Source organism: Elgaria multicarinata, chromosome 8, assembly GCF_023053635.1.
Source record: "Elgaria multicarinata webbii isolate HBS135686 ecotype San Diego chromosome 8, rElgMul1.1.pri, whole genome shotgun sequence".
In the NCBI taxonomy this organism is placed as follows: domain Eukaryota; kingdom Metazoa; phylum Chordata; class Lepidosauria; order Squamata; family Anguidae; genus Elgaria; species Elgaria multicarinata.
In genome coordinates this window covers 28,559,606-28,631,694 of record NC_086178.1, presented here as the reverse complement: position 1 = coordinate 28,631,694, position 72,089 = coordinate 28,559,606, and the positions used below count along the sequence as shown (strand labels likewise).

The following is a 72,089-nucleotide window of genomic DNA, read 5'->3' as shown; positions in this document are numbered from 1 at the left end:
GCTTAGCACTTAGATTAGCCTAGGCAAAACTTGAATTAGCCTCACTGCTGGTAGTGGCAGGTACAATCCAAATGCCTAGATTTATTTTTTGGGGAGGAATGCAGTAAATTGCCCATTAGCATCCATTTCCCAGATTCACAACCAGGCCCAATTTGAGTCCTGCCATCACTTACTCCCACCTTGTTCTGGTCCTGTACTGTTTGCCAAAGCATAAATACCCATCAAGTGCAATACCCATCAAGGGTATTCCTAGTAGGGTGGGCACTTGTGAATGCCCCCACCCCCCAAAAAGAAAGGACACATATCACCTAAAAAGAGGACAAAACTTCCATAAAATTTGCATATGCTAACTTATATGTATAGATACAAATTTAGAAATTATTATAATTAAAAAATACAGTACATCTCACGTCAGAATGGAAAGCTGTGACTAGATTACCTGTATGCCTTGTTGTCCAAGTGCTCTTGATGTACAGCTTCAAGGCATATCTGTCACTTCTTGGACTGGGTAGCCATTTAAATAGAGGACTGTCCTCTTTGAAAAATGACACATGGCTAAGTTGATGCCTACTGCAATACCCATCAAGAATATGGCTTACTCCCAAGGTCCTTAAGGCCACAAAATGGTGGTGAGCTTGTGCAACATGCAAGACCATGTCCCTGGATAGCTTTCTATCAGAAGATCACACTGTAATCTTTTTGAGTTTTCATTTCCGTTTGAGCAGTAGGTAGACAGCTTGACAATGTCAGCTGTAGTCACAGCGAAGAAAGAATCAAAATCAATCAGCTTGTACATCTTGCCATGTTTTGATCATGTTCATTTTATAATAACAGTTTATGCGAAGATACTATGAAGAATATTTTCTAGAAACGTAACCAGAGAAATATGACCTTCCAGCCTTATGTAGCTGACCTTCCATGAGGTAATATAATTAATTCCAAACTTGCACGGATCACCATTTTGTTAAAAGAGCACTTTGCTTATTAATTTGTTTGGCCTGCTTTGATTCACTTTATTCATTGTTCTCTACTATAAAAAACTGGCTGCATATATGTGTTTCTTCTAATATAACGACTAATATTTATGAAGTTCTTTGAGGCTTCTAAACTGTGGGTGATGAACTTGGAGATATAAAATTGCAAAGCAATGTAATCTCTCCGGAATGAAAATTTTAAATCAGCTGCCGCGCCAGATGCCCTTAAGGGAAATAAAATATTCTGTGATTTTGTTGCTGCGTTAGCATATTTTTCATTTTCTTCCTGTAGAGAAAATAAATATGAAAGTCTGTTCCATAACGCAGCAAAGGACGTACTTGGCTTTAAGTTGGTTTGTGGATTGGCTGAGAATTATATACCGTAGGTCTCTGCTTCCTTTCATGATTACTCTGTTGAACTATCATAGCTTGCTTAAGTTTATAAGTAATTTATTCTGCCAGCTTTTATCCTTCCTGTGTAATAACTGCTGGTTTTCATTGCATTGGGCAGCTAGGAAAGATAGTTGCCTCCTCTTTTCCAAATGACTGCTTGATTTGTCCTGCAATTTTAAGTATAACTTTCTGGAGATACAGGTTAACACGTTTACATTATTGATTCATTTGGGCTCAGAATCTACCCTATCCCCATTCTACTGAAGGTCAGAGTGGCTAACACTATTCTTTTAATTAACAATATGTTAATTAAAAGCAACACTATATAAAATGCTATAAATGATAGAAATGTCCTTTGAGTAACTGCTTGACATGTAGAACTTGTTTCGCCTTATAAAATGTTGAAGCAAGACTTGCTTTTTAATATACAGTTTAGTATGGGGATACAGGCCAGTGGCTGATAACAGTGTTACACAGCAGACATGCTGGCTCTCTGTACATGTGTAGTTAGTTTGTGCTTTGTCCTTTTATTGGCATCACCCTGACACCTTGGCTAAAGAATCCATTTGGTTCCAGAAAGGGTAACTGAACCAAAGGCTTGAAGGCTGCCAGGAATGAGAACAGAGCCCCAGATGGTTGGAAAGGGGGTCAGAATCTAATTGTTCAGCGATGCTCTTCCTCCATTGACCAAATTAAAGGGAGTTGTTCCCATGGAACTGCGGATGTGTGCAAATGCCTACCTGCCAAGTCATTGCCGGGCAGCCAACTCATGAAGGTACCTGTTGGCCAGTCCAGAGCCTTGGCAGGAAATATGGTCCAATCCTGAAGCATTCACATCCCAATTAGATCGGCTGGTGAAAGTACCACCTGGGTACTCTTCAAGATACCTTCTGTTATGCATTCCTCCATCCAATGCCACAGAGTCCTTTATACTCATTGTTTCTATAACTACCCTTGAGCTTGGGCACCAAGCGTTCTCTCCTCTTGCTTGGATGCCCAGAACATTTGTGAGTTTCAGCTCAGCTCTACAATCAACCCAGATTTGCTTTGCTTCCAAGGCCATTCCTTGTGATCTTTTCCTAGTGCTATCCTCTTTCTACCTTGGTGCCTATCCCACATTTCCAGGGCTAGGGTCTTCCTTTTCCTTCTCTTATATTGTCTTGTTGCCTAGAGAAGTTCTGTGTTAACTTGTGGAGCGAAAGAGAAAGCTGCATCCCTTGAGTCCAAAGGCTTTTTCTATATGCAATGTGGTTCACCTGCGGGCTTCCTGAGCCTCTTCCTTTGGTGCCTCACAGGGTTGTGTCTTCCATTTGAGTTGCTGGCTTTGAATCCAATAGTGGTCAAGAAGGGAATTTAGGAAGCTATGGAAACTACTACAAGGGTCTCAAGTGATGCACATCCATGTAACCATGCTGTTTAGCTATTGGGTAACACTTTAGCCATTTGCACCTTCCTCTGGCTCCTTTCCCTCAAATCTCCTTGCTCTGTGTTTGCTATTTTCCTTGGAATACTCAGCATCTACAGAGCAGCTGTGTTTTAAGGCTCCCTGTTTAAATTTTAGTTTTGCAACCAAATTGTTTTGGCTCTGGGGTCTTCTAATTATGGCTGAACTTATGTTTGGTTTGTAATTACCCCATCATTTGCATGAGTACCACTAGTGTCAGAACCACTATGTATCTAACCACCATTAGATACATTTTCCATTGGCTGTTGTTGAATGGTTGTTTGAGCTATTTTACTTCACTTTAGAATAGCTAGTCCCCCAACAATGTTTACGTGCAGTGCATAGGTCACATTTATAGAAAAGGCTCCTCTATTCCTGTATCTGGCTTGACATGTGCATACATGCATCTTCCGGTATGCGTGTGAACATGAGCACACAGTAAAAGTGGTGGACTTAAGCAGAAGAAGGATGAGGGTACCAGCAGCAATACTATCTAAATAGGAGGGCCATGAGGAGTTAGTTTAATTTAATGATTAAATATTTACATTTGGATAGGTAGAATATATAATATTGCTGAAAATTTAATGAACATGCATGATCATTCCTATGCATGTTTACTTGGAAGTAAGCCCTGTATTCAATGGAACTTACTCTTAGCTAAGTGAGCATAGGATTGCAAGTGTTATAAATTTGAAGGTGCCCAGTTCCTTTTATGCATTTATCCCAAGGAAAGAAATGTCTTGCTTAGATTACAAGGAGAGTCACTCAGCCACTTTAATTTCAGCTGAAGCCCAATATAAGTGAAACAATAGAAGCGATAGGAACTTCCTGTGAATTTCCTGTGTTAAGACTTACAGGGCTTGTCTTCTGTATTGCATCACAAATCTAAGCTTTTTACTCAGACGTATGTCTAATTGAGTTCAATGGGCCTTATGTCCCAATAAGTAATATTGCAGCTTTAGTGAGTTTGGATGTTTTTACAGCTAGGTTTTAAATGGCCTTTGTGTCTCTCACTTGTCATCTGCCTTAATGCCTGGCAGTTGTTCAGACAAAAGCCAAAGGGAGACATTTGTAATGCAGATGAGCACTCTGTCTAATTAAAGTTTTACATTCTCATTCCTAGCCTGACCTAAGCAAGGGCCTTTAAATCTCATATGTATTTAAATAGGAGACTTCATAATTCACCCTCTCATCTACGGTGTCACCAGCTAAAGCTCAAAACACTGGAAGCAGACTTTTAAGATATATAAAATACTTCCTGCTCCTGGTGGTTCCACATAGATCCATCCTCCGATTGGAATCCACCAGGGGAAGAGCCTTCAATGTGGTGGAGCCCCTCCTGTGGAATTCCCTGCCTCTGGAGGTCAGGCAGGTGCCAACCTTGTACTCCTTTCGGTGCCTCCTGAAAACATCTGTATTCCAAGAAGCCTTTCTTTAACATGCAGCCTTGGATTTCTGTTTTTGCTTCTTTTTAAATTTTGTTTTAACTGTTTTATTCTGTTTTTATTTTCATTTTACCTTGTACACCGCTCCGAAATTTTTCAATGGGGAGCGGTATATAAATATTCTAAATAAATAAATAAATAAATAAATTACTTCTACAGTGGTACAAGATCAAGCAAAATTTTAAATAAAAAGCACCATAGACGATGTTACATTCCTGAACCAGGCTATATGTTACCTAATACTTGAGTGTTCTTCAGAACAATGGAGCCAGAAGTCTCCAGCAGGGACATCTGTTGAAAGGATTACGGATGGTCCCCTGCTGAAGAGATCAGATTAGACAAGCTACACATTTCATTGCAGTCAACTGTAATGAAAGACGGACAGGCGTGAGAAAAGATGAAATAAAGGGAGTGCTTACCATTTACCTGACAGTCAATTTTTGCCAGAAACATATGGTGCTTCCAGACTAGGCTTTTATAACGCTATTGCCATGCCTCATTGACAGAATTTTAAGAGTGTGGGTATGTGTCCAGATATCATCATCTTCCCTTCATATTCCTTCTGTGTTTTCCCACTGCTTCTTCCATTTTTCTTCTCGTTGCAGAAAACCCACAAAGGAGAAAAAGATGGAATAGCTGTACAAGGCCTTCTGATCGGTGGCATTACGATCCCTCCGTCTGGAAGCACCTTTAGGCTGCAGTTGATTTTATCCCAGTTGGGTTCCAGACTTGTGTCCAGATAGATATGGAAAACAGGCAGGGATAAAAACTGGAGGCAGAGGAAGTTTCAAGGGGAAAGGTACTAGCATAGAAATAGTTAAACACTTCCACCCATATATTCCTTCTCCAATCAAGGTGTCCTCTCTCCACAGGGTTATTTGGGCTTTGTTACATTTGGCTCTGATGTAAGGGGCATTTGGACTTTGTTAGATGTGACCGCAGTGTAGCTTTCAGTAACTGTGGCCACAGCTAGACCTAAGGTTTATCCTGGGATCATCCAGGGTTCGCCCCTGCCTGAACACTGGATCCCCTGTGTGTCACCTAGATGAACAAGTTTGACCCCTGGACGATCCAGGGATAAACCTTAGGTCTAGCTATGGCCTAAGTGAGTAATGTTTAGTAACTCACTAAATTGAATTCACTTATTGAAGTCAGTAAGACTTACTTTCACATAAGTGTGCATAAGTGTGTAATTTTTGTCTACACTCCTGTGCACCACTACTTGAGATGCAACTCAGTGAAACTTCCAATAAACACACATAGGTTTGGACTGCAAAATGGTATCAGCTAACCTAAAAAAAAAAAGAGCCACTGCCTTATTGCAGTTTTGTCATATTTTGCAACATCTTCACTAGAGCCCATAATAATTTTTTAAAAAGAGTAACTCTGAAAGCTAATAGTTGTTTTGCTTGAGTATTTATTATCTGGAATGCTGAGCAAACTTTGATTGATCAGGGTGGTGCAAAAATGTGCGACTACAAGCCCACGGATTTTATAGCCCCTATAAAGTCCTGTATACAGTTTTTGCTCAATTTTATGCTGTTAAACTAAACATTTGGTATCATATGGCACTTTGAGTGCTTTGATTTATGTAAAGACAGCAATTGCTTCAGTAATAAACATTCTAAAGTGTGGGCTTAAGAGTAGTCTACTGTATTTATTTGTGACATAAACACTTACCTGCAATGCATTTGAGAATCATCTTAGATTTAACTCATATCGTACATTAAAGACATTAAGCTTCAGACACTACAAGGTCATCTCCAAGGTAAAGGCAGCTGTGATGGAAAATCAGGCAAGGATAAAGTGGTAACTATTTTGAATTTAAACTGATGTGGGCCGGGGGGCGGCGGGGGGGGGGGGAGCTTTCTATATCTCCTGAGATATTTTTTTTTATTGAATTGAATTGAAAAGTTATACTAAGCTATTATACTTAATTTAGCTTTTAACTTGAGGAGATAAGTGTATTTCCAGTCCAAATTAATTGTATCTGAAAACTGCATTTAATTATGTGGAAAGAAGTTCAGAAAAGCCATACTGGATCAGACCAAGGGCCTCCCTAGTCCAGGATTCTGTTCACACAGTGGCAACCAGCTGTCCACGGGAAACTCACAGGCAGGTTATGAGTGCAACAGCACCCTTCCACCCATATTCCCTAGAAAATGGTGTACATAGTCATACTGTCTCTGATACTGGAGTAACATATAGCTATCAGGATGAGTAGCCATTGATAGCCTTCTTCTCCAGTTATTTGTCTAATCACCTTTAAAGCCATCCAAATGGATGGCTATCACTATGGGGCTGTCTTGATGAAGGTGCATTGGCGCTGCGAGCCCCCCAATCCCCACGGTTTTGCTCCTGTGGGGTTGTGCCATGTTATCCCCACATGCAGAACCAAGTGCGGGGTTTATATGGATCATCATGGAGGGGGGCGCTGCTGCTGCCACTGCCTGTCCCTCCCTTGATAACTTTCCAAAAGGGAGACTCTTCTCCACACTCCAGAGGCAGAGCAAGGGTGTTCTGGCTGCCACTCAGTTTGCTGGCTTGCCGGCCTGCCCCCTCCCACCTGCCCGGGTGGATGGTGAGCAATCAGGGCTTGCCATTCACCCATCCATGCCTCCACCACAACCCTGGAATGCAGTGAAAGATGGCAATGTGCCATCCTCGCCGCACTCCAGACAAAAAAGTCAGGTTAAGTCCCCAACTTCTTTGTTTCAGAGCTTTGGGGGGAAGCCCCGGGGTGGATGTGTGCTGGCTTCTGCATGATATAATCATGCAGATTATATGCAGATTATATGATGCAGATTATATGCAGATATAATCTGGTAGTGAATCCCATAGTTTAACTATGCACTGTGTGAAGAAATACTTCCTTTTATCTGTCCTGAATCTCCCATGAATCAACTTCATGGGCTCCCATTCCTGGGTTGTTTTGTGATGTCTGAACCTGGAAACTCTGGCTTGTTTTTAAAGTAAACAACCCAAAGTTAAAACAACAAACCATGGGCAACTGTTCCTGGACTGTAAATTGAGAATGGCAGTGGTGAATAACATGCTTGCTGGCTTCTGTCCCCCCCCCCACCAAATCCTGAGTTAAACAACCCCAAAATTGGCTGTGATGTGCAAACCAGGTCGCAGAGGTCCAGTGACCAAGTAGGCAGTGGCATCTTCTGGTCTTCCTTTTCATCAACACAGTTGTCTGGGCTACAGCAAGAGGCAGATGAACAAGTAGTTTGCAATGCTGAAGAGGAGGACCAGCTCCAGGGGGCTCTTGTCAGTGGGCCCTTGCTGGGATGATGGCCCTTGGCATTGAAGCGAGTCCTGTTCCTGCTTGTATATTTCTAAAAATCAGATGTTGCGATGCCGCTGCTGCAACCTGTCTTAAATCACACCACAACCCGTTTGTCGGTCTGACCCACTAGCAGAAGGCCAGTGATGATGGCAGGCATCTAAAGGCCAAGGGGTTCACAAACAAGCGAAGGGACGTCGCTTCTCTGCCCTTGCGTTTGTCCCTCATTGCTTCCTCTTTCGAAAGAGGAAGTAAACAACATGCGCATGGCCCATTCAGTGGACAATTTTGATTGCTGCTTCTCCTGCACACAACAGGAGATAGAGGCAAGTACCATGTCAAAAATAATTCTGATTTACCAGGGTCTTTTTTTTTTCACATGACGAAGGCTAGAAGGGGGAGGAGGCGTGGGGGCCACAGACAACATCATGAATAGGATCCACAAAAATCAGTGAGTGCCCAGTAACGAGCGTGCAATAAAACGCTCATCTGATGACACCGTCAGAGAAAGACCCTTTGATCAGGAAGGGGTGGGGCATGAAATGAGACCATGCTCAGCTCCACTTGTGCACATGCACAATAAGAGCACCCAGGCTACTAAGCATGCTGCAGAGATCTTGGAGAAAGGGATTACAATTTCTCTGCTCCCCATCCATGCAGATTGCCCAAAAAAGGTCAGATCAGACTTAATATTCTGATCCATCCATAGCAGGTACTAATGAGGCGAGGCAGCCTTGAGGACAGCTTTCCCCAACCTAGTACCCTCCAGATGTGTTGGGTGTTAACTCCCATCATTCCCAGCCAGCATGGCCAATGGTCAGGAATGATGGGAACTGTAGTCCAAAACATCTGGAGGGCACCTGGTTGGGGAAGGCTGTACTATGGAAAGCTCCAGGTGAGCAACTTACTTCCAGCACAAAGGCTGGAGATGAACTGAAGCCTTATGAACCCCTCCATCCAGTCCATCCTTCCTAAGCGCCATCCTTGGGCCTGATGAATGAGAACCCTGCCTGAAGCTAAGTGCTTCTCCTGTCATAAGAACATAAGAAAAGCCCTGCTGGATCAGGCAAAGGGTCCATCCAGTCCAGTGCTCTATTTACACAGTGGCTAACAAGCTGTTGACCATGGACCAACAAAACAGGACATGGTGCAACAGCACCCTCCCACCTGTTTTCCCTAGCAACTGGTGCCTCAGATACTGGAAGTAGCACATAATCATCAGGGCTAGTAGCCTCCTCCTCCAGGAATTTATCCAGCCCTCTTTTAAAGCCATCCAAATGGGTGGCCATCACAACATTTTGTGGTAGCGAATGCCATAACTTAACTATGCGCTGTGTGAAGAAGTACTTCCTTTTATTCGTCCTGAATCTCCCACCATCAACTTCATGGGATGACCCTTTGGGTTCTAGTATTTTGAGAGAGGGAGAAAAATGTCTCCCTGTCCACATTCTCCACACCTTGCATAACTTTATACATCTCTGCCATGTCTCCCCTTAGCCTCCCCTGTCTGTAGCCTCTTCTCTGCTGCACCAGCCTGCACTGTTGTGCAAGGGCTCTTCAGGTAGATCAGGCTAGGGAGAAGATGTCTGTGATGGGCTTTGCCCAGGTTCTGCAGGTTCCTGACCACTAGACTTAAGTTCGGTGCCAGGAGCCTAGTCCAGTTCCTCTTCTGGTGTTACAGCAGGTCTGGAGTCACCCAAGTCATTCTCTTCTGAGTTCAAGGTGGGGCTATGATATCTATGCCACTTCTGCTCTTTCCATGCAACACCATATATGTTGAGATTGAGGATGCCACTCCATGATCCTTCTTGGGGGGGATCTACACGACTGCTTTTAAAGCGCTTTAAAGCGCTTTGAAAAAGTTTTGAAACCTGTATATGCAGTGTGTCCTGTCCCCAACAGTTGTCAAAACTGTTACAAAGCGCTTTAAAGCAGAAGTGTAGATCCCCCCTTGGACTGCAGATATGTAGATCTGTCTCCTGGATACGTCAGAGATAGTGCAAATCTCTCCCATGCTACCTCCAAAACATTCCAGAAGCCCCTTACAATGTGAAAATAGTAGGGCTGTTGGTATGGAAACACATTGCAAGTCTCTAGACTACAGCAAGAGCCCAACTCCAGCAACTGCTATTGCTGGCTATAAGCTCATCAGCTGCAATCAGCCCTTCTGGGTTGGTGTTTGCCCCCTGATTCTTCTGTAAGACAAATCGATGCCAGGACAATTAGTGATTCATTTGCTATTGTTATTGCACCACTGCTTATCTATGTTTTCTGTCATGAAAGGAATTGGGCAATGGAACAGGAAGTCTGAAAGCAGTCCCACCCAGCCCTGAAGGATGCTGAGGGCAGATTTGCGACAGCAAACGTTATTCTTGTGGTGTTCACAGCAAGGCGATGTGCCACTGTTTTTCTCAATTCCTAGCTTACACTGGCAATATGATAGCTGCCAAATATGAAACGTGAGGAAACGCCATATGGGGTTCCATTCTTCATGGGGCTGCCATAAAATATGGGACCTCCCTCCAGCCATAGAAATAAGGATTTTATTAGAAAGGAAGATACCCTATTTCTTCGATTCTAAGACACACTTTCCCCCCATATTAACATCTCTAAAAATGGGGTGCGTCTTAGAATCGCGGGTGTGTCTTAGGTTTTTTTTTTCTGTTGGTGGTACTGAAATTAGTGTGCGTCTTACAATCTATGGCGCCTTACAATTGAAGAAATACAGTAATATCATTCCAATTGTATGCTTGAACTATCTGTGCTATAATGAGCTTTTCTGTATAATAAAGACCACTGTCTTATGAAGCATTTTGTACACTGAAGCGCTTGAAAAAAGCTGGATTATGAAAACACCCTAAGCATAATTTATGAAATACCTGCCAATAGGCAAACGTTAAGGATATTTTTCATTATTGATATCTTTTTCATGTGTATTTTATATCATATTTGGCAGATATGACTCAGTATCATTAGCGCATCAAGCACTGGTCACTTTCACGTGCATGCGTTCTTGTGCTATTTTGCCCTGTTTACCTTTTCACCTGCGCCAGCTCGTGCTTCCTGATATCGCCACTGCGCTCAACCCATCCCGCCCCTTTTCCTTCCCCCTCCAGTTCATTGGTTCTTGTGGTTGATGGACTTTGTGATGGACGTGGGGGCCTTCACCCCTCCCTCCCTCTGGTTTTGTGGTCTACTGTTTTAACTATTTAGTGTTAAAATGGTGTTAAAACACCGTTTCTGCCTTTTGAGGGGGAGAAATAGCAATAAGAGAGCAATGAGAGTGGGGTTGGAGCAATGGAAGTCTGTTCAAGTGACTTAGCACAAGCCCGGTCACTTAAGCCACTCAGCACACCCTACTCTTTTGTTAGCAAGACCACCCTTCAACGCAGACACCCCCAAGAAGGAGGTTCTGTGACATAGTTTGAGGACAGGAGTACACGGGGCCTGGTTCTCTCCTGCATGGAGAAAAAATGCTGCACTTTCTCTGCCCTAGAAAAACATGGAAAATGGAAGGGAAGAGATGAGATGACTGCAAGACAAGGACGATGTTGTGTGAGGGTCGCAGAGCAAAACAGTAAACAAGGCAGGACAACAGCACGAGAAAATGCTGGGGTGATGGAGCTCTAAGTTACATGACATTCTCTGAGGAGAAGGGGCTGAAGGACAGTATTTTCAAATGGAAGAGACCACTACTGTTGACTGTCCAATGTTTCCCCCCCAGGTAAGGATCCAGTTGCTATTGTCTGGCTGCTGGCGCTACATTGCATTAGTGGAAACCAATGCTTTCACAACATCAACAGTGCTTGCTAGTACTTTTCAGATGTCCCCTGCACAGATTCACTGAATGTATGCAGAGAGGAAAGGAATCAGGCGCGCTGGCCCTGCCCGTTGACCTTCAGTATCTGCCCATCTTCCATTTGTCACAGGCCTCCCGTCAGATAGTGTCAATCTAGAGTCTTTTTTGAATAAAGACTGGAGAATTGCTTGATGAATGATGACATCTTGGTCACCAGCCACCTTCGTTTCCAGTATAATTTCCTCTTCTGCTTCCTGCTGCTTGTTTGTGCAAGAAAGGTCATTCAGGCTGAAATCTTATCCTGACTTATCTGGACATAAGCCCAACTGAACACAGACTGATTTCTGAGCAAGAGCTTTATCACACCAGCGTTAAACTGTGCAATCACTGCAAACTGCGTGCAAAGGACTCCGAAGTTTTCCAGCTTATAATCTGCTTTTATTGTGAAGTACTCTGAAGTTTTCCAGTTTATAATCTGCTTTTATTGTGAAGTACTCCGAAGTTTTCCACCTTATAATCTGCTTTAATTGTGAAGTACTCCCATGCATCCTGCTTTAATTGTGCTATAAAGGGAAAAGAATCGAGGTATGTTGGTACTAGTTTTCGAGTGAATCATTTGTTATTTTCTGAGCGGCCACTGGGGGCACAGGAGCAGGATCTGATATGTTTAAAGAAAAATTAAACAAATGCTTACATCTGCGTAAGTTTTAAAGATAAAGACATCAAAATTGGCACAGTAATAGATATTAAGGAGAGCTTTAAGCAGGGCCGGTGCCAGACTATTTTGCGCCCTAGGCAGGTGAGCTGCTTTCACCCCACCCCCAGCGTCCCCACCCCAGCGTACCTGGGCATGGGGCGCCATCTCGCCCACCCAGCCGAAGCGAAGCCAGGACGTCAGGGTGGGGGGCCGGCTGGGCGGGCGGCTTAAAAAAGGCATGCCCGGCCGGGCACACCGTTCCAAAGCCGCCCGCCCACTCCCCCACCCCAGTGTCCTGGATTTGAAGCCAGTGCCCGGCCGGAAGCCGCTCCTGACTTTGAAGCCAGGATGCTGGGGTGGTTGGACGGGCAGGCGGCTTCGGAACGGTGCACCCAGAAGCCGCCCTCTCAGAGCCGCTGTGGGAGAGCGGCTTCCGGACGTGCCATTCGGCACCCCCCTTACCTTGGTGCTCTAGGCCGCCGCCTGAGCTTCATCTATGGCAGCACAGGCCCTGGCTTTAAGCATAACAAATTTGAATCGGATTGGGTCATCCGTTGATTTTTTATGATTTTTTACATTTAGCCCCTCAAACCCATTTCCTGGTATGCAAAGGATCTTAGGAGTGCTGCCGCCCAGGGTGTGATTTAGCTAACAACAACAATGGCGACAGCTTAGCGCTGTAGGGGATAATTCGAGGGAAACAGGTACGTGGGATGAGGCTCTAATCATGCATAGAATTGTACTGTCAGAGATTTACCTAGGATCACTGTGCTGATTAATACTTTCAGGTTATTCCATATGAAAAGAGTGTGTGTGTGACAATGTAAGTAAGTAATGTTTGGAAAACTGACCCTCTCTACTATCCATTAATTTGCTTATCTTTGGCTAGAGTATATCCACTGTTTTACAGTGCTGGAAATGTAAAGTTGGCTTTGATAGATCAGACATTGGAGGATATACCCTGCCTCATTAAAATGATTTGGAATCTGGGTTCAGAGAAGAAAATGTCTATATGGAAAATGCCATAAGTCAGAATCTAGGAGATCCAGAAAATGTTATAGAATCTAGGGCAGTGGTTCCCAAAGAGGGCGGTACCGCCCCCTTAAGGGCGGTGGGATTGCATAAGGGGGCATTAAGAGACAAGGGGACGGCAGGGGGGCGCTAAGAGGCAAAGGGGTGGCAGGGGGGCGCTCGAGGTGGTCTTTTCCGTACCAGGAGTTTTGGTTACAGAAGGAAATTTCTGATCGCTATCCTGCATTATGGAGAGTGATTCAGAAGCTCCTGGTTGCATTTCCAACATCATATCTGGTGGAATGTGGTTTTAGTGTGGTCTGCCTACTTCTCTCCAAGCAAAGAAATCGACTCCAGATTACTAAACGTGGTGATTTAAGACTCATGTTAAGTGACTTTAAACCAGACATTGGGAAACTGGTTTCACTTCATCAAGCCCATCCACCATATTAAGAATTTACAGAACAGTGAGGTACTCTACCCTAGTTACTAAATGTGATATCTAATATCCTTGCTAAATGACTATCAGACTTTGAAAAGATGATATCACTGGATCAAGTTCATCAATTATGTTTAATTGAATAAATTTAAAAAATGTAATTGGATTTTGAATAAATATCCAATGAATTGTTACTGTTTTGAATTTTATTGTTATTATCTTCCTTAGTGGGTAGTTTAAAACTGCTATTCTGAATAATGATTTTTATAGTGTAGGGTAGGGGGCACTGGGCATGAGTTTGTGGAACCAAGGGGGCGGTTACCTGAAAAAGTTTGGGGACCACTGATCTAGGGGATCAGTCAGCAGGTTGGGGAAGGCTGCTTTAAGAAGTGGGTATGTAGGAGAGAGAGCCTTCTCCATTAGGACTTACTTCTGAATAAATATGTATAGGATTGTGCTGTGCATATGACTTGATCCCAGACATGTAAATCATACCTATCCTATAGCATGCCAAAGATTAAAGCAGCCTTCTTCATCCTGGTGCCCTCTAAATGTTTGGACTTCAACATTCATCAGCCCCAGCACACATATGCTTACTCTGCCCCCAAATCTACTCTAGCAACACTATTACAAGACCTAATAAAATCATTCACAATATCAAATGCCTGCTCATCTTCCAATGTGATATATGACAATTACCAGCAATGCCCTATTGCCTTCTACATAAAACAAACAGGCCAGTCTCTACCTAAATGAACATAAATCTAACATCAGAAATGGCAATATTCAAAAACCAATGGGAACAGTTCAACTTCCTAGGACAATGTCACTTGACCTCAAGGTGGCCATTTTTGAACAAAGGAACTTCAAGGATAAATTCAGCATGAAACAGTTAAACAAAAATTAATCAAGACGTTCAACTCTTATCTCCTGTGACGTGAATTAGACGAAGGCTTTTTATCACACGACATGAATTAATAATCTAATCAGTGCAAGGATATCTGTGTTACTACCCAACACTGTTAATGTAATTGTCATTGTTTGCATTTTATGCAAGATCTGAGTTACAGGCAGCATTTATTTTTTTCCAGAAATGAGGTCAGACTTCTTTGTCCTGGAATGCAAGGAGTTATCTGATAACTGCAATCCCTTTCAGTGATTTATTCAATCTGCAATTTATTTATTATATTTAATCCACCCAATAACAATGAGCAGATTACAAAAGCTGAAAGAATAAAATACAAAACAAAACAACAAACAGCACAGAAATAGTATATATAAAAACAGCCATAAAATCTAAAAACCTAAACTCTAAAATGTTTGGGAGAAAAGAAATTTCTTTGCCTTGTGCTGAAAATATAACAATGTAGATGCCAGGCAAGTCTCCTTGGGGAGGGCATTCCTTAAATGGGGCACCACAGGTGAGAAAACCCTCTCTCTTGTAGCTAATCCGCCTAACTTCCTTTTGCGGGGGCACCTTCAAAGATAATCTAGGGTTCTGAGCAGGTACATGAAGGAGAAGATATTTCTTGAGATCAGGAATGGGAAACTTTGGAAGGTCTGGGTGCTGAACATGGAGGGCATCTGTAGCTTACAGAGCCCCCAAAGTGTCAAAATGAGCTTGTTTACATCTTAAAGTTTAGAGGGTCCCATCCCCCAAATTTCAGGGGGTAGCATTGGGTGCATTGGGGACTGTGGGGGCCACATGCGATTGTAGCCACATGTTGCTTTAGAAACTCTGGTCCCAAGCTGTCTAGGACTTTAAAGGACAACACCAACATTTTGAATTAGCCTCAGAAATAGATAGGAAGCAAATGCATTCAAAATTACCATTTTGAAACTGAGCCCAAACTGCCACCTCATGGCCTGAAGATCTGGCCTATTTTTTATTTTATTTTTTTAAAAAATCACGTTTCTGTTTTTTGCCTCTTATACCACCTAGCTTGATAAAGGGTTCTGGAGAACTCAAAAGCTTGCATAATCTTTTGTGGCATTTGAATTGGTCCTAATAAAGGTATTGTCTAACTATGGATTTTGGGTCCACCCCCCACCTGGATTTTGGGTTTTTACTCTTGAACCAATCTTTGTTTTTAAAAAAATGTACTTTATGCATTTCACTTCCCTCTGAACTCACTATAATGCCCACCACCACCACCACCACACATATATATTCCTGCCAAATGTGGATAATACTTCATGGATCTGATAAAGTGGACTGGGTTACCCTTCTAGAAAACATCTGAAAAGCAAGTTGTGTAGCAGAAATGTGTAAACTATTTTAGCATCTGGATTCTAGTATTTACATTCCCCCTATTCATTGGAGGTGTAGCTAAGGGAATGATTTGAAGTGCATGGACTTAAAACTGAACAGGTGTCAGGCTAGTACATGCCTGGATAGAAAATTATTAACCCATCCTAAGGAAGAGTGGGATAGAAGTGTAATAAACAAATAAAATAGAATGCCCACAGCTGCTCTAACTGTAGCTGTAATTCCCAAGCTAGTACACTGGCATTACCCCATTTATTCAGTAACATTCTGCTAGCAGAGTACTTTGATGATGAGGGTACTAGGTTTTATTTTGTGAAAGATATATTTCATAGTTTTAATATATTTCACTCATGTATAAACAAACAAAAGAAATGCAGAAATGTTTTTCAGCCAGTCCACAGGTATACAGCTCTAGAGTGCCACCATCTGATAAACACCAGCAACAGCTTCTCAGAAATAATGATACATAGCACAATCCTGTATGTGTATATGGAAGTAAGCCTCACTGTGTTCAATGGGACTTACTGTGGAGTAAGCGTGTATAGGATTGCATCCACACTCAAGCCAGGCTGGCCCAATACGCTTTTCCAAATAGCAAATCATCTCATGCCTCTTGCATAAAAGTTAAACTAAAATAAATTAAATTTACATCCAAGCAGCTGTGTCTAGGATGAGGTAATGAAGATGTAGTAATAAAAAACAATAATTTTCACTTCTTAAAGTAGACTTCATTTGATTTCGTGAAACTTGTTACCAGGCTGGTATGTTTACCACTGCAGATTTTGTAACTTCTGTTCTCAAGGTCTAAATCTGAACATGCCAAATCTCTTACTACCTCACAGTGGGAAACAGGGAAAATACAAATTGTACTGTACATATTTAGGAGTAAATCCCACTGCACTCAATGAGACATATTTCAGAGTAAGATATCCATAGGGTCCAGCTGCATGACCCTGATTTATTAACTATTACCTGTTCTAATCAGCTGGAGGAAAACTCATCTTAATCATGGTTATATTTGCGGCCAAGCAAATACTGGACAGTTTGTGGAAAGTGTTACGTGACGCTAGAGATTTTTTCTACATCTTTGGCAATACAATTTCTGTCTGAAAGATAAAAGAAATCTTACGTATCTGAAGTGTGCAGCAATCCGAAACCAAAAAAAGAGAAAGCAACAATAATCCAACATGTTTCCTAAAATGTGCCTTTCTAGACCCAAGACTTTTCGGGTGGAGATGTACATGTTTTGGGGTATATGTATGGGATATCTTACTTTTGTTGATAGGTTGGATGGGTTTCCATTAAAACATTCATCACTCGATAAAACCCCAAAGTGTAGCTGTGTTATTTTGTCACAGCAAAAACAAGAGAGTCTTGTGGCATCTTAAAGGTGAACATCTTGGTATTCAAGATGCAGCTGGACTGCCATCTGTCAGGTATAATTTAAGGTGGATTCCTACATTGAGCAGGGGTTGGACTTGATGGTCTTATAAGCCCCTTCCAATTCTAATATTCTGTGTTTCTTTTCAACTGAGTTCTTACTTTGTGTGTGGGTGTGGGTGTGGGTGTCAGTCTGGTTTTTCAACATTTAAAAGAGCAACACATCCACTTCTGAATGCAATTAAGCGCTAGATTTGGGTTGGAAGTGGACAAGGGGAGAAGTTTAAAATAATTGACCACTGCTGCACAGATGGAATTTCTATGGTAGTTCTTTAGCTGGAAATCCAAATCAACTTCAGTCCCACTTCCAACCTTAAATATTAACAGTCAGCTATCATTTGGGGCTGTTGTAAGCTGTAGCTCCCAATGAGAACTTCCTCCCCTGAACAATATTTGGATATCACACTGTACTGGGATTAGCAGGGCATTATTATTATTATTATTAATTTAAAAAAATCCACAAGAAATAAGGCCTGAATTAGAAAGAGTACTAGAAGCTCCTGTGCCTTTGCTGCTACCTTTTGTTTCTGGGTGGACATCCTATTATCCCATCTCGACTAAAGCCTAATCTACACCAAGCAGGATATTCCACTATGAAAGCGGCATGAAAGTGATATATAAAAGGCAGGAGCCACACCAAGCAGGATATAGTGGTATTAAAGCAGTATGGTATGTGTCACTGGGCCTCAAATTGTCAGTGCACTTCAATACCGCTATAAAGCCATAGCGTGGCTCCTGCCTTTTATATACCGCTTTCATAGTGCAATATGCTGCTTGGTGTCAAAATCCTAGATTTTGCTCTAGATTTCTACAGGCAGCTTCCACCTCCGCTTCAGGGAACAAATATATGGCTTCTACTGCTACTAGATTCTAATTAAGGTATTATTTTTATTCTGTTATACTGTAATTTAAAACTTCTAAATGTTTATATTGTATTTTACTGTTTTAAAATGTCATACTGGTTTAAACATATTAACGGTTTAATTTGTTTTAGAATTGTATGTTTATTGTTCTGTTTTATATGTGTTTTTTATCCGTACAGCACCTTGAGATCCTTGTGATATAGGGCGGGATATAAATGTTTTAATGAATATAAATAAAAAAATTTTATCGTCTTGTATTTGTATTTTATGTTTTTTTGTTATGAACCACCCAGAGAGCTTCGACTATTGGACGTTCTAGATTTTTTTTTTTAAAAAAAATGCAATTACGGAAGTTCCCTATCTAGAAAATAAGACAGACTAGTTTTAATTCCTCAAAGAGCAAAAGAAGCTGGACAGATCCCAAATGTTATGGTATTTCGGCTGGTCTTAAGCAAAGCAATTGCTGACCGCGGACTTTAGACGTCAACTTTCTCCTGTCTCGAGGGCCACCCATTGGAAGCCCGTCACTTTCCCCGACGAGCTCCCACGTGATTGCCTGGGCGTGGACGTGTCATATGACCAGGCCCTCATGTGACCGCTTTGCTTGGCTCCGCTGCTCAGGGGGAAATCAGCGCTTGGGTTCCTCGGTCAAGATGGCGGTGCTGGAAGAGGAGGAGGAGGAGGCCCTGCTGGGCGAAGACTCGGGGCCGGAGGAGCACAGCTGCCCTGCGCGGAAGCCGTTGTCGGCGTTGTGCGACCCAGAGCGGCTGGCTCATCGGGTGCTGGTGCTGGCGCTCATGTGCTTCCTGGGCTTCGGTGAGTGTGCAAGGGACGGGATTCTGCCCGGGGCTCGTGGGGATCTGTGATAAGGAGGCTCGAGAGAGTGGTGCAACTTTGCCTTTAAACTCCGGCTGCGCGGCCAGAGAGGGTCGGTGCAAATGTGTTTCGGGAATAATTGACCTGGCTGTTCAGTGATCTTGGGAAGATGCCAGGAAGAATTTATTCTGCCTACTCCGTGTTTGCTCTTAAGTTGTTTCAGGGCTATGCTACACGCTGTGCTGCAACTGGGGTGGTACTTTTCATTTTAGGTGAATAAAAGATGTGCTTGGCTTGTGTTTTGGGGGGCCTTCTGGGTAAAGAAAGTAAGTTGCTGTGCAAGCATCAGAATGGGAAAGCATCAGAATGCAGGGGGCGAGGAGTCAAAGGAGAAGTAAAACCGAATGGTGGTTGGTGGCTTGCTGAATTAATGGAATTGGGGAAGTTTTAAACAGTTCTCCCTTTTCTTCCTGCAAGTCAGGACTTTACAGCACTTACAAAGGAAGTGGTGTTTTAAAATGCATCAGCTGGACATAAGATGCTGCCTTACGCTGCACTAGACCTCAGATCCATCTAGTTCCATATTGTCTGATTCTAAGCTGTCTGGCAGCTGCTCTCCAGGGTTTCACTTGGGGAGTTTACTTTGCTCTGGATGTCTGGGGATTGGAACTGGGACCTTCTCATTTAAACCATATATTCTACTACCAAGCTTCCCCACTGAGAAGTATTAACTACTTTGTATACATCCATGGATAAGGAGACTGGTTTTCATGTGAAGGGGCTTCTGGTAGGCCTGTGCAGTGGGCTAGATCCTTCTGTCCACTTGCTCCAATGAAAAGAGCCTTGGGCTGGAGGAGGAAGAGGTGGAGGGATTGAGGAATAAGAGGGATAGATGGAGACTGTAGATTCCCCTTTGACTCTTTGCTTCCCAGTGGTCAGTCAAAGAGAGTGGAGGATGTCTTTCTCCCTCCATCATTGTGATGTTTCTGTGGGATTTAAATTGTGTGTTATTATTGATATTATAAGTATTTTTAGGATACAGTCTTCTTGTTGGTGTAGCCACAAGGTGGGCAAACTGCAAACTTACTTCAGGCTCTGGGATCTTCTTCTTCCTCCTCCTCCTTCACAATTCCTGATTTGTTTCTTAATTTTCCTATGTAGGCAGCTATTTTTGCTATGACAACCCAGCAGCTCTGCAGACTCAAGTTCAAAGGGTGAGTGAAAGATATATCTGTAATATGCTGCATTTCATCTTTTCCCACTAAAGAGATTATCTTTTCGTAATATGTTAGTTTTCAGTAATGTCAAGGGGAAACTTACAACCAGGTTTGCTAGTAATGACAACCCAGAGTACGAGTTCTTGAGTCCTAGGTTGTCATTATGTGCGAACTTGGAACTATGAGTTAACTATCAGTTGTTAGCCACAAACAACCTAGGAGGAGAACCCATGGTTTGTTGTTGGGTTGTGAATTCTGGGTTGTTTTAACTTTGGGTTGTCATTACCTGTGAACCCTGAACCATAGGTTGCTCATGGGTTGTTTTGCCAGGCTACAGAGGTGGCAAGAAAGAGTGGTCAAAAAACCAGGGTATTCTACATGCTGGTACTACAGTACTGCATTGGGTGGATGTTTCTATATACAGGTTTGGTAACTTATGTGGTGCTAAAATACCATAGTTCTTAGAAGTGTGTGCTCTTCTTTTTAGGATATGAAAGTGGACACGTATCACTTCATGTTACTATATGCCTGGTATTCCTGGCCTAATGTGGTTCTCTGTTTCTTTGGAGGCTTTCTGATAGACAGAGTATTTGGAATAAGGTAAGTGTAATCCATCTTTCTTAAAAATAATACCTTGATCCATATGTTTTTTATTATGACTGAACAATTATGAGATCTAATAGAGAATCTATTAATTTGTCAATTAATAGATTCTTGTTAATGTTCACTTAGCTTAATGTTCAAAATATACTGGAACAAGTAGGGACCTGCAACAAAATTTTGCAGTGTATAGTGCTTCTATCCAGTGTCTTAGCCACTCTTCAAATACTTGAAAGGTTGTCACACAGAGGAGGGCCAGGATCTCTTCTTGATCATCTCAGAGTGCAGGACACAGAATAATGGGCTTAAGTTACAGGAAGCCAGATTCTGGCTGGGCATCAGGAAAAACTGCCTGACTGTTAGAGCAGTAAGACAATGGAACCAATTTCTGAGGGAGGTCGTGGGTTCTCCCACACTAGAGACCTTCAAGAGGCAGCTGGACACCCATCTGTCAAGGATACTTTAAGGTGGATTCCTGCATTGATCAGGGGGTTGGACTGAATGGCCTTGTAGGCCCCTTCCAACTCTACTATTCTACGGACATACAAAGGATTGGGAAAGATCTGTTGGAAACAATGATATTTACATCTACTCAGAAGTAAGACCTACTGATTGGGTATAGGATTGTGCCCTTACAACAAAACTCTACTACTCTGTGATTCTATGATTCATTCTAGCCCTGTTGGTTTTGCCTGCCTACCCCAACAGTCAGCATTCTGTGCTCTGTCTTCATTGGGCTATTTTTTTTCAGGGGTGGGTTGAGGTTAACACTGGTGGAAATACTAGATTTCTCCATGAGTTTCTGTGGTCAGCCTTCACTTTTATCTTTGGGGACATGTGAAAATGGCTTTTCAGCATGAATCAAGAAATGACCTATCCAGACAATTAGAAGGTTCTCTCTAACCTCCTATCTATGTGTCTCTTCCTTTTCCAGCCACTGGATTCCATTCCCTTTCACCCCTGTTTTTTTCAGCCAGCATCCCATTGTCACTGAGCACGCTTAGTTCTCATTGGGCTGTTTTGCTGGGTTTTTTCCTAAAGATTTTGTTTCATGCTTTTGCAAATCTCAGGTTTCCCTTGAGTCCCTCTTGTGTGTGGATAGGGCCATTTTGACTATATAAACAACAACACCCATACTTGAATCTGAAATAGAGTATATGGTTTTGCTGTCTAGTCTGATTGACTCCAAAGGAGAAATTTATTTTTGTCCTGGTCAGTTATTATAGTGGCTATTATTATTGCAATGAAGTCTTAAAATTTAAACCTTCTTCCAGGTGGGGGACAATAATATTCAGCTGTTTTGTCTGTGTTGGACAGGTAAGTGAAGTAGATAATATAAAGTAGTTAAATACAGAAAATTCTGAAAACATTTAGTTTAACCCGTTTTAATCAGACAATTACTTAAAATACTTGCCTGTGATATGGCTTAGTTTTTAGTGAGCAATCCTATCCGGCTGCCAGTTAGCCTCTGAATTCCGAGGCTGATGGGTATCCTATGCAGCACGGGAGAAGTGTGCAGGCGATCTTCACCTCTGCGCTCCTCCTGATCTGCATTTTTGCTAGATGGGCATTTTTGCTAGATGGATATTTTTTCCTGTCTAGCTGTGGCATTGGGGGTGGGAGGAGGAGGGAAGGAGGCTAAGGATGCCTCCCTAGTTCTTTGCCCACACACCGGCACTCCCCATTTCCCTCTTCTGAGGTTGCCATCTCAATTCTCTCTGTGCCGGTGGGGATGTTGGACTCGTGGGTCCGAAGTCAAAGTGCTGTCTCCGGATCCAAGAATCTGAAATATCCTATGGCCCCTTTGATTCTGTCTAGGGTGGGGGGAATAGGATTGCTCTCTTAATGAAATGTAATGTAATGTGTATTCCTCCTTTTCAGGTGATTTTTGCAGTGGGAGCAATATGCAATGCATTTTGGTTGATGGAAGTTGGCAGATTTGTATTTGGGTGAGTTCATATCAGTGGTGTATAAACACTTGCTACCTTCTCTTTTTTAAAAAGCACAGCTGACATGAAACTCTTATGTTTTTTTTTTAAAAAAAACACACATAAGTGTCAAGAGTTGCAACTCCTTTAAAACGTGAATCAGTTTCAGGAATTGGCTTGCTTTTCTGTTGATTTTCTAGATTCTGTCTTAAGAATCTAGCAAATGTGTATCAATATGGATACTTGTGATTTAGCTGTAAGTCACGGGTGTGTCGGTTGTTTCAAATACTTGCATTCATGAATTGTGACTTGCTTTATTTAGGATTGGTGGAGAATCCTTAGCAGTGGCACAAAATACTTACGCTGTCAGTTGGTTTAAAGGAAAAGAATTAAACCTTGTGTTTGGACTACAGCTCAGCATGGCTAGAATTGTAAGTCTAAAAATCCATTTTTGTTTTTCTTATAATTATACCATTAAATGTAGTGGTGTTTCCCCACCCCCTACTTAGTCCTACCATGCACATTAGAATGGAAAGAACACTTGTTAACTAGGGACAGCTGAGGGCTGCAGATTTCATGACTTCCTCTCAGAGTTTTCTGTGCAACATAGTTGCACTACGTTAAAAAAAAATCAGAAATATAATTAGGAATAGTTTGAACCTCCTATCTATCTAACATATTTGCTAAAGGGTGGAACCCTCAAGCATTGCATGAGGTGTGTGCTTAAGCTGAATAAAGTATGCGCTTAGGTAGAACTTGAAGTGCAATCTTAACCACGGTGCAGTAGTAGAAGGGTCTGTTGGAAGTCCACATTATAATTTGAGCACAGCAACTGAGATAGCCCTGGGATGCTAGCACCTCACATAGCAGTGACAATATCAGCACGAGATCTGGGGCACAGCAGGAACAAATAGCACTTCACTGGCAGATCAACACAACCACTACAAGTCATTCAAAACTTGTTTAGGTTTGTGAGCAGAAGCAACCGATGACCCTGTTCAGATGACACACCAACCTGTGGTAGTTAAGCATTTTGAGCTAAACATTATGGCTTAGAGTGTTATGTGAACCATTCCTATCCACGGTGGCTACATAAAAAAGGTTTAAACATGCTCACTAACCATTTGCCGCAAACGGGCTAGTGGCCTAACCATGGCGTAGCATGTTGTGTGAACAGACCCATAGTGTACAGGGAATTTCCTGGTAATGCAGAAAACTTAGAAAAAGTCTCAGAGTGGGGAAATATATAGAACTTAATTATGGATTCTGGACTCTTGATTGCAGACAGGTGTTCAGGTGAACTATAGTTGATGTCTTGTGCGGGCATGTATAAATTGAATATTTAGATGTAAATCCTATTTAGAAGGGTTCTTGTGAGCTTATTGTTCTTGAACAGGGGTAGGCAATGTGGGGCCCTCAGACACTTTTCTTGGCACCCTCTGAGGTGCCCAAATTGCCCCACTTTTTTAAAAAATAACTAATTTTCTTACCAGCAGTTGGGATCTCTTCAAAACAAAGTGAGGGCCTCCGGTCACTGTCATCTTCTTTTCCCTTGAATGCTTCTAGTCCTTTTACAACTTTGTCAGTCCTTTTACAACTTCATTGGCTGCCAGTCCAGGTCCGGGCCTGATTCAAAGTGCTGGTATTGATATTTAAAGTAGGGATGTGCTCCGCTCCGATTAGGAGCGTAGAAGCAGTAGCGGATTGGCCTGCTCCGCCTTACCCAGAGGCGGAGTAGGAGCGGACCGTGGACCCCCTAGAAGCAAGGCGAAGAGAAGCGACCATTTTTCGGAGCTCCGAGTTCAGGCGGAGCGCTCCGGTCGCCATCTTGAAAACATTTCGCCATAGGATTGCATTGCGGCAAATAATCGCGCATAACTATTTTGTTTTTGAAGCTATCGCTCTGGAAATTCTTGTGCTCAGAGAGTCGTGGATGGGGGTCATTTTGAGACCACTCTCACCTCTCTGCGTGCTGTGGTTCACGTGCAATATTTTTTTAAAAATCGGGTCAACCGCGCGGCTCAAACTGCGTTTCGGCTTTTCGCCCATAGGATTGCATTGAGGGAAAGAATCGGGGATAACTGGGGGGGGTTTAAGCTATCGTTCTGAAAATTCTTGTGCACAGAGAGTCGTGGATGGGGGTCATTTTGAGACCACTCTCAACTTTCTGCATCGTACGGGTCGCGGGCTAGAAGTTTTTAAAAAATCGGCGGGAAAAATACCTTTTTCAAAGGGCTGAGGGGCAGAGTCAGCTCCCGGTCATGATGATCCCAAAGTTGGAGGAGGGCATAGGCAAAACAGGTAACTTGGGATTCTGGGAAACTTCTCTTTCTTCATCTGAACGGGCTTTTCCCCATGTTTTTTAACACAGTAGCCCCACCAAATGCACAAACACAACCTGAAATCATATACTAAGCCAAGAATAAGAGATAGAAACACAGCACTGCTCCCCACCCTAACCTTGGTGAACAACTGAATCGATGTGGTGCAAGGGGATGAGCTCCCCTAGGGCATCTCATCGTGGACGTGCCCCCACTCTCTCCTGCACTGGAAGGCCATAGAGCCTTCCAAAGAGAGTAAAACGGTGGAGCAATGCCTATCATGAGTTGAAGTGAATGGTCACTTTTCAGTGGTAGAGCAATGCCTGTTATGAGTTGAAGTGAGCGTTTTACTTCTTCTCAGAGCTGTTGGTGGCTGTCATTGTCTTGAACTGGCAGCTACTTCCCCCTCCCCCGGGCACGTCCCCCTATTGCTGGTAAAAGACAGATATAGCCTTTTTAAAAAAATTCTTCTTGCTGTTTATTGAGCAACACTGCTTCTTTTAATTCCACCCCTCCTTTGTTTATTGATTGATTTATTCCATTTTATATGCATTACTGGCTTATCCTTGGCTCACTTCCTTATGCCCCCAGAAATGCCAGCTGCATGCCTGCCTGCCTTCCCTCCCTCCTCCCCTGCCCACCTCGCAGGGATGTTGTGTGTGGGGTGCCCGATTTTCAAAAATTCGCCAAAAATCAGGGGATGATGGGATTGCTTTGAAACTTGGCATGCGTGTGTATATCCCCATGAGGTGTCATGGTGCCAAACATGAGGTTTCTAACTTTCACAGAAAAAAAGTTGTATAATTTTTTAGCTTTCAATGCAAGCCTATGGGGGGGGGAAACGGAGCTCCGGATCCGGATCCGGAGCTCCGGGCGGAGCGGAGCGGAAGTGGGCGGAGCGGGGGCGGGGCGGAGCGGCCCGATCCGAAAAATGGCGGATCTGCAAGTGAAGCGGAGCGGGGGGTCCGTGCACACCCCTAATTTAAAGCCCTAAACGGTTTGGGGCCAGGTTATTTGAAGGAACGCCTCCTCCCATATGTACCTATCCGGACCTTAAGATCATCTACAGGGGCCCTTCTCCGTGAGTCCCTGCCAAAGGAAGTGAGGCAGGTGACTACTAGGAGGAGGGCTTTCTCCGCTGTGGCACCCCGGTTGTGGAATGAGCTCCCCAGAGAGGTCTGCCTGGCGCCTACACTGTACTCCTTTCGTCGCCAGCTGAAGCCCTTTTTATTCACTCAGTATTTTAACACTTAATTTTAACTTAAATTTAAATTTTACTATTTTAACTCTGTATTTTAATCTTATATCAATTTTGCTGCGTGGTTTTATCCTGGTTGTGCTTTTTATGCTGTATTTTGTATTTGTGCTTTTAACCTGTTGGTTGTTTTATCATGGTTTTAATTTTTGTGAACCGCCCAGAGAGCTTCGGCTATTGGGCGGTATAGAAATGTAATAAATAAATAAATAAATAAAATAAAATAAATAGTCCACAGATGGAGCTCAGAGATATTCTTAGGAAATGGAGACGGTGAGTGGCTACAGGCTTATGCTTTCCTCTGCTCTATGTCCTGGGCACAACCATAAACATGGTGCCCAGGACAGTTTCTCAAATTTCCAAATGTGCCGATGGACTGAAAAAAGGTTGCCTACCCCTCTTCTGGATTATGTTGAAAGTATATTGTTAAACTTGTAGATCATCTTTCTTTCCAGGGGAGCACTGTGAATATGAATATTATGGGATGGGTATACTCCAAAGTTCAAGATCTCCTTGGTTCGACAGGTTACACCACTCTTGGTATAGCACTATTGATAGGTGAGTAAATACTTTCACTGTGAACTTTGCATGAATGAATAAGGATTTCCTATGTGACTGAAAGGTTGTGGCTAGAAATTCGGTTTCCAACACAGACAAAACTCAAACTACAGTGTTGAATATAAATGTGAGAAAGCAAAGTTGAGACTTTAACTTGAGGCTTCATGATGACATTCCTGTCATCAGTTTGTTGTAATGGATGATGGACTTTTGATATTATCAGAAGGGCTACCATCTTGGAATAATTTGAACTCTTGTTCTTTTAATGAGAGGATTTACTTTCCTTGCTCCTGTATAATGGCACAGTCTGTTTTTAATGGTAGGGTAGGGCAAAATATTTCTTATGTAAGATATTGCATATGTGAATCTGGCCAGCACCATGCACAAGCTAAGTCTCTGACACATTGACTTGGTTCACACGTAGTGGCAATCCTGAGTACGGGTTAGTGTTGAATTATATGGTGTTATAATCCAGAGTTCACAACCCAACAATAAGCCATGGATTGTTTGTGGTTAACAACTCATATTTAAACCATAGTGTAGAGTTCGCATGTAACGACAACCTCATACTCTGGGTTCACCCTACCCGGTGCCTGTTTACACTTCCCTGTGCCTGTTTGCATTCTCTTTCCCTCCTTATTGTTTACTGCAACTTTATTAGATTGTAAGCCTATGCGGCAGGGTCTTGCTATTTACTGTGTATAATCTGTACAGCACCATGTACATTGATGGTGCTATATAAATAAATAATAATAATAATAATAATGATGATGATACGTGTGAACCAGGCCATGAGAACATGGCAGCTGTAAGGCTGCGGCATACTCATAGCCTTTGCAAATCCATTACGGTGATAATTTTTAGGCCTATTTGGAATAAACAAGTCAGCATGAAATACTAGAACTGAGAGAAGGGGTGATACAGCTGTTTAAACTGTTGAATGGAATGGTGTGTTGACCATCTATATCAAATAATGCTGAACTGTATGGACTTAATCACAGATCAGTGTATTCTTGCAACACTGCATGTTTCTTAAGCCTGCTTTCCCCAAGCTGGGTCCCTCCAGATGTTTTGTGTACAACTCCAATCAGCTTCAATGACTATTACCAATGGTCAGGGATGATGGGAGTTGTAAGTCAAAACATCTGGAGGGACTTAGGTAAGAGAAGGCCTTAGGTAGGCCTTAGGCCCTCTATACTTCCCTGTCCTGTAACTTACCAGTGCTGCGAATTTTGAACAATTAATGAATACAGTAAACCCAAAGCTGAATTGCACAGCATTTTATTAAGACTGAAATCCTTACCTCTAATTTGGCAAAAGTCTTCTTTGTTATGCATGATAACATTGTTTGACATCGTCGCCCATTCTGGGATTGGATTTATCCTAAACTGCTTGTATGGTCCATTATAATGGCTATGCGATGCAATGTTACATTGGCATTCAAAGAGTTGTGAAAGTCATATTCTCTGTCGTGCTGTGCTTGCAAAGGACTGATTCATGCTTGCAGGGATATCGTATCAGTGACGTCACAGAGGAATTTGTGAGCTCTCTAAATTATAAATCATGTTGAGAGCCTTCTTGGATGATATGCAGTATACAAATTTAGTAAATATAATGCTTGCTGTAGTGATAAAGCAGTTAGTGGTATTTTATGCTGGCTGTTATACACATGTAAGTTATCACTTAATATTATAGTAATTTCAGAAATTATGAACTCACCCTTATGTTTCTATTAATAGGGTAGCTTTTGCTGTTACACAGACCTTTCCCCCTTTCAATTGCAGGTGGTGTGACGTGTATCTTTTCATTAGTTTGTGCTCTCATTCTTGCGTATCTGGATAAAAGAGCAGAGAAGATTCTTTGCAAAGAGCAGGGGAAAACTGGTAAGTGGGTGTTAATCTTCAATAATCGTATCTTTTTTCTGGCAGTGCGTATTGAAAGAGACAAACATTTGAACTAGTCCCCTGTCATCTTCATTTGCCAGTATGCATGTGAAAGTTTCCCATATTTTAGTAGGAAAACTCCTACTCATTTTGAAATGACCTAACTTTGTTTCTCTCATACTCCTAGAACCGTTGAATGAGAAATTGCAGACCCTGCTTCCTCTCACTTAGAAACTACACTGAGTAAATGACTTAGTTTGCATGGTATAACAATCCATGGTTAATAAATTGTGGGTTGTTGAGAAGTGGGTTTTCTCTAGTATTTTAACCATGGGTTCAGACTCTATTTATTTGTTCCCCAACAATTTCTGGGTTTCGATGTTACATTAAAAAGCCCAGGGATGGAACACCCCGGGTTGTTTATTCCAGTGAGGGTGGGTATATGTGCCAGAAACAGCTTGCTCACTTCTACTGCATTTTCAACAATCCATGGTTAACCGGATTCACACGTAACGACAACACAGAGTATGGGCTGAATTGTGGGTTGTCGTTGAATCGTGGGTTGTCATTATGTGCAGACCCTGCAGTATGGGTTAACTATAGGTTGTTAACCACAAACAGCCCAGAGTTCACACCCCAGCATCAAACAATGGGTTCTCTTCCTGGGTTGTTCATGGTTAACAACCTATAGTTAACCCATACAACAGAGTTTGCATGTAATGATAACCCATGATTCAACGACAACTTATGATTCTACAACAGCCCATACTTAACCAGTACTCAATCCATACTCTGAGTTATTACATGCAAACTAGATTTGTGGCTTTGTGATGACACATAAACTGGGGTCAATGACAGGAAATGAGAGGGATGATTTAGTTGGGGTTGATCTTTTTCTTAGGGGGAGAAAATCATATAAAGTTTAAATTTGTAAAGAGCACTTATTTGTATCAGTCTTTTAAAAATGCAGCTTAGTAAAGCTGAGTGATGTTTCTCTTTTCTCAAGGTGAAGTGATTAAATTAACTGATGTGAAAGACTTCTCATTGTCCTTATGGCTGATATTCATTATCTGTGTTTGTTATTATGTGGCCATTTTCCCTTTCATTGGACTTGGAAAGTAAGTGCATGTTTAGCAATATATTAGACTTGTCACTTTTTTACAAAACATTTGATCTGCCTGATCTTTTGAAAAATGATCTCTGCTTTTCATTGTTTTGACTTAGAGTGTCATCATATGCATCTTACGTCACACATGGATATCAGCTCCATGTAGAAAATAGTCATGTACCATTGTATGTCTGTTTTACCCCATATGGATGTGATTGGTACGGTGCAGAGATGGCTTTTAAGCAACAGTTGGAAAAACTATGTAATACAGGGATGCAGAATTGTGTAGGTCTGGGTGGGCTTCTTGCCTCCCCATCAGGCCCACTTCTGGTCAGATGATGTAAGGGGGCATGATCCCACCCCCTGACATCACCCCCCCTCCCCCTTTGTGCTTGAAGGAGCATGGAACCAAGCTGCCTTGTATTCCCACCGATTTCTGATCTTAGCTGCGGGAATGAAGGATGTTGGGACCCACCTGGACTTGGGAGAGTGACCAGTCTTTCCTATGCGGTCAAGTCCTAATGCTGAAGGTGCCCTTCATCCCCCATTGGAGATAGCTGTGGGGATGAGGGCCTTGGGGCTTGTCTACGTGTGGGAAGAGTTAGTCTCAATGCCCACCATCCCTCATCCCTTCTGCTATCCCAAATCAGAGATAACAGTGGGGTTCCGTTGCTGGTGTGTGGAGTCCCTGCTCTTATCTGTGATCTCAGGTCAGAGATAAGAGCAGGGGAATGCTCCAAGCCAAGGGTTGTGGCTTGGAGCCTAAGCCCCACCCTCCAGAGGAACCTCAAGAGGCTGCATGGGCCAGGTTGGAGTGCCCTGTGAGCGGGATAAGGCCCACAGGCTGCAGGTTCTGTATCCCAGATGTGGTATACTTCAGTTAAGCATGGCTCCCCCCCCCCTAATGACGTGTGCCCAATTTATGTGAAAGGCTCAGTTCAAACAACACCTTTCTCTACGCAGTGGGAAAACTCCACTCAACGGTTGAGTTTTTAGGAGGTACTCACCACGTTACATGTTCTAACTCCACTGTTGCGTGACTGTGGGCTACTGTGGAGTTGAGTAAAATCCATCATGATGTTTGATTGACAGTTCCTCCGCCCTCCCGGTCCTCCCAATGGTATCACATCAGCCATTGTTGCAAAAAACAACAACGCCCAATCCCGGCAGCTCTCCTAGAGCGGCACTCCCTCCTTTCGCTGCTCTTGCCAGGGAACTCTGTAGCCAGTGGGAAAAGTCAACTCAACACATTGGGAAACTCCATGGAGCCCGGCGCCACACAACACAATGGTTGTGCGTGAATTCTCTGCATAGCGGGGATATTCAGCATGGAGTGTTTTCCCTCCAGTCAAAACATTTCTCAACAGTGGTATAAAAACTCCTCTGTGGAGTTCTAAAACCACTTTTGAGAAATGTGTTGTCTGAACTGAGCCAATGGGTGGCCTCTAGCCAGTTGCAGTTTTTAGTCCTGGGTGTGTAATTGAAAGGCAGGCCCTAATATCACTTTATTGTATTAATCAGTCTGTGTAGTGCTAGAATGTTAAATGACAGCCTCTGCCAAAAAAACCCAACACCTAAAATCACCGAACACAAGGACAGGAAAGGGATTCCGTAAAAGCAGAAAACTCCCAATTGCAAAGTAGAAATGGGTGTGTGTTGTTCTTTTGAAATGGCAAAGGGGAGAGCTGCAGACACTCATGTCTGCCAGACAAGTTTGCCAGTTGACATGAATAGAGGAGAGAATCCCTGAGTGAGGGAAGGGTGAAGCATATTCCTCTTGCCTGCTGATTCTGCCATACTGATTCCCCACCTTGCTACCCTAACAGCCTTATGAGAACTCCATTATTGCTTTGAAGCATGTGTTTTCTCCTTTAGTTTGAGCTACAGCGTCCATTGTAATGTTATATCATCTACGGAGCCTTGTTCTCTAGAGTTTCCTTAAGTGATGTCATGACCTGGTGACTAAAGTGATAAATACTCTTTAAGCACAGTGCTCTGTAGCATGCTAATACCCTTTTTGCTCTCCAAAACTGTCCACTGCATGAAACCAGTATCATGGTAGCCCAAGTGTTGCTGGCTTTCGAAATGTGCCCTAATACTTGTTTCTAAGCTCTAAGCTCAGGTTAGAGACCGAGTCATAATGTGACTGTGCACTTACCCTGATGAGGAGTCTCTTCTAATATATCTCCTGGTGTGTGTTCAAATTCCTGTAACGTCCTCCAGTGTGAATTGTCACATTTGTGTCTGCTCTTCCTTTGATTGGGTTGGCTGTTCCAATAATGTATCCTGTTCATTGTTCTTGCACCATAGGTTTAGCCAACCGTAAGTTGTGAGTGGCTCTCCAAATTGTGGCATTTAAAAGACTGAGGTTTAGACCTCATTTCTGTCTAGTCGTAGAGGTGTGTCTGTGTTGTGAGTCACATAGAATCTTTGCCCATAGAGACGTCTGCCAGGCTCGGTGTGCCGTGCTTTCAAGCAGAACCAAAATGCGTGCCCAGCTCAGCTCTCCAATTGGCATTTTGCAGATGTGCATGTTTAGTAGCAACTCTCCCCATCACTGCTTAGAGGGCATAATCTCACCAAGACAAGGGCATTTGGGTGCAAAGTTATGTCTAGTACTATTCTTCAAATTCAGATTTTCCCCAGGCCTCTTTTCGATGCCCTTGGATTAAACTCTTAAAGTCTAAAGATGCACTCCATCTTGCCAGAAATTGTGCCCCGTCTCCACTGCTTTCTACTACTACTACTACTACTATTACACACACACACACTCACACTCTTCTGTTCTTCTCATCCCTTTCAGAAGTCAAGTGGTACAACCAGGGTTTATCTCTGGCCAGTGTATTATTTTCTACCACAGTTGTGTGTGCAAGGCCAGGTCCAGGTCACTAAATTGCTTCTTTTTCTGGACAATATTTGCAGATGTTTGTTGTCAGCGATACAGTATGATTTCTTCTTGCACATTATTTTGAATAGTAGTCTGCTTCAACAGAATGTCTTCTGTTTGGCTTTTCCCTTATTGTGAGCTAATGACAGGCTAGTAGTATTAATATCAAAGATTAGTTATTTATAGGTATTCTAAGCTGGTATGAGATTATAAAACACCCATGGATTTTTGTTTTTAAAACAGGGTATTCTTCATTGAGAAATTCAAATTTTCTTCCCAAGAAGCAAGTGCAATCAATAGGTAAGTGTTGCACATTCTTTGTCTCAACCCAGGACCTTGATGTCTGGCCCTGTCTCCCTGAGAGCAATGTGCCTGGGGCACACACCTAACAAAAGCAAGATTCCATTTTTTTTTAAGGATCTGCAGCCTCTCAACTTTCCTTAATTTAGGAAAGTAGATCTCTAGCTCCGCCTTCCTTAACCTGGTGCTTCCCAGCTGCATTGGACTGCAAATCCCTAATTCCCAGCCAGCATGGCAGTTGCTGGGAATTCCTGCTGGGAATGATGGGAGATGCAGTCCAAGACATCTAGGAGGCACCAGGTTGGAGAAGACGGCTCCAGCCCTTCTGTTTAAGACTTTTCCTTGCAGACACAAGAGACTCCGAGGCGGGGATCCAAAGAACCATGCCACGGTTCCACATGCCCAAAGGGGGTTGGGCTTGTTGCTTGAATAACAGCTGCTTGTTCCAAATGGAGTACTGAACTCTCAAGAGCAGTTTGATGTGGAAGGGGCTCTGCCGTTTAAAGGCGGTGGTAGGATAAAATCCCACAGTGAGGCTAGACTCATAGAATAGTAGAGTTGGAAGGGGCCTATAAGGCCATGGAGTCTAACCCCCTGCTCAATGCAGGAATCCACCTTAAAGCATCCCTGATAGATGTCTGTCCAGCTGCCTCTTGAATGCCTCTAGTGTGGGAGAGCCCACAACCTTCCTAGGCAATTGGTTCCATTGTCGTAACAGCCAGGAGGTTTTTCCTGATGTCCAGTCGGAATCTAGCTTCCTGTAACTTCTGTGTCCTGCACTCGGATGATTGAGAAGAGATCCTAGACCTCCTCTGTATGACAACCTTTCAAGTATTTGAAGAGTGGCTAGGACCCTGGATAGAAGCTCTATACACTGCAAAATTTTGTTGCAGGGCCCCACTTGTTCCAGTATATTTTGAAGAGACAAGCAAGACAGCTAAGTGAACATTTGAGCCCTTCAAGAGGAGTCAAATGGCAGTCCCAAATGTACTTTAAAAAAGATTTTCCTGTTTTTAAGCCTCTTGGGATACAATCCTATGCATGTTTAGACAAAAATAAAAATAAAAATCCTACAACTCCCAGTATCCCCCAGACAGTTATGTAGGACTTTTTTTCCAGTCTAGACGTGCATAGGATTTTGAGGGGCTGGAAGTTTTCTTTACTATGAAGAGAAGCAACTGGAATGTGCATACAACCATGCAAGTGCTTTACAGACTCTGGCTGTGGCTCAATACCATACATTCAAGAAAAAGGTATATCAGTTATGTTAGTTGCATGCAGTAAAACCATTCAAATTAGTTACTGCCTTCAGGCTAATGACCTATTTCTGGTGCGGTCTTCCATTACAAAGAGGTTGTCCCTCGTTTATATAACCCTGAGTCACTTCTGGGTTCTTCTACCAAGACTGCATCTTGAACTACCTGAGAACTTTGGATGTGTTTCAAAGATAGCCTTGTTAAAAATCCACCCTTCTCCATAACATGCGCTTGTCAATTGTGAATTTTTATACCTTGGATTCTAGAATATCATTTCAGTGATAATTCACTTTATAAAAGGTAGAGGGAAGGAAGAAAACTGTTCTCAGGGCTCTACCCAACTGCAGCACCATCAGTTGAACAGTGGGTTTTATAGCCATCATCATATCAATACGTGTAGTATCTCAATCAAGAATAATTCAAGAGCGGAATTTATTGGGGTGGAGTTGTACCATGATGGAAAATCTAAAGCAGTTAACTACAATGTATTTTGCATCTTGGTTCTTTTGAAGTAACTTCTCATTTTTTTTATAGCATTGTGTATGTCATATCAGCACCCATGTCCCCTGTCTTCGGATTCCTAGTAGACAAAGTTGGAAAGAACATTACCTGGGTTATATGTGCTGTAGTGACTACTCTAGCTTCTCACATCATGTTGGCCTTTACTTTCTGGAACCCTTGGGTTGCCATGGTAAGTATTTCCCCAAACCATTTCCCCAAAGGAAGCAATGTGCATACCTAACTAATTATCTCGCATGATAAGCTGCATTTCAGGGTCTAAGGATAGGGAGGTTGTGGGCTCTCCCACACTAGAGGCCTTCAAGAGGCAGCTGGACAACCATCTGTCATGTATGCTTTAGGGTGGATTCCAGCATTGAGCAGGGGGTTGGACTCGATGGCCTTGTAGGCCCCTTCCAACTCTACTATTCTGTGATAGGATGCAGAATGATAGATACATATGTAGAATCCTGATCTCCTTCCTTCCAGTATGTGCAACACAGATACAAAGGCTGGGTTCACATAACACGCTAACCCACACTCAGCGATTGACTGTGGGTTGTTGTTGAACTGTGGGTTATCGCATTGTCTGAACACAGCACGTTTTCTGCTTGGTGGCTTGTTTGCCATGCCGTGTGGCTTGTTAACCACCCTGAAAACCCAACAACAAACCATGGGTTTCAAGGTGGCTGGTTCAAGAAAAGTAGGCCACAGTGCAGAAAACATGCTGCGTTCAGGCAGCACAGTAACCCACAATACAGCAACCCACACTCAACCATTGTGGGTGGATTAGTGTGTTGTGTGAACCCAGCTCAGCACAACCCCCCAAAATAATGGTAGCCTAGACTACTTCAGGGCATTAATGTTTGTGCAAGTAGCAGTACCTACCAGCTGGGCAAGTGTGCAAGCTGCTGTTCGTTGGATGTTCTATTATCTCGACTGACCAGCTGCCCACATGTTATTTCAGTAGCAGAATAAACAAGTCAGAGCAGCCTCTTACCACTGGGTGGCTGAGAAGAAATATGACACAGTTTCTTAAACCCATATGACTTGCTCTCTCTGGAGCTGTAGGTAGATAATACTTAATGCGTTTTATTTTAACTCTGTTTTCCACAGTGTTTGCTGGGAGTAGCTTATTCCCTGCTGGCCTGTGCCTTATGGCCTATGGTAGCCTTCGTTGTCCCTGAACACCAGCTGGGAACGGCTTATGGCTTGTAAGTAACAGATATTTGGATCTTGGTGCTTTAGGGTGAACATTTGTCTTTAAATATTTGGATTAACAGCATCATCACTGCTCATGGTTTCCTTGTGGGTTTTTTAATTGCATGTCCTTAGATTACAAGAGAGATTAATTTAGCTATGTTCCTAGCAAATCGTATTTTGATTCACCTAGTTACCCTTATGCAAAAATCCAAAAATATGCAAGCTTCTGTTCTTGGGGAATGGGAAATTCTTTCTTGAATGGGGGCTGTGAAAAGGATTTTCTGCCCCCCAATACAAAACTAGTGTTCAGGCTCCTACCCTGCTCTGTACGTCTGACTCCAAGTGCACTGCTCTTAACCTGGAAGAATAGAAATGCTGCCAAGCCAAGAAAGGGAAGTAGCCCGTCGGCCAGAAGGGGTGGCCTTTATCATCTGGAGTGAATAAACAAGGTAGCCTTTTTTTTTTGGCATATACCCTATTAAAATTGTTAGCCGTGACGGCCATGGGGCAAGCAGCAGCTTTCGTCGGAACCCCTCCCCCCCATACACACATTAATGGTGTTAAAAAATAACTAGCCAAAAATACATAATAGTTGTTTGGGGCTATATGTAATATCAGTGTAATTGACTAGTTTTGGATAACAGTCTAAAAGAGGAAAGTTTGTTGCATAATATGCAGAGGACAGACGACATCTCGACTGTATGAAGAATATTATCCATAAATAGGGATGGTGTGAGAGTCCATTTGGGTCCATAAGGGCAGTGGATGAGCCACATCTGGTCCTCATGGACCGAAGTGGGCGTGCTCAGTGCTAGGACGGACCTGCGCCCAAGCGCTCACAAACCTCCAAGAAAGCTCAGCCACGGGTCCTCCCTGGCTTCCGGGATCATGCCCTTTCACCCCGTTGCATTAATGGTGGCCACCATTAACACAGCAGGGAGAAATGCGAAATTTCAACAGCCTTCAGGAAATCACGTGTCGTCGTCCCCCAATGGGGGCCTTAAAGGCTCTATTAACACTTGCGTTAAGGCCCCCATCGGCGTGAGGGAGGGGGAAGCACGCTTTCCAGTGCACATTTCCCCCACTGAGTTAATGGGCGGCCGCCATTAACGCAGCAGGGCAAAGGGCCGAAGCCAGGGCAGGCGGGATGCCCCTAACAATTATTTCAATACATTATGGATCTTTTCCAGTCATTTTAGACCCATGGCCTATGACTGTGTGTATCACAAGAGCATGTGTGCATGTATGTCAGATCCTAAGCAAGGGAGGGAGGGTGGCTCAGTGAGTAGAGCCCCTACTTTGCATGCAGAAGGTCGCTGGCTCAATCCCCACCATCCCCAGGCAAGACTGAAGAAATTCCTGCTGGAAATGTTGCAGAGCTGCTGCCAGTTAGTGTCAACACTACTGGGCTGGGTGGAACAGTGGTCTGACCCTGTAAGTGGCAGCTGCATATGTTCCAAGCCCCTTCCACTGCTGTTACCCCCCCTGCCCCCCCAGCACCATGCCCATCCCAAAGTAACCCAGACATGGCAGTGGCAGTCACCCCCTGAATCTCCTTTTTTGTGGTCCTGCTTAAGAGTGTACTGATGCCACCCTATGCTGATAACGCGGCTATAAATGTGCCTGTGCCTGAAACTGGGATTGCCAGGACGTTATATGTGGCCCTTCCTATCTTAAAAGGTGCACTTTCCCTTTAATTGCTGCTCCCTATTTCCAGTGGTTTGATTTCTGGCTAGTATAGATTTCATTGTTTAGTATATGTTTAGCAGTCTTTATTTGTCTGTAAGCTGGTGTGAATTTTATAGAAAAGTGGAGGTAATATTTTTAAAATATTTATTAGCTGTCAAATAAATGGTGCTTTGTAACCTAATAATCCCAACGCTTTCCAGCATGCAGTCAATCCAGAACTTGGGTCTCGCAATCATCGCCATTGCAGCTGGTATGATATTGGATTCCCGAGGATATCTATTTCTAGAAATCTTCTTCAGTGCTTGTGTGTGTTGTAAGTATGAAGTTATCTGAAGGTGCAAAGTGTCTCCTTTATCATCCTGCCTGATCACTGAGCTCCTCTGAAGAGACGCTGCAGATGATTCTTCATGAGTTAGAGATCTGCTTAGAAGCCACCCGGCGTAGGGCCTTTGGTGTGTTAGCTCCCACCCTACACCAGGCCCTTCCAGTTGAGATCAGGCATGCATTTATCTTCCTTCGTTTTCAGCTTTTACTGAAAGCTTTTCTTTTTCAAGCAAGCATTTCCAGAATAATGACTAAATTCCAGCCACAGTTTTTCGATATTCCTGCTTTTATTGTATCTTTTTTGTGTTTTAATTTGTTGCAACTCTTCTGGTATCTTTTGATGTGGAGCGGTGTATAACTTCTATAATAACTTCTTGAATAACTAACTTACATGAAAGAGAGGTTAAAAACAAATATGCAGGTGAGGTTTCTAGTGCGTTCCAAGCTAGGGACACAATTCCCCTCCCCCTTCCCAACTATGTGCACCTAAAGGAAGGAGGCTTCTGTTTGCCGCTGTTGGCTTCACTCCATTGGATTTTTTGCTTGGATAGAACAGCGTGGGCAAACTGCCTTACACAGGCACTTTCCCGACAGGAAGACAAACTCTGCATAAGTGCTCACAGCGGTTCTTGAGCCTGAGGGATGTTAGACAACAATTCAGCTGTGTGCTGTCCTAATCATTGAACTGCAGCCTGGGTGGGGAACCTCAGGCCCGTGGGCCAAATCTCCTCCTCCTTCCCCACTCTCTAAAAAGTTGAAATGCATCTCCTAAGGCTTAGTTGCTAACAATAAGAGTTTTAATCTATAATACGCTGGTGTGTGTTTTTAATGTGTTTTGGGCTCCCTTCCTTTTTGCACTGCAACCCGCCCACCATGAGAGCTGCTCCAAAATCGAATTCAGCCCTCGGACTAAAAGAGGTTCCACAGCTCTGAAATAGAGGATAGCAAGACAGCAGTAGGCCAAAGCAAGTCACATGGCCCTAGCTGGTTCTTGTAATGAGCTTCTACTCTGACCAGAGCAGTGCATTCTGGTCTTTGTTGCAGATCTGTCTGTTTCCCCCTCTATCTTTGCCTTGTCTTGGACTCCTTGGTTCTGCCCCAGCCTTGCTTTTGCCTCCTCCCCACCCCGCACCTCCACGTCTCTTTTGGGACCCAATCTCCCTGATTACAACAGCCGGTTTTGACATCATTGTGCAAACATGTGCAGCTGTGGCACATTTTGCTGTGGTTGCACACATTTGGAATCAAAGCACCCTTGTGTATTTTTGTGCATGATGGTACTCTTTGCTTATATGAAAGCTCTCTTGATGCAAAATAAATCTCACATTTGAAACGCGGTGGTTTGTCGCATTCTTTGTGATAAGACTGTTTCCCTTCACATTTGTGCTTTCTCTAACTCCTTATTTTTTTGCCTTTCAGTGTCACTCATAGCTGTGGTCATGCTGTACTTCGTGAATTTGCTCAGAGGTAAGCATCTTCATTTTTTTACACCCTTCCCCTTGACGCCTGTGTTTGTGCCAGCAATATGTACAGATGGTCATCTTCTCTTGAACTAACGTCACACACCACGGTGGCACAAACTTGTACCCAGAATCAACTTTGCAACAGTACTTGTGCTTCTTAATGGCCTAATTGTAAATCCCATTTGCTAATGCAGCCTCGTCTCTTCTAGTACAGATATTTCACACTATAGGTAACTTCTTTATCTTCTATGGACCTCTTCATATCATGTTATAAGCCTAGTATGTTAAACTTGCAGTATTTCCTACTTCCGTTGTTCTTATTTTCCTTTTCTTGTGACTGTACACTGCATCCAGTAGCTTTTCAGTTGTATTTAAAATATGTATAAACTACATTCTCCGCTACCAAAATGGCTCCTAAAGTGGGGTGAAGTCACCTTAAAACCTATAAAATGACAGTGGTTCAACCCTTGTTTTTAAATGGTTATTGTCTGTTTTTCTTTGTATTTTATGCTTTTAAATTTTGTATATTTTTAATGTTCACTGTTTTTAACTTTTGTAAACTGCCCAGAGAGCTTCGGCTATGGGGCGGTATATAAATGTAAATAATAATAATAATAATAATAATAATAATAATAATAATAACCCAAACAAGGTGAGGTTTTAATACCAGCATAGCTAAACTTGTGCATCGGAAGAACAAAGCTCAGTTTGATGCACTCACTGTATTGCAACAGGTTGCTTAAATGTGGATTAGGCCAAATCCTTATTTTAAGAGAAGCAGTCACAGATGCCTCACTGTGCAATATGAGTCTGCTCATCTCCAGTGCTATCTCGAGTATCAGAGGCAGTGAGCCTGTGTGCACCAGTTGCTGGGGAACATGGGTGGGAGGGTGCTGTTGCACCTGTGTCCTGCTTGTGGTCGACAGCTGGTTGGCCACTGTGTGAACAGAGTGCTGGACTAGATGGACCATTGGTCTGAACCAGCATAGCTCTTCTTATGTTCTGATGTTCTCAGAAGTAAGTCTCATTGAATTCAATAGCTGTGGGATTGCAGCATCAGTTAGTCAGAGGCCCTTCAGAATCCAGCAATGCAGAACAGTATCCAATGCTGTCACGCCACTAGTGTTACTGACGTTATGCATACACAGCATCATTAGCCTTTGCTAGGCAAAGGGGGAAGGTGGTGATTTGCCACCAAAATTTGGTAGTGATACACTGCTTTTTCCCTTTGCAAAGGAAGTGCAAGTGATGTTGTGCTAGTGTTCTTCTAGGCTACTACAACATCATTAGCATTAGCCCTGTGGTGGCTTTGGATACAGCCGTCTAGCTATGAATCTTGTACTTTCAGTACAGTGCAACCCTGTCCAGGGCAGGCAAAACATACAACTCTCCAGCCATATGTTGATCCACCCCTATAAATTTTGTCTTTATAAGATGCCTGATCTAAGATGTTGCTCTTCTCAAGATCTGTGTTGGAGCTGATCAAGGAAGTGTTGTATGGAATGTTGAAGTTCCATGATATTGTCCCAGAGGGCAGAATAAATGAAAGTTACAAAACTTGGCTTCAGTATTGAATTATGGATCACACTAGCCTTATGGATCACACCAAAGGTCCATTTATTCCTGCATTCTTTTGCTGACAATGGCTGGCCAGATGACTCTTGGAAGCTTATAAGCAGAGTGTTTGGCCCATTATCTAGTATTCTGAAGTTTACTTCCTCTGAACCTGAAAGTGCATTGAGCACTTACTTCTAAAAAAAGAAATGTTCTTCTCTTCCAGTGAAATTGCAGTTGGCGAGGTTGGAGTTACTTGTAAAATAATACTTTGGTAATTGTCTTGAGTTCTGGCACTTCCTAGTCAGGATTTATTTACTACTTGAAATCTGATCTCCTCTAATTATGCAGTGCATTTACACTCCAAAAACGGTTTGCAGTTATTAAATCATATGATTATGAATATTGATAAATTTATAAACAATTTCCAAGAAAAAGCGGATTAAGGGAGAGCAGCAAATGTAGGGGCTCTAGATGGTGCAGAAGCGCTAATTTTAGTAAGTGATTTCAGGCTAACAGTAATCTTGAACCCTAAGGTATACATTATTATTATTATTATTATTATTATTATTATTATTATTATTAACATTTATATACTGCCCCATAGCCGAAGCTCTCTGGGTGGTTTACATCACAATTAGCCTAGGCCTGGGGTTAGCAGAAAGTAGATATCCAGATGTTTTGGATTTTAATTCCCAGCATTCCTGACCATTGGTTATGCTGACATTGGCTTGAAGTCCAAAACATCTGGAAGCCTATCTTTTGTCTATCCCTAGGCCGTATTTCTTCGATTGTAAGACGCCATCGATTGTAAGACGCACACTAATTTCAGTACCACCAACAGAAAAACAACAACCCTAAGACACACCCGCGATTCTAAGACGCACCCCATTTTTAGAGATGTTTATATGGGGAAAAAAGTGCGTCTTAGAATCGAAGAAATAGGGTATATATATATATATATATATGTATATATATATATATATATATATATATATGTATATATATATATATATACGCTATATGTGTATCACTTTTATCACTTGAACATTTCATTTGAACATTTCATTTGTTTGTGATTTTGTTTAAATGTGTTATTAACATCTGAAGCTGTTGTTTGTATCACTTTGGATTTGTATTCTTTGTGCTACCTCTGTCTGACTAGAAATCTAAGTAGGCTGTGGCCCACACAGCCTTGTGCCAGGCAATAGACCTCTTTAAGGTGGGAACGGACTCCTTGTAAAAATGTTCATGCGATCTATTAAATAGATCTTTTCTGTTATAGGAGGTGACCTTAATTGGTCTGCAAAGAAAAGGGAAAAAATGCTGAAGCTAGCTGTGGCTGAGTAAGTATGTAGCTGTGGGTGTAACCCAGAACATGTGTGGTGTATTACAAATGGTACGCAGAAGACAAGAGCGGCTGAAATTAACTTTTGCCTGTGAGAGGTGGGTGGGGTAAACTAGTAATTGTAAAATATGAGAAATTACCGTGCTTTTCATGGTGTTAAAAGCTGCCTGTAGTCATCATGATCTGGCATGTGAATCATTAAATACAGTCGTCATCCAAGCAGTTTATGTAGCTAAGAAATTGCATCTTTTTACAGTTCTAAAAATAAACATGTATCTCTGGCAACATTAGCAAGATACAAATCAAATGTGAGCTTTGATATTTGAATCGACGCAAACCTTGATTCAAGCACACATTTTTTTCTTAAGTGTGTTGCTGTGATCAGATATTGCAGTGCATTTGTCCCGCGTACAACTGACGTCTTCCCATGTATGGGACTGTTTTGTGGGTGTCGAAGCTTACTGTAAACCGAGTCTCTGCCAAAGAGACTCAGGGCCCTTCCCAGCTTCAGAAACGGACTGTTTATTAACTTAGCTTTTTGCAAGATGCTTAAGAATCCAAATATGGATTTAGGATTTTAACTCTAGGTTCTTAACCCTTGGAAGCATACTAGCAGTTCAGTTTGTGAATGCTTTTGATTTTATTTGTTTCATAACTGTTGATAGACATAGCTGAAAAGTCTTGAGAACGATTTGCCTGCTATTCCTGCTGTTGATTACCTACTGTAGTCTAGAAACGCTTGGTGCTGTGCACTTCCCTTCTGCAGCACAAACTAGTTCTGGGGTTAGCAACACAGTATCCACGGGCACCACAGCGTCCCTGGACACTTCCGCTCCTCCCTCCCTCTCTCTCTCTCTCTCTCTCTCTCTCTCCGTGTGTGTTTAACCTTAGGTGGCTGGGAACCTTAGGTGGCAGCAGAGCCCCATCCTCCATCTGCCCTCCTTTCCTCTTCCCATCATGCCTCTGGGCCTTCTGTGGGTCCCAGAGTATTCTTCAGAAAGAAAAGGAAAGTTAGAGAGGGTAGGGGAGCTTTCCAGCCACCTGCCAAAGCTCTGTTGCTGTGGGAAAAAGAGGGGAAAGGAAGATGCTGCTGCCCTGTAAGCTTGGGTGACTGGAGAGTTTTTCATCTGACACATCATGGAATCCTTCAGTTTCTTCACACTGATGATGCAAGTTTAGATACCTTACTGCTGCCCAGTCTTAGAGCAATGGCTTTCAGAGTTCTTCAAAGAAGCCTTTCTGAGGAATGTTCTAGATCGCAGACGCAGCTCTGCTGGGCCTCCTCATTGTTCCACATGAACTGTGACAGCACTCCAGAAAAAATCTGACATGTAAGAGAGGAGTCGAAGATGGTGCTACGCTCTCTTTCAGGGAAATCTCTTAGTCATTAAGGAACCCCTGAGGAATTTCTGAGGAAGCCCAGGGTTCCTCAGAACAGTTTGAAAATCAAAGGAATTAAACTCCATATAAAGGTCACTTCAAATGTGACAAAATTCCCATGCGGAAAACATCTTCAATGTAGGACATTGCCCAGAGTTAACTAGCGACATCTTGTGGACAAAATAGAGGATGCTTAAGTTACATCATGGTCAAACTCTTTGGGGCTGTTCACATATCACAGTGGTATTTAGCGGCAAACCAAATTTGGGGATACGAGCTGTGTATGAACTGTTTCCATTTTCTGTAAACAACCTCCAGTTGGTGTGATCGGAGGTTGTTGGTGTGATGTGCAAACCCGGACCAATTCAAATAATCCACAGTTTACTGCTGTGATGTGTGGACTAGCTGTGTGTATGTGCGTTCGTGCACGCTTGGTTTATAGCTGTCAATAGAAATGTATAGGGAGCACTTCAGATATTACCTAAATTGGGATAGCTTAACACTGATTCACACATGGTAGCAACAGTCCTGTGGCTGTTTTAAAATCTATTCATATGGAAGTTGCTTCCCAAAGCAAAGGCAGTGATGTGTCACTGGTGGTTCCCCATATCACTGTTAACTTTTCTTTTGAGTGTGTGTGTTTCTGTGTGTGTAAGGAGCAATTTGGTGCAAATAGCCAGATTTGCACTCAGCTTGACTGTGGAAAATAGTCTTGCCACATCGAGTGACCTCTATATTGTATATAAAAGCAAGCTTTGGTGTAATTAATATATCACAGAAACAATTATGATTTGTCTGCTGGAGTCAATTAAAAGATCCGAAATGTAGAGGAAAAGTAAACACGGTTATACCTGACACTTCAAATCACAGGAACCCAGGCATTTATTAAATATGAAATATTGGAAACAGCCATGGATTACTTCAAGTTGGTCATTTCCTCAATGCTTGACTTACTATGTAATCCTATACATGTTTACTCAGACATTAGTCCCATTGAGTTCAGTGGGACTTGTTAAGTGTGCGTAGGATTGCAGCCATAACTCTGTTCTCTTAAATGCTCCTCTTGAAGGAGGTGTGCTAGTTGTATTTTTTACTCTTTCTTGTGAACCTTTGGGAAATCCCTGTGCTTATTTAAAGATGTGTTGAATATTCTATATACTTGCCTTCTTGCCCACTGGTCCCCAGCCCCTGTGACAGTATGAGTCAGGTTACACAGAGGCTCTGTAGAGATGGATTCCAGCTTTCTCTTCCGAACCGTAAAAGCATAATAGCACTTAAATACGAAAGGTTCTAGAACGTACAGAGAAGGTTCTGTGCCCACTCACCATGGCTTTAAAGTTAAAGCCACTGACCATATCTCTTGCACAAACGTCAGTGAAATGAACAGTACGTATAGGACTGCACTGTGTTGTCCCTGCATGCGTCCCGTTAATTTCAGTGAAGCATGTATTGGAAAAGATCCTGGTCTATGCTGGAGTGGACATCCCAACCTGAAAATCTTTGCTTGCTTATATCTGAAGCATGCTGCTTTTTCTAGTTTGTGCACCCCTCTGTGATAGCTCTTAACACATCCTCAACACTCCATTAAATGTTCAGTCCAGCACCCTGACATTTCTGAGAAGCAACAAAGAACTTGTGATCAACTTGTTACAATAACCTGTCACTACAATATATTTTGCAGAAAAGAAACCTGAATAGGAAATACCTTCCAGAACAGCACTTGAGCAGCAAGCAGGTCCAGTTGAAGAGGGTTCTATGTGTATCCCCAAGTGCTAAACATCAACCTGTTCAAAGTAGTTGATTTGGAAAACCTAGTAACATGCATTGAACTTTTTAAATGACTCAAACTTGTATGAATGGTCAAACTTGCATCTTTATCAAGTGCTCGGACTGCCGTCTGAACGACACTGTTGTATTTGTGTATCTACACATCAATGAAGAGATTGTTCCTATTGAACTGAAGCCAGCTTCTTCAACTTGTCGGTGCAGATCTTTTGGTTACACGGGCAGCACTTTAAATGATTTTATCTTTCTGTTGTGGAGTAACGGTGGTTCACTTACTAACAATGGTAGATTGTTACTGAATAACTGTATCTTGCATTCAGAAGGGGTGGTTGTTTTACAAAATGTGGTGTTAATGTTTCATAACTGCAATGGTGGCTTTATAATAAAAACATGGTATGACTTTCGGGACCGTGAGACTTTAAATGAACTCCTAGTGATATATATGCGGTTGACTGATCAGACAAGTCCTGTGAAATTAAATGCCATGTCTCTAGAAGAACCAAGTTTTTCTAACAGGCTGCTAAGTAGTCTCTTGGGTTAGAGGAGTTGGTCTCCTCACTTTTTTTTGTACGGGAACTGTATTATGTTTTAAAGCATAAACTTCTTGTTAAAGGCAAAATTTAAACTTTGACCATGTTGAAACTCTCATTTTGCACTGGAATTTTGACCTTTACAAATAAATACTGGAGAAAAGCGACTGTCTTTACTGTCTTGTCACATTTGTTTGACTTAATCTGCCTTCCTTTAGCTACATCCAAACATAACCTTGATCTAGGGATATCATCGAAAAATACTCTAGCGTATCTCGTTATTATACATGTGTTAATGGCATTCCCTTTGTTTTTACAGAGCAAAAAGACGGGAAAAAATCAGACGTCAGAATGAAGATGACTTAGCCAAATTACAACCAAAGACTGACTTTAGTTTGAGGAATAGGTATCTTTCCAGATTAGGTGCTCAGGTACTGATAACCAAAATATTTCTTTCTAAAAGATTGTAATGTGTATCACTCTGCAAAGGGCTTTTTCTTTGGACTTTAATACCAACTTGCTTCATTTTCTGAGAAGTGGTCAGGTATTCTGGCAACATCACCCATGTTGCTGATGGGCTCTTCTATAAATCGTAGACAAATTTTGCAATGGTCACTGTGAAGGTTTTTGGCCTGCAGAGACAAGGCCTGTAGTTTTCTGTTGGGAGAGGTATGCCATTGCCTCAGAAGGAGGAGTTTCATTTCATTTCCTCAAAGTGCTTTGATCTGTACGCCGCCCTGAGATCTTATTGATATAGGGCGGGATATAAATGTTTTCAATAAATAAAATAAATAAACTTTACTTTCTGTTTTGGGGGAAGAGGGTATAAAAGAGTGAGAGAGCCAGTCAGGAGACAGACTAAGGCCAGAGAAAGACTAGAGCTTATGGAAGGAGCAGAGAGAAGCTCCTTGGCGTAAAGAACTTGCATTTTTCCAACTTTTGTTTTCTTTTAATTCCTTTGTATTACTATTGACTAAATACCTTTATTGCAATTTGGTTGTTTTAATTCATGAGTAAATTGTTGAGTTAAGCCACAAGTGCCGGGAGTGTTATTCCACATCTACAGCCTAAACCCCGCATTACTGGGAAGGTGAAAAGAAGGAAGGCCGGGCTCCTAAGGATCCATAGATCCTTAAAGAGTTGCTCAGGGAGTCCAGGTCCAAGACGGAACCCTGACAGTAACTTAAGACACAACCAAGCTTGAGAAATAAACTAATCTTTCCACAGTACTGATTGTCCATTGACTGTGTGAACAAACTCCACTGAAAAGCATTAGATTTGAATGGGTTTGAAAGGCCTATCTGTGGTCTATATTGGCCTGTCCACACATAGAAGTTGCCGCTCTATGCTGCAGTTATCAGGCGGTGAATATGCACGTGGGAATCTGCCTGTCATTGCTTATTATTTTAGCTGATACGTTGATAATACGTGTTGATGAGACGCCTTGCTCTTTCTTACTTTTGCAGCTGCCAGACAACTGTGTTTGCCACTTACCTGCACTGGCACACAGAAGTGTGCTGAAATAGCAGAGTTGTGTCAAGACATGGAAAGGCAATGTACGAAATGCTATGCAACACAGAACCTCAGTCTTCCATAGCAGAGAGCTGCATTATAGAAGGAAAACTGAACAGTATGCAAAAGTCTTCTACAAACAAAAACAATAGCGGATCTCTTGAAGACTTTTCAGATGCTACATTGAACTGTGTGCCAAAGTGGGTGGGAATGACTCCCCCACAAAAAAAGGGGTCATGGATTTGCATCTGTGTGCTTCTGTTGGCAGCCTTCTGCTTTGTTCGGAGTCCATATCTGTTTATAATTAGGGGCAGTTTGGATTTAGAGTAGAGTTACATAAATCAATATAAATTCGCAACATTAACTGTGTTGATCTAGGCATCAATATAACACTCTGTCTTTAGACAACTTTATATTCTAGATTTCTTTCACTCTAAGAAAGGGAAGCGATAGTGATTAATCCACTAGACTTAATTTCTGTGAAATTTTAGTTTTTATCAGAAACAATTGGAACTTTTAAACACATAAGAAGTAAGCTGTCTTGAAAATAGCTTTCATGTCAGGCATTTTTCATTTTATGTGTGTGTTGATGAAAAGCAGAAGGTTGACATTTCCTATGGAAATAGCTCCATATGTATTTTTCTTATCAACGCAAGTTTAGCAATTCCGTATTAAAATGGTAGAACTTGATAAGAAATGCTGAGGTTGCTTTTGTGTCCGTAAACGAAATTGCTTTAAATTCAGTGAGAAAAAACCCCGGGGTATGCTTTAGGCTTTCACTGCAGCAGAAATCATTTAATATGAAGCTGGTCCTAATTACATAAGGTCAGATCCGGACTTCCCCTTCCACAACTGTCTCTTTCTGTTTGTGGAAGGGGCTGGAATCCGGTGGAGACTGGAGCCTCCGCTCACTATGTCCGCGTTGTTCTGGGGGGTTCCCTAATTTTCTGGAGCAGCTTTTTGGAGGACAAAAGGCTGCAGCGAGCAGAAGGGATTGGGGGAAAAAATCCTCCCTTCCTCCAGGAGGAGTGTTACATAAGCAGAACTCCAGTTGAATCCTCCCAGGGCATGTAATCTTTATTAACATGACCAGTACTTTTAACTTTGGTACTGGGATATTGTACAAATGCTCTGCTGGGAGAATCCCCAATCTTTATTCCATTACCTTTAACTTTGGTACTTTGGGACCGAGATATTGTACAAATGATCTGTTGGGAGAATCTCTTAATCTTCCATTTTCTGGGAGTGTTGGTGCAGCCTAAATCATAAATAAGCAATATTCTCAGGGTTTTGAACAAATGTCTCTGTTTTTGGCTCCTGAACAGAGAAGTTCTCTAGACCCAAATATAAAGAGTACTTGTGCTAAAATCAGTGACTGAAAAGGTTACATATCCCAATTTAAATGTATTTTTGTTATTGGTAAGAATTTCATAGAAATAAAGTGAAAAATGATACTTTAGTGGGGTGGGGTGGGGGTGGAAACCACAAATTATAAATTGATGGGTTATTCACTTTATTTATAAATGTAATTATTTCCCCTTCCCATTAATAAAGCCAAAAGAAGCACAGTAGTATGTTGCTGTTTAATACTGATTATCTCTCTTATTTGATAACCCATATTGCATTGTTCTCACTATCACCTCTCTCTCTTTCGCCCTCTCTCTCTCTCTCTCTCTTTGTAGTAGCTGCTCACTCTCAGTAGGGTTGTTCTAGCTTTGCCTTGTTTGCTTTAGTGGTAATACAATATCAGACAACCTGCACTCTCGTGAAAATACACTCTGATCGCATACAGGCTTGCACATAGTTGCCAGATTAAACAAACATTTGACAAAAGATACTAGATATCAATACATGGATAACACGTTTACATAAAGTTAACGCAAACCCAAATCATGTTGAACAAACTTCAAGTTGTCTAATTAAAATGAGTAAAATTACACAAACTTGTATAAAATCACTCAGGAGCTTAAAATTATGTATTTCTCTGGAAGGCACAGCAGAAAATACAATCAAGAAGTACTTCAAATGGTTCAAATGCTGTTCTTTACAATAATCAACATGAAGTGTTGCTTTTCAGACCTTCCAGTCTGTTTTGTCATCAGAAGCACTTTTTTTAGGCCAGTGTGGTCTATTAGACTAAACTTATTGATCTGGTTCGCACATAATGACAACCTGTCAGTTTAAAAACCCATGCAGGAGTGGACATGCTGCCTGCAGTGTCCCCCCGTTCTACTTTTACTGAGCAATCCACAATAGGCTTCCTCGTAGGTTGTGCAGTGTGATGTGCAAACCCAGACCGCTAAGTTGTTTAGGGATTAAACAACTGAGTGGTTAACCCATGGTTTGTTGTTGAGTTAACTGCTGTTTAGAGGCAAAGCAACCCATCAGTCCAGGTTCACACATAATGCTCCATAACCTTCACTTACAGTCCAAGGGTGGGATACATATCAATAAAACACTACTGAACAATTTAATACCAGCATTAAAAGCTCAGTCTAACACACAGTTTCACTATAGGGGGAAAACAATAAGATTGCAGTCATGCACTTTCAAAAGTCTGGCTAAAGAGGTGCTTCTTGACTTGGTGACAAAATGCAAACAATGAAGGTGCCAGTTGCCTGTCAGATGGGATGGAATTCCACAACCTTGGGGCCATCACAGTGAAGGCTTAAACTATAGGTTTCCCTAACATGGACTTGTTCTTTGGTCATGTGTTACAATACCAGTAAGAAATGGGTTGGCTGTAAGTTTGCCTGACCCTATTTTAAAAGATCATTCCTTTGTTCTAGAATGCCATTCTTCCACGGATCACATTGGATAGCCGTCAATTTTTATTATGGATATTGGAGCAGAGCTTCTCAAAGCAGGGAGAGGAGGTGAAATGTTGATTTCCTAATGGGAATAGGGCTATAAACAGACTTTCCCCCAAGGTGTGTATTACACCAATGTGGCTATCGGAGAATGAATAGGTTGTCAGTCCTCTGAGTGTTGGCTTGCTTACATTAGGCAGGAGATGATGAGCCATGAGGAGAGGTGTGTGTGAATTCTAGCTTGATGGGCAGTGGTCTTGGAAGAACAATTTCCCCCACCCTGACCCCACCATTCCTTTCCAGTACCTATCTGTTACTGCTGTTTAGAAACTACCATCACAGAGCTGGTTATTAGGACTGTGCTATTGAGCACTGTCAGAAGCAAATGGGAAAACATTTCTGCTCTATCCAAATGACTCTGTACGAATGTTGTTATTCCATTATTTCTCAATGAACAATTTATCTTTGAACGCTGGCGTGAGTTGAAAGGCATTTATCTGGAATGGCTTCAGCACATTGGATAGGGATGTTCTACTCATTCGTTTTATTTATTTTTACACCGCCTTTCTGTAATAACCACCATGCACAACATGGTTAAAAATGATGGTGCTCTTTTATTTTCCCACGTAACAGGTTTGTAGCCTGGGGCGGAGTGGAGTGAAAATTCAGTCATAAAAACATACAAGTGATTCTGCTAGGTATGGATTTGCAAAACCAGTGAGCCAAATGCTGCCAGGAAGCTCACAAAGCAGGAGAATGCTTGGACAATTTCTTATTCCCCAAGAGTTTTTGAAGTATCCAAGTGGCCTTCCCACCTGTTCCGATCAATCAAACAGCAAACAAATCCAGGATTGATTGAAATTTAGTGCATAAAAAGTCTTGTAGCCATTCCTTAATGTAACGGAAAAGTCACTTTTTGTCTTGCGTGGAAGAAAATTTGATAAGAATCTACAAATGCTACTTCCTGACAGCCCAGGGGTGTCGTATTCATCCTTCAACCTGCTGTCTTACAACCCTAACATTTTTCTTTTCTACTAGTTCCAAATGACACTTTCATAGTGTACCTAGAAATATGAAGTACGTAGATCATTCCCCCCAAATGGCACCTTCCAGATGTTTTGGACTTTGATTCCCATCAGTGCCAGCCAGCCTGGCCAGTAGTACAGTATCCTTGGTTTGGTAGGCCTAAACATCTGAGGGAGACCAGGTTGAGGATGGCTGGTGTGTATCCTGACCCGACTCCTATTCCCAAGGCATTTCTACATAATGCAGCAATGGCAGCTGAACGTTTGCTTTTCAGCAGCTAAAATAGACTTGCATCCTGATTTCCTTTTACAGAATGCTGCTTTCTGAACCCCTTCCAATGTGCCTGCTATAAGCCTGCTTTTCAGGTCCCCCCCCCCCCAAAAACACAAAAACACGAGGGCATGAAGTGCTGGGAAAACAGGAGCGAGTATGTAATGAAACCCAAGAGGCTCCCATGCTTATAAGGAACAAAGAGTTGATTTGGTAACTCCAGGTGGAGGTGCTTCTAGGTCTATAAATAGGTTTAAATTGCTGAACAGTGGAGAGGATTTTATTGTGGCTCAGTGGTAGGCATTTGCTCCAACCTAGAGAGACCTGGGGCCTTGTGTGTACAATCTGGGGAGCAACCTGCATCTTTCTACTTTTGAGCTTCCTTTCCACACATCATGGTCTATAAAAGTATTCAGGTCTAATTAAGGAAGATTATGGAATACGTTTTTGATATTTAACACTCTGGTCCTTTGTGTAATACCACAGGGAGTAAGAATTCTAATGATCCAGGAAACAAAAGATGTTAATTTGCATCCCACTTCAAAAGGTTTTTTTTTTCCTAAACCCAAACCCCGAAACAATCCAACCCGTAGCACAGAAAATGAATCATGGGGGAAATGAATCATCTTACAAGTTTGGGAAAACATTTACAAACTTCATATGCTGCACAACTCCTTAAAACTGGCTATATCACCCACTTTGTGCCTCCCTGGCTATGGCTATGCATACTTCCTGTTTTCAGAATGAGCTGTGCTGGATCTTAATAGCTAGGGACAAGTAAGAGGCACTGTTTGCCTTGTTTTAGGGTCCTCCTGTTTCTTGTTTGCATGGTAGGCCAAGATACTTCTGTCTATCTCACTGCCTTTTCTACATAATCCTACATCTTTACCTGTGCAATGACCTTGGGGACCCATTTGAGCTCCTAAAATTTCCTGGTGTACTTGGCTGGGTGTGAAGTTGATTCTTTTGGGCCAGCTATTGATGTGTCTCCTTTGAAAACTTAGGTTGTGGCCAAAATGACACCAAAAAGAGCTTCCGCTGATGGGTGATCCAATGAAATGAAATAAATAAGTTTTATTTATCCAGGGTTGTGTTGGTGCTTGGCAAAGAACAGGAAAAATAAGATTATATAGTGGCTGCATGGATGGCCTTTTTCCTACTTGGGAGATCACAAAGGGCTAGTTAACGATGAAACTGCTGCTTCCTGCAGAGGTTTTACTGACTATGGGCCTGTTCAGACAACATGCTAAACCATGGTTAGGCCACTAACACTTTTGCAGCAAATGGTTATTGAGCATTTGCTGCAAAATGCTTATCCATGATTATGTAGCCACCATTGTTAAGAGTGGTTCACACAACACTAAGTCATGGTTCACGTGACACGCAAAGCCATAATAGCTCAAAATGCTTCACCACTGTGGATTAGCATGTCGTATGAATAGGGTCATTGGTTGCTTCTGCATGTTTTGCACATGTTTTGAATGATTTGTAGTGGTTGTGTTGATGTGCCAGTGGAGTGCTATTTGTTCCTGCTGTGCCCCAGATCTCGTGCTGATATTGTCACTGCTATGTGAGGTGCTAGCACCCCAGGGCTATCTCAGTTGCTGTGCTCAAATTATAATGCGGACTTCCAACAGACCCTTCTATTAGTGCATTGTGGTTAAGACCCCCCCCCCCCCCACAATGCAAAATGGGGATGTGATAATTTGCAGGTCTGTCAAAGTGGAGTATATTAGTGTGTCAAATTAAAATTCTGCTATGAGTATATCAGTGTGTCACTTGCTTAGATGGCTTTTCTTGTTTCTGTTGGGCTTTTCTTTAATCCTACCCCCAGAATAAATATTTAGTTCCTTGCCGCTAATCATGCATTGCAAGTGGGGAAGAATTTCTTTCCATAAGTATTATCAACTCTCAGGTTTTTGGGTGGGAACTTGTGCCAACTGTGATAAGAGCTGGGGCTTTGTCGTTTCCACAACAGTCACAAGGAGGCTTATGTGAGCTTCCAAATTGCCCATGTAACTCACTGCTCAAGATCGCTTCAGCTTGCAAAAATTAGGTGTTGCTGCTAATGGGCTAAATCTGTTACTTGCTGAAGTTGATGCAAATTCTGCTTCTGCTTACAACATACCCAAGATTATAACCAGTATTTAATAAAAGAACAGCATGATCCAGACAATACTAAGCACTTACCTGTGGATTTTAATAGGAGAAAATGAAGTGGGAAATCAGTGAGACTTAAAAGTACTCAATTTCTGCTGGATCAGGCCCTAAGCAATTCACTTGTGTTTTGCGATAGCATTGGGCGGGGAGGGGGGCAGGGAGAGGTGTCATCACAGGTGTTGATGCACTATTACGTGCCTCCCTTTCATTGTGTGGGCTTTTGCAGCCATTTTCTGTCCTAGGAAAGAGGTAAACAGTTTAAGACATGCTGTCTTTCCTGTGGATGCAGTTGAGAGAGATTAATAGAATTGTAACTTCAATTTGTCACTCTTACATGCTGTTTTTTATATCATAATTTGAATTATGCCAATGGAATAGCTAATCCCCCCCCCAAAAAAACACATTTAACTGTTGCTGGGATTGGCATAATCCAGATTTTCCCAGCCTGGTGCCCTCCTGATGTTGGTGGACTACAATTCCCATTGGCCCCAGCCACATTGAGGTCTGATGGGAGTTGTAGTCCAAGACATCTGGAGGGGACAAGGTTGGCACAGATTTTGTAATCTATGTTAGTAATTCATGCAAACTAAAAAAAATCCCCTAGAAATAGCTCTGATTGTTGCAAAATTAAGGGCAGTATCCAACTGCATCATTCCACCAGCACAAATGACATTGCAGTAGCAGAAACTAGGTTTCTAAACTATGTGCAAGAGGAGAATCCACCTGAAGTTATAGTTGTGCAAGTGTAATGAGCAGCTACTTGAGCAATGGAAAAATTCGGCAGAGTTCCGCTAATGCTATTTGAATTTGCGGAAAGACCCCGTTGGATATTAGCAGACGAGTGGGGAAAATTGGCCCTTTTAATAAACCAATAACGTAAAGAAGCCATCCCCCTCCACAACCTAGTACCATCCAGATGTTTTGGTTACAACTTTCATCAGCTCCAGCATGGTCGATGCTCATGGACGATGGGAACTGTAGGGAAAGCTGATTGAAGGCATGCCTAGGGTTTAAGGAATTGTATTAAGCAGCCATAACCATAGACAGGAGTTGCAACGTAACACCAACAGTGTTTAACCAGGATCACCAATGTTTTCCCTGGCAGGCCACTGTGCCTTTAACAAGTGCATGACGAGCAAATCCAGCATGGCAACAACTCCCTATCTTTGCAACTGCAAGATGGAAAAACCTTTGCTGAATTCCGTCTCCTCGCCCAGCAGTTAAAAATGCAGTAAGCCTCCCAGGAAAAGAGCTGGAACCCCTATAAATAATATGGCTTCCTTATATTCTAGATGTAGGGCAATAAAGAATGTGGTCACACTTGCTTTTCAAAGAACAGTATTATTACTATCTGCTGCTTAATACCCTGATAAATAGTTGGCTGCACAATAAGAGCGTAATGGAAATCAATGCTACATACTCCACTTCTGACGCCCTCCTGAGAGTCCTCTCAAACTTGTTTCAATAATCCCTGAGATTGAAAGTGTGTGCACTGCTTCATCTTTCATCTCTTGGATCAATGTTTTCCAGTGGTCACTTCTAAGAATCTGATTCATCATGAAATACTTTCTGGATAATCACAAAATTCCCTTGCTGCCAAATCTGTTGATGCACCACCAAACCAGATGTTTAGGCTGCATATCAGATGGAAGATGTTGACTTCATCTGCACAGTAAAGATTTGAGATGTCTATGAGTCTTTAAGTAGTCTCCTGTTGTTGTTTTTAAATATTGTTGCAGTCTCCTTGATGCATAGCCGCAGCTGTGTGAAAACCACTTCTCTGTGGTATTATTGCATGTGGCTTTGGAATGTGTATTCATGCCACAATTAAATGTGTGTGTGTGTGTATAGGACTTTCTCACCTGCTTGCCATCCTGCTTGATCAGGTGAAAAGTCACGTAATCAGTTCCGTAGCTGATTTATGATTTAAAATTTGCTGGGCAGTTTACATAAAAGGAAAAAACCCACACAATTAAAATTCAGATAAAAAATCCAGAGCAATCATAAAACGCAACAGCCTGTTTCATGCAATTATATCTAGTCTTATTAAGCTATGATATGCATGAGCCTATTTCCTGTGTATGTACTCCTCTCTTTGTAGCATGCATCAACTGGACCAGAAAGTATCTAATTAACTGTGGTTTTCCGATTTGTCTGAATTAGGAAGCTCAGGAATCAACTTTGGACAAGCCAGGATCTTAAGCCATAGTTTGAAGTTTTACATTCCTGGCTGGTTCATAGGTTAGTAAAAAGAGTTTTGCAGTTAAGTCAAAATGGGAAACTGGATTGTATCAAATGTTAGAACAAACCCATTGGAATGAATGGGATGAGTTAGAGTAACATTGGATACAGCCCTCTGGTTAATTAGAGATTTTCTGACTTGATTGCTGAGTTCTATAAAGGGGTTGTGTGCTGAAGCAAAAGCCACCATATGACTTAACATGGCCAAAGCCTAAAAAGGCAGCAAGGCCGTAATATGAATGTGAAGGAATGACTCTCGAAGTATCTTAGCTTGTCTTGTTGGTATTACCATGACACTAATTTAGCCCTGGAATGGCTGTATTCCTCAAGAATAATCATGGTGTGTTTATTCTTTATTTTCTTTGAAAATTCCTTGGAGTAGGGGTAAGCAACCCTTTGAGCCCATGAGCACATTTGGAAATCTGAGAAACTGTCATGGGCAACGCCATAAAATGGCTGCTATGGATGGGCATGGCTAGTCACAAAGGACAAGTAAGCTGCCCAGAGGCACTCATGGGAAATTAAGATGGCGGCTGCAGCTAGAGGTCCCCACTTTGCTTTGAAGCAATCCCAGTTGCCAGTAAGAAAATGTAAAGATATTTTTTAAAAATGAAATTGGGACAAGTAGGGTGTCTTAATAGTGTCTGGGGGCACATTGGTGCCTGTGGGCACTGTGTTCCCAACCCCTGTCTTGGAGCATAGCCCATGTTCCCCGCCACACATGCCTTCTCCAGTACATGTTGTCAGTTTCCTTTTTCAGGATATGTTGAGTCAAAATACTCAGTTGCGGTTGCACAATCTGTTGATTTGCCTTAAGATTATGGCTTGATCAAAAGTTTAAGGAGTACGTGTGGAAAATATTGCTGTTATACTACTAAAATGATCGTGTCATAAAGGTGAAACCACAGCAGTTCTTTTACTAGCAATATGCTATTAACCAAACACTATGTGCTATTAGCCAACCACTAGATGCCACCAGTGTGCTATTAATATAATCCAGCTGAGCCTCTTTTTATACATAAAAGTGGCAGTTTGTATAACAATTCTTGTAGATGTAATCACTGTGGCGGATAGCATCTCCTGGATTTACTTCAGATTATCACTTTATTTATTCAATATCAAACTCCAAAAATTAAGCTGAATATGGCAACATCTTTTTTTTGAAGAAATAAGACCAGTGTGTTTTTTTTAAAAAAAAATTAACATGTGGGTCTTAAATCATATTTTTCTTCAGCAAAGCAAAAGCTGCCTAAATAATATGCCCTCTTACATTAATGATTAGTAATAACTACTAAGGAGAGGGCAAATTCTCACTGGATTAAAATCTCAAACAGATGCAGCCATTTGTGACCAACTGAAATTATTCCCTCTATTCCAGATGTTCAGAGGTGAGTAATGGTGTTTATGTAGCCAGAATGGCACCATCCATGTCCATCATTAGACTCAAGGAAACCCCAAGGTTTGCAGAAGTGCAAAACAATCCATAGACATAAACTGTACCGGGGAACCCTAAAACCAGCCCAGTGAGGACCAAGGGAGACTGGTGGCTCTGAGGTCAGTGGGGCAGTGAACCCACTCTGGGTTTCAGTCAGAATTCTAATGGAGTTGAGTCTCTACATAGCTCAGACCTAAGATACTATAATTAGGACTTCAAAATGTGTGACATATATATATATACATATATATATATATATATATGTGTGTGTGTGTGTGTGTGTGTGTGTGTATGCACATGTGTGTGTATATAATAGGTATATGTAATAAAAGTGTATAATAAACACATATATAAATACCAGGAGGCCATTGAGCATTTCCCAAAACTACTCTGAGACCAACCCTACAGATAGGACTTTGAACGACTGAAGAACGGTGCCTCCAATATCCATCTCATGATGTCGGTCCAGGAGGTTACCAAGGTCAATGCTATCACAAGTTGCTGAAAGATCCAGTAAGAGAACCAAGGTAGCACCTCTCCCACCCACCAATCCCTCTACTGGTAAAGGTCATCCATCAGGACAACCAAGATCAATTCAGTCCCAAAACCCAGCCTGGTCCCAGACTGGAATGGGTCAAGATGATCAGTACCCTCCAAGAATGTCTGCAATTAGAAACCATGATTCTCTCATGAACCTTTCCCCAAAAGGGGTATTTGTGACTAGGCAGTAGCTGTCAAGTACCACAGGATCCGGAGTGGACTACTGGAAGAGCAGTTCCCACAGGGCCTCTTTCAAGGCTGCAGCTACCAACCTCTCTCACAAGGATGCATTCACCATACCTAGGACCCACCCCAAATATGAATTTGTTGTTTAGCCTGCATATGGTTGTATCATAGAGCTTCTTCAAAAAGGTGGCAACTCTAGATCCAGCAGCTAGCCATTGGCTATCACCTTTCTTTTGTCAAGGCTTCTGTGCCTCTTATAACAAATGCAGGGGAAACAGCTGTTGATTTTCTCTCTGTATTATAGGCAGGATCCCTACCAGAAAGCAAAATAGCAACACTAGGTAAACTGCAGAATGGCCAAAAGATTATCTTTTTCTACAGCAGGGATCAAATTATTTTCCTTAAAAGGAATCATGAAATTATAATGTTTTTATTAAGGCCAAGAAAAATAAGCAAGCCATTATTGTGTTTGTACAGCTTTGATATCCTGTACAAATATGGTAGAGACAGCTTTGCTGCTCTGTAAGCAGATGTATTCATTCTTTTTCATAGACGAATTCTTAAAACAAAACAAAACTCATTAAAAAAACATGGTTCTTCTGCAGAATGATATCCAGCATGTTGGAGCTTGAAATCCACAGGTTGACAGGCACCTATTGGCTGGTAGGCCTGACATCACCTTTCAATTCCCAGAACAGTTTTACACTTTTATTCTAAAGATTTGCCCTTCTTCTTTATAAAGGCCAAGGATATATGTGTATACTGATTTATATGTCTGTGCCTCAACCCCAACCCAGATGGACAACTTGCCTGACTCACAAGGATAATCCATGCTAAGCCACGGTGGTTAAACATTTTGAGCTAAACCTTATGGCTTTGTGTGTCATGTGAACCATTCCTAACTATGGTGGCTCCATAACCATGATTTAAACACACTCACTAATCATTTGCTGCAAAAGGGTTAGTGGCTTAGTTTGTCATCTGAACAGGCCCACTGTGTTCAATATTCTGCTGTGCAAATTGTTTTACAAATCGTGACACTGAGCATGATTTGGGTTTGCACTGCGTATACAGAACACCCAGTTATCTCATTAAATGGTGTTTCTGGCCTTTACCCCTAGAGGTCTAAATCTTCTTTCCTTCCAGCAGAGGTGAGGAGAAAAGATGCCTGCACAAAATTCTGGTCATACTGGAACTAACAGTATTTATGGCATTCAGTGTGTGCAGGATTTTGTTGTCTTAAATTTTCATGAAGAGGAGACAATTGAAGCCTAAATTAAATATATTTAATTTTCTGATGTGCCTGGAGTTCTGTAAACATGAAGCTGCAATGTGCTCCAAATTACTGAAATGTTCTATTTTCCAAGAGCATAATCACTGCAATTAATTGTGCTGTTTACATGTTTACAAAGCTTGCTCATGGAGCTATTATACAGCTGTTAATGTCAGCAGCGGGGAAGCCATTTAGTTACTATTTTGCATTTGCCCTATTTGGGCACTTCGAATTAAAGCTTTCCTGACAAACAAGGGACCCTTAGTATATTGAGTGACTTCTGCAAAGATATCTTGGGCACATAACATTGCCAGCACAAGTAATGTCAGTGAAATCAATGAGGCTGTGGATTGATTTATTATTGTCAGATTGTCCTAGAGTGACAGCCAATTAGATCAGGATTTAATTGTCCTAGGTACTGACACTATCCAAACATGTGACACACCGATGTTCCGTTTCCCAGATGTCGCACTGATGGTCAAAAATATAGGTGATTTATCCAATCTACCTGTTTATTGGTTGTATCTAATATTATGAGATTGAACCCTGTAGCCTTGGGAATAGGGTGATTAGATGACCTGGAAAACCCCGGAGACCTCCAGAAAAATGGAGCTTCTCCGGGACAACCAGGGCTGGGTCCCAATTAACCGAGGAAAAGACCCAGAAAGGATGTGTTCCCGGACTTCAGGGAATGCATCTTCCAGGCCCCACCTCCCAGTGCCGATCTGGCCTTTTCCTTGGCTGGCATGATCGCGCTGTCCAAGAAGAAGGCCCGGATTGGCCCTGGGAGGAAGAAGCAAGAGAAGAAGCAAGTAGGAGGCAAGACTGAGGTGTGTGAGTGAGAGAGTGTATGGGTGCCTGGGGTGCCTGGTTGTTTGAGTGAATGGATGTGTGTGTGCATGTATTTTGGTGTGGGTGATCCAGTGAGTGTGTGTGTGTATGTGTGTGTGTGTGCTGGCAGTGTGTGGGTGTGTTGATGTCTGAATGGGATGCCTGGTTGTTTGACTATGAATGGAAGCATGTGCATTTTTGCAGTGTGTGTGTGTGTAAGGGGGCGGTGAGGACTGTAGTTTTTTGTGTGTGAGTCAGGGGGATGATTTGGAGGTGATGTTCCTATTAAATAATGCATTTTGACCCATATACCTTCCTCTCCAATTTGTTTGATATAATTAGCATGACATATATTTTGTAAAAATTGCTAATAATTGTTTATCCTTCTTAAAAGACTTTTAAAAAACCAACAGGGTTGCCATCATCATCATCATCATCATCATCATCATCATCATCATCATGGGACTGCATCCCAGTGGTGGGTGGAGCTAAAAGCAAAAGGGCTGGGGCCAAAATACCAGCATATTTTAGCTTAAAGCTCTTACTGCTGGTACCTAAGTTTTTTTTGGGGGGGGGTACTACAACCTTTCAGAATGGTGGGAAAATTGCACAAAAGTTGGGAATCCAGCAAAGCATAGGTGGTCAGAAGAAACGGGGCAGTTCCAGGGAAAGAGGGCATTGCCTTCTGAGGCACCCAGAAGGGCTGGATTTCACCCCCAGGCCTAAAGTTACATGCCCTTGCCTTAGTGGAAAGCACTTTTGCTTACGCATTGCATACAGTTCTGGGCACCACACTTCAAGAAGGATGCAGACAAGCTGGAGCATGTTCGGAGGAGAGCAACAAGGTTGATCAGGGGTCTGGAAACAAAGCCCTATGAAGAGAGACTGAGGCCACAGCTAGACCTATAGTTTATCCTGGGATCATCCAGGGTTCAACCCTGCCTGAGCAGTGGATCCCCTGTGTGTCACCTAGGTGAACAGGTTTGAATCCTGGACGATCCAGGGATAAACCTTAGGTCTAGCTATGGCCTGAAAGAACTGGGCATTATTAGCCTGGAGAAGAGAAGAATGAGGGGAGACATGAGAGCACTCTTCAAATACTTGAAAGTTCGTCACATAGAGGAGGGCCAGGATCTCTTCTTGATCATCCCAGAGTGCAGGTCATGGAATAATGGGCTCAAGTTACAGGAAGCCAGATTCCGGCTGGACATCAGGAAAAAACTTCCTGACTGTTAGAGTAGTACAACAATGGAACCAATGACCTAGGGAGGTTGTGGGCTCTCCCACACTAGAGGCCTTCAAGAGGCAGCTGGACAGCCATCTGTTGGGTATGCTTTGAGGTGGATTCCTGCATTGAGCAGGAGGTTGGACTTGATGGCCTTGTAGGCCCCTTCCCACTCTGCTATTCTATGATTCAAATAGGGGTACATGAATTTTGCTGATTCCCCATGCCACTTTCTGTTTCGTTCCAAAGAGTGTTCCAACCCTCCAGAGAACTTTGCGGTGGTGGCAGCAGCAGGGGCTTAAATGGCTAGAGGAGTTTGATGAAAACATGGGTGGCTCAACTCATGTGCTTTCTGCTAAGGCAGCTGTAAAGTGCCATGTGCAAAATTATAATATGGGTATTTATTACAAATGTATAGAAGCTATGAACAAAGAGCTGACTTCCAGTTTTCCTCCACAAAGACTTATTTAACAACAGTAGTTTTAGTTGCTGGCTAAAAATAGATGTTAAAATCATTATCTGTGCAACCTGTCATCAAAGATACATTTAAAAGCAGCAAAGCAAAATATGAAGAAAGAGCATGGAGTTGTAAGGTTTAATTTAAATATAAGACTTATTCTTAAATATTTTATATTATTGATATATTCTTGTGCCAATAAGTTCTGACATAAATATGGCAATCCATAATGTATCGACCGCAATGTCAACATTATTTTTAAGCTGACTCAAGAAGAAAACCTCATTGTTGCTCCTGATATATAAATGCCACGTTTTATGAGAGGGGGCGAAAAGTTTTTAAAAGCATTGGAAATACACTCCGAATTTAACCTTTTCCTTTCCACTCAATGGGAATATTTTTCTAACATGAGTTACAACACCACTGCATAATATCCACCATGATCTTCTCTTTATTGTATGTGAAACATCTTTTACATTCACAAAACCATTGCCCATGCTAGATGGGGATGACTGGATTTGTTGTCCCACAGATCTGAAGGGCACCAGGTTGGGGAAGGCTGCACCAAGGATTCTGGGATAACTAATTCCTAGGCCCCAGCAACGCTGTGTCATGTGAAGTCACCCTGTGAATAAGCTACCATGGGTGTGTTGTTTACTTGCTAACTTGACAGGCGGTTGGGCTTGCCATGGCTTATGTCCCCCCACCCTCATTCCTCATCAGTCCTTCCAGTGGCTCCAGCATGTATCCCAAGTGCCTTTGTGGCAGAACTCCTCATTTCCTCAGTTCTTACCTCAGTTTTGCGACTCTGGCTGCCGGCTCTGTAGCTGTTCCAAGAAACCTATGACAAAGTTGCCCTGCTGAGTTCAGACAGCACATCAAACCACCATGGATATCAACCATCATGAAACAAGCCATGGGTGTGCAGGGTGGCTTGTCTATAAAAAAACAAGACATCCTGCAGGAGCTGCACCAGGTTCACATAACACGACAACCCACCATGAGTGATCAGCCATGGTGGTTTTGTGTGTGTGTGTTGTGCAAACCGGATCTGTGTCTCTGTCTTTTTTTCTTTCTTGGAAAGGTGAAGATAGGTTGAAAAACATATCACATTCAATGATGGAAACTTTTCTCAGATTTTTTTTTTTTTATCCAGTAAAAACTTGGATGTTAGGTTATCTTTCAAAGCTGATAAAATGGTGACCCTCAGCTGAGTGCACATTTCAAAAATGTCCACTTCTCTGCTTTGGAGATGTATTTCTCTCTCCCATCACCTGTCAATCTTTACCAAAGATTTATTTAAAATATTTCTTGGACATCTCTCAGAGCAGGATGTCTCTGAGACAACATACAAAAATGAGGGAGCAATCCTATGATAACCAGATACAAAAGAGGGCAGGGCTCCTGCACCTTTAACTGTAGTGATGAAGAGGGAATTTCACCAGGTGCTGCCTGCATACAAATGATCCCTGCTGGAATTCCCTTTTCTACACAACTGTTAAAGATACAGGAACCCTGTCCTCTTTTTCCATATAGTCACCTTATTTAATACCTTCCCCACAGTGGCTAATTCGATGCCTCTGGGCACCCCTCAGCTAGGGCATCAGCATAGCCATTTCCTGATATCGCTCCCCAGGAACTGGTGTTTGGTGGCATGCTGCCTCCATGGAGGTGTTCTACAGAATCATAGAACAGTAGAGTTGGAAGAGGCCTATAAGGCCATCGAGTTCAACCCCCCACTCGCTGCAGGAATCCACCCTAAAGCATCCCTGACAGATGGTTGTCCAGCTGCCTCTTGAAGGCCTCTAGTGTGGGAGAGCCCACAACCTCTCTAGGTAACTGATTCCATTGTCGTACTGCTCTAACAGTCAGGAAGTTTTTCCTGATGTTCAGCCAGAATCTGGCTTCCTGTAACTTGAGCCCCTCTGGGATGATCCAGAAGAGATCCTGGCCCTCCTCTGTGTGACAACCTTTCATGTACTTGAAGAGTGCTAACATGACTCCGCTCAATCTTCTCTTCTTCAGGCTAAACATGCCCAGTTCTTTCATTGATAGACCTGTCCTTCAAGAATTTGACAGTCCCCTTTTAAAATCACATAGAGTAATTGCATTCATATTAAATATCTGTATTCCTCATAGCTAAATAAAGCAGGGATTGTAGGTCTACTCTACACAAAACAGAGCTCATTGGAGAGGTAAGCAAAAACTGCTTCATCCTCCACCCTACCTCACTGCATCCTCTTCTCATTAGTGCAGCTCCAATGGAAGTGGAGTTGTTACTACAGCCCAGTACCCAAATAAAGCTCCATTGCTCTATGGAATCGTGCATATGTGCATGAGGGACATTGTGAGAACAGATCCAACACGGGTCTGCATGGTTAACAGTTAATAGATTTCTTGACTAATTGACTTAAATTTGCTGACTCTGGTATAATGTACAAGTGAAGGCTGCACTTATCTAGCTCTCACATCAATAAAACATTGTAAATGTTGCATTACTTTGAACCCAAGCTGTGGTACTCTTGGGATTAAGATTCAAATTGGTTCATCGTTAAAGAAAGGAATGGAAGATCTAAAACCAATCTCCTGTTGGAAAGAAAGGCCATTCATTTCTGAACTAGAAGAAGTAATTTTTGCTCATTTGGAAGCAATTTACAAACTTTATTAGGCAATACTCAAGTGATGGATTTCAAAAAATATACATTGTACCAGCAGTTATGGGTTGGAAGACCATAATTAGGTTAAAATAATGAATGCACTTTCCTGTTAATAGCTTGTGTAAAGCAAAAATAATACACTTGGGACAAATTCATACACTGGCCCATGTGAAGACCACCTTTCCCCAAACTGGTGCCCGCCAGATGCATTGAACTACAACTCCATCCTCAGCCAGCATGGCCATTCATATATTAGCCTAGTGGGTAGATCCGATGCCAGATACGATGGGAGTTGTAGTCCAACGCATTTTGAGGGCATCAGGCTGGGGAAGAGTGGTGTGGATTAAATATGTGTGATGGGGTGGAATGGGGAGGAGGCAGTGTGATAAGAGGGACACATCCATTTATTATTATTATTATTATTATTATTATTATTATTATTATTATTATTATTTGCATTTATATCATGCCTTTTTTCCTCCAAAGGACCCAGGGCAGTGTACGTAATCCTCCTCTCCATTTTATCCTCACAACAACAACCCTGTGAGGTGGGTTGGGCTGAGAGTCTGTGATTGGCCCAAAGTCACCCAGTAGATTTCCATGGCTGAGTGGGGACTAGAACCCGGATCTCCTGACTCCCAGTCCAACACTTTAGCCACTATGCCACCAATCAGCTTCATGGAATGACCCTGGGTTCTAGTATTATGAATCATAGAATCATAGAACAGTAGAGTTGGAAGGGGACTATAAGGCCATAGAGTCCAACCCCCTGCTCAATGCAGGAATCCACCTTAAAGCATACCTGAGAGATGGTTGTTCAGCTGCCTCTTGAATGCCTCTGGTGTGGGAGAGCCCACAACCTCCCTAGGTAACTGGTTCCATTGTCATACTGCTCTAACAGTCAGGAAGTTTTTCCTGATGCCCAGCCGGAATTTGGCTTCCTGTAACTTGAGCCGGTTATTCCGTGTCCTGCACTCTGGGATGATTCAGAAGAGATCCTGGCCTTCGTCTGTGTGACAACCTTTCAAGTATTTGAAGAGTGCTATCATGTCTCCCCTCAAACTTCTTTTCTCCAGGCTAAACATGTTTATCCTCCCCTCAGTCTTCTCTTCTAAAGGCTAAACATATCCAGTTCCTTCAGTCTTTCCTCATAGGAATTAATTTCTAGTCCCCTTATCATCTTTGTTGCCTTTCTCTGAAGTCATTCCAATTTATCTGAATCCTTCTTAAAGTATGGTGTTCAGAACTGGATACAGTATTTGAGGTGAAGTATGACCAGGGCAGAATAGAGTAGAACTATTACTTCCTGTGACTTAGAAACTATATTTCTATTGATGCAACCTGACAAGCCAGGTATCCCTTATCTTATACCTGTGCATTGGATTTCTCTTTCCTGCTTAATGAACTTCAGACTTGTCCCATCCAAGCCACACTTAACTAGCACACTAATCAGAACATCATGGGGGTACTTTGTCAAATGCATTTGCTGAAATCAAGTTATATTATGCCTGCAGTATTTCCATGATGCACTAAGGAAGTTACCTGACCAGAATTCCTTCCCATCAGACAATTGATGTTAGATGGCATGGGTTTGGGTTTGGGTTGGGTTGGGGATCCAGCTTGAACAGGGCCTGATGTCTTCCTCCCCTCCCCTTCTCTCTTGTACTTATATTCTGCCATTTGGAGTTCTTGCTTGGGCTAGAGAAAGGTGTATTCTCTTGATTGGCCATATATCTACAGAAGTCCAGTGCTTTGATTACCACTTTGCAGGGCTGGTCCAAGACATTTTCTGCCTGTGGTGAAGATCAACATAGTGTGCATGTACAAAAGGCAATTGGCCTGGCAGCTGAATCTTTCTTCAACGCTGGTGATGGGACATCATCCCTCACTGCACCTGAAGGCAGAAGGCACCTTGGGCGTTTGGCACACAGCTCTTTCCTTCAACACCTTGCTGCCACCTCCCTGCATCTGCTGCCTGAGGCAGTTGCTTCACTCTCCCTAATGGTAGGGCTGGCCCTGCCACCATGCCTAATTTAAAGCTATGCTTTTGAGTAAGAGATGGTGTGGGGCTTGCAGTCTATTTTGCTAGCTACTGTGACTATACCACTAAAATATACATTCCATTGCACATAAAGTGAGGTCCAGTTTATTTAGGGGCCCTATGGAGGGAGGTGGGAAACAGCTTTTTATGATTGGGGTGTATAAAGAATGAATACACGTGCGTTTTTTATTTTTCTCTGGAACAAATTCATCAAAAGGTTATGAAAGGATTGGCTGGCAAAATCAAATATCAGTGACCAGCTTAAGTCACTGTTTCTTCCCCGTATGAGAACATGACAACCATTTCCTAAGCTATAATATATCTAGAGAGAAGCAGTCCATCCCTAAGAAAGGTGTGGCCTTCCCCCCCATACCTGGCTAACATTGTCTTTACCAAGTGTATTTTGGGCAGTGAATCATGTTAGCATTTCCCCCCTTCTCCCTCGCATGCAGCACAACTGAATTGCCATTTTCAAGTACAGCCAACAGATTTCTAAGCCAGACTTCCCGTCTCTTTCAGCACATACCACCTGTTCTGTTTTGATAATGAAAGACAACTGAACTCTGATAATGAAAGACAACTGAACTCTCTGATACTAGATAGGGGGCAGCTGGAAGCTGATTTTTAAATGTCATTATTTATATAGCACCCTCAGAATGCCTGCTGCTTTACTAAGAATAAGAGGGCAAGTTTCTGTCCCCAGTGCTGCTCCAGGTTTTGGAGAGCTCTTGGGAAAGTATCCTCATTGGCCCGCTCCCTTATTGAGTTCACCTTCTCACAGTCATGGTGACCAACTGCTGCTGCTCCGCCTCTTACTCATCATTCCTACTGCTTGCTTGCCAAACAGGAAGAGAGCCAGTGAGCAAGTAGGCAGTGACCTCTACTGCTCCCCCTCCTCACCACCACCGTTATCTGGTGAACAAGGGGGTTGCAATGATGAAGAGGAGGAACAGGTCCAGGGGGCTCTTGCTGTGTTTCCCCCCCTTTTCTTCAAAGACAGTTCTGCAAGTCTTAGCTAGAGTCTTAGTTAATGGTATAAAATCAATTAGTATAGAATCAAACTTAAAGGTCTTCATGTCCATGGCTCAGGGGTCTAGAATATACCTCTGTAGGGTCTTTCAGGTATGAGTCTGGGGTCTTTTAGGGGGTCTTCTTGTAAATCTCCCCAAAACCCTCACTCAGCCTTTCCACCATTCCAGATCAAATCATCCATATTTAACCTGAGGTAGCCTTCATGAATTTATGAATTTATAATTCATAATTTAACCCTTTTAGCACCAGATTAACACTGGGCCCCCACTGGAATGTGGGCTCTCAGCAGGGGCTCTATCATGCCTACTCTTGGTGCCAGCCCTGCATACCCTGAGCAGTTTACAGTAACAAAAAGTTCTACACAGTGGAAACAATAAAACAGAAAGCAGGGGTAAATAGGGAAGCAATATGTGATTTTGGTTTCAAGTACACATGTTTAGACTTAGCTACAGGCTGAGTTGCGCAAGGACAGGGTGGGGAACCTCTGACCCCTCCAGTTCCATAACTGGGGAGCTACCACCAAGAAGCCTGGTCAGTTCTGTCTGTCCTTGAACTGTGAAGAAGAAGTTGAACTAAAGGTAGCTTGGTCATAATAAAAATTTGCTTGGCATCTGGCTGAGAACTTTTGATGATTGGAAGGATTCATATTATCACCGAATGAAGAAGAAGGTGTGGACTTGGCAACAGTGCATTCAAAATGCGACAACTACTACAACAGCAGCAGCAACAACAATAATAAAAAATCCCCAACGATTTAGAATCTTATCACACATGGACTCAAAAAAGATTTTTTATAGTTGAAACAGAAGTCTACTGGTACTCCATAGACATACATTGATATATTTTCTCAATAGTGCATTGCTGCTCATATTTTCTCAATAGTGCATTGCTGCTCATTGTACGGATATGCATGTTTTTAAGTTTGTATTTTTAAAAATTCAGAGTAAATTCTATATTTATGTATATGGCTTTGGCTATAGTGTTATTGTACTTAAGAAGATCCTTATTGTTGTTTGGATTAGGATTCTTGGACTCTGGAGTGGACAGAAAGACAGTGTAGGGATTTAAGGAGGGGTGTCATGACTAGCACAACAAGACAGGAGAATAATTTTGGCAGCACTGTCCAAGATGGAAGAGGAAATGGAGTGTTAGGATTATGGAGTTGCATACCAGACCCAAGCTCGGTACTTTGAAAGACTCAACGGGAACCAAAGAGCAATGAACCAAGATGATTAAAGTGTGAAGAAACTTCCTGACCTGTTGTTTACTTTGTGTATGCACACGTGTGTTTTTCCTTCTCAAGATCCCAAAAATAATGAGGTCGGGGGATGTTCTAAAATAAATGCTGCTGCTCTGCCTTCAAGGTCAGAACAACAAATTACAGCACTGTCATTTTAGTAATCCCTGAGCAATGTGTCTCACAGCTAGAGATTGAGGAGGCACAAATCTTTTGCATATAAAATTGGATTAGTTATCTAATCTTCCAGTCAATGAAGGCACTAATAATTTCCAGAATAAAGAAGGATGTCTATAAAAGCTGCCTGGCAAAACACAGTTTCACTGATTCTATAATGTTGCTTTTTGTGTCCCATGGAGGGATCATCTAAGATTTAACAGACTCCCTGATTTGTGGATGGGAAAATGATTACTGTAGTTACTTTCCAGCAGTTGCCTGGCTTTAGAAGGAGCTTCTAAATTAATAGAAAATTGGACATAATTGCATATTACCTTAGTCCATCTGATGTATTGGTTTTGTTTTTGGCAATACATAGCTTGTCACAATGTGTTATATGACACATAATGAGGCGCTCCCCACCTCAAATATTGAACGCTAAGCTGTAGTACTTTGAGCCAATGAAAGAGCTCGTATCCCAGCATAATAGGATCTCATGTCATCTTAATGGTGAGTTATGGACTGCCATGAGGCATATTTGGGCACAATATCATTCAGCTGACAAGTAAAGAAGCATAACAAAAGTTCATGTTGTTGTTGAGTGAAGCTGGCCTTCTAATTCACCAGAATACCATTACGCTGCATGGTTCTTACTTGTGTATTTTTTATGTAATTATAAACTTCTCTCTAGCTTCAAAAGCATTTCTATAGTGAATCGATCCAACTGAATCATAGCACCGAATGTTATGGTGAACAATATTTATTTGCAAGTGTCACATTGGGGTGCCTAATTTGTCCCCAAGAGAGAGGCTTTCTGCTCAGGCTGCAAAATGTGGCACTAAAATTTCTTGATTGATGCTGATTATCAGATTAAATGGCTTAGCTCTGGGGACAAAAGTTATAAATTACAGCCACCCTGAAGTCGTGATTGGTGAACAGAGATCTTTCCAAGTGCCAGCAATTTTTTTAATGAGATCATATATTTCCAAGTCTCTATGGTATATCAATTTTTGAGGCTTATCGAAGCGTTGTTTAATACAACACTGTGTCAGCTTTTAGAAAATTTAGGTACATTCTTGATTTACTTGGTCAAACATTCAAATACAAGAAGCAAAACAAAGCAAAACAAAAAAAGACACCAATCCCATAAAACCTGAGCTTCAGGAGCTGCTCTGTGGCTTTCTGTGTAAATACAGCACTTACAGTTGAAAACTCAAATTAGTGGTTTCATAAAGAACTTGTTAAAACAGGACTTTGAGCTCTAGGGTGCTTCTAGTTGGAGGTCTCTTACCAATACCAAACAAATAGCGTTCTGTGCTTAGCTAGTCTTTTCTTCCTTAGCACATCTTTTCTGATAGGAAAAAGGACAAAGGATGGTAAAATGTCTGTCTGTTATTGGCTCTGTTCAGAAGACCCTTTAAAGCACGGCTTTAACCACGGTGAATAAGGCAAAAAGCCTTAAGGGGTCTTCTGAACGGGGACATTGTAATGTTGCTAAGTGTAACCCAGGTAAGATAGGTTTAATAGTATGCTAGAGAGTGAGTAAAAGGTGGGAGGGGCAGGGCCGGCGCTTCCATAGAGGACAGTTAGGCGGCCGCCTAGAGCGCCAAGGTAAGGGGGCGCCGAACGGCGCACCCAGATGTCGCCCTCCCACTCCCAGAGCCGCTCTGGCTGAGTGAGGACAGCTTCCGGGTGTGCCGTTCCGAAGCCTTCCGCCCCGCCCCAGCGTCCCTGGCTTGGCTTCAGCTGAGCGCCCGCCCAGCAGCCGAAGCCAACCCAGGACACTGGGGGAGAGGGAGGGGGAGGGGAGCTCCATGTTCTGACATCCTGCGCGTGCCGGATGTCAGAACGTGGAGTCGTCTGACCACCCTCCCCCAGCTTCCCAGCTTGGTTTCGGCTGGGGGCTCCCAGCCAAACCCAAGCCAGGACGCTGGGGGGAGGGAAGGAACGGCTCCACGTTCTCACTTCCAGCGCATGCCGAAAGTCAGAATGTGGAGCCGTCTGACTGCCCTCCCCCAGCTTCCCGGCTTGGCTTTGGCTGGGGGCTCCCAGCCAAAGACAAGCCAGGACGCTGGGAGGCGGGGCGGCGGCGAACGGATGGACGGAATTGGAGCTGCCCGCCCACCCCACCACAGTGTCCCACCAAGCCAGAAGGACTTCAGGTGAGGGACAGGTAACCTGTCTCTGCCTACCTGGCGTGGGGTGGGATACGGTGGGTGGTGGTGGTGAAAGCAGCTCACCTTGCCTAGGGTGCAAAAAAGCCTGGCACCGGCCCTGGGGAGGGGCTTGTGTGTGAGAGGATTCTAAGGCTATATAAAGGGAGATCTGACACTGAGATAGATAGGGCTTAGGGATTGAAGAAGCAACATCTAGCTAGTGGGGTTTGTGTATGGGACTTTAGAAGGGGTAGAGTAGATAGGGAATTTAGGACCAAGCATTGATTTATATTATTAATAATATGTATCTTCATATTTTAAAGAAATCTTTGTTTTTTTTAAAACACAAACTCCCACATGTTGACTGAATTATTACACTACCATCCTTGTTATTTCTCCTATTGGTTGAGGGAACCAATAAGGCCTATTGGGGTGGGTGTGTGTCTCAAGAACCCAGAGAGAAGGAAAGGGCTGAAGTTTGGGTGTCATTGGGGACAACTGATGCAAGTGAAAGCAGGGATTCTGAGGGGGTTTACGTCTCAGTCATAGGTGGTTTCTTACATATAGCTGAAAAATAAGAAATGCACTGCCAAACAAAACAAAACAAAACACATATTTGTGAAAAATTTCCATAAGATAATTTATATGTATAGATGCAAATTTATAAATAATTATTATAATAAAAATAGTATACATCTCTACTGGGATTTAGACTCTTTCTGTTTGTTACATTCGGTCATGAATTAACGGGAAATCCTTTTAGTTCCTAGGATGTAAAAGGAAAAGTTACCATGTATAAGATTACATCAGAGGAAAACAAAACATCTACAATTATTATAATGAATTATAATAATTGTGCTTGGCAACATGCAGCAACT

At 42.4% G+C, this 72,089-nt stretch overlaps 1 protein-coding gene across 3 annotated transcripts; it reads left to right on the top strand.

Moving 5' to 3' along the window:
• Window positions 1–18,707: 18,707 nt before the first annotated feature.
• On the top strand, window positions 18,708–49,049 carry MFSD1 (major facilitator superfamily domain containing 1). Of its 3 annotated transcripts, XM_063132045.1 has the most exons (17): window positions 18,708–18,879; window positions 20,041–20,093; window positions 20,584–20,696; window positions 21,971–22,013; window positions 22,578–22,645; window positions 22,947–23,055; window positions 26,656–26,758; window positions 28,543–28,641; window positions 29,648–29,759; window positions 32,880–32,936; window positions 34,727–34,883; window positions 35,807–35,904; window positions 37,783–37,895; window positions 39,326–39,373; window positions 42,209–42,269; window positions 46,286–46,397; window positions 47,433–49,049. In XM_063132045.1, exons 1-17 carry the CDS (start codon window positions 18,717–18,719, stop codon window positions 47,490–47,492), a joined length of 1,569 nt encoding a protein of 522 aa, XP_062988115.1. In that variant the 5' UTR covers window positions 18,708–18,716; the 3' UTR covers window positions 47,493–49,049. The 3 variants fall into 3 exon arrangements, with proteins under 3 accessions (XP_062988115.1, XP_062988116.1, XP_062988117.1); XM_063132046.1 differs by lacking the exons at window positions 46,286–46,397; window positions 47,433–49,049 and adding an exon at window positions 45,333–46,133 and having other exon boundaries at window positions 18,710–18,879; XM_063132047.1 differs by lacking the exons at window positions 46,286–46,397; window positions 47,433–49,049 and having other exon boundaries at window positions 18,710–18,879; window positions 42,209–42,273.
• The last annotated feature ends 23,040 nt before the right edge of the window (window positions 49,050–72,089 follow it).

Excerpts from the sequence above, each read along its gene's own strand:
- MFSD1 (XM_063132045.1), top strand. The coding sequence starts at position 18,717 with ATGGCGGTGCTGGAAGAGGAGGAGGAGGAGGCCCTGCTGGGCGAAGAC. Across the intron at positions 39,374-42,208 it reads CTTCGTGAATTTGCTCAGAG|GAGGTGACCTTAATTGGTCT; the intron begins GTAAGCATCTTC and ends TTTCTGTTATAG. Across the intron at positions 46,398-47,432 it reads TTTCCAGATTAGGTGCTCAG|CTGCCAGACAACTGTGTTTG; the intron begins GTACTGATAACC and ends TTACTTTTGCAG.